Below are 72089 nucleotides of genomic sequence, written 5' to 3'. Positions count from 1 at the left end.
GCTCTTGGACTAGTTCTAAATTCTCATTAACTGTTCGATCCGGTGATGGTGCTGCCATCTATCGGTATATAAAATAATGGAGGCAAGGCACTAGTATGCAGTCCTCGACATAAATACAGTTGTAGTCAGTTCTGACTCTTGAATAGAATAGAATAGAAATTTTAATAAAAGCGTTCATCCGGAAAGTTGAGTTGAAGCACTGAATAATAATTTGAATGGAGGAAAGCCTTCGAAAAATAGGGATTTGATTTTGAAATCTAAGAGTCATAATTAATAGTTTTTAATTGATATCTCCGCTAATTATTATCGGAGGATTATGCTAAATAGCCAAACATGAAGACGGGAAGATGACGAATCCATCGATACCTGGTTCGATGGTCAGTTCACTGTCGTTCGGGAGAAGAAGCTTGGACATAGATAGATAGATAGATAGATAGATACTCAGATTTTATATGTATAAGATGAGAAAAATCAATAAACTATATTTTAAAATAACTTTTTTTTAGCTCTTGACTGACCAATATTAATATTCTTTCTTTACAAACAAGTTTGAGTTTTTTGAAAAAAAATTTCATTTTTTTTTTAATGAGTTTTTAAAATTTGCGGTTACATGATCTTTAACAAACTTTCAAAAATATTGGACTCCGCTGATGGAAGTAGAGCAGTTTGATCTTATGTTAACTATTTTTCATAAACCATTTTTACTTTCTTCAGTATCTATAACATAAGTTTTCTATCCGTGAAAATTGTCGCATTTTGTATGCTCAATAGATCAATAAGTTTGACCATTTCCGATTTTTGGTGGCTATGCGTATTTAGTACTTAAAATCCAAAAAAACTTTCCGAAGAACGCACCCTCACCATCATTAAAGACTCTTTAATTTCGTTTTTAGAACTCAATTTCAAAAAAAATTTCACGGCAAAATCATGGATTCTTTTTTTTAAATTTATCAGCAATTGAGTTTCTGGAAGGTAAATTTCTAAAAATTGCCTGTGACGGGCCCCTAAGCCTCTAATCCAATTTATGCTACCAAAGATCGTCGAAAACTGCCTTTTTTGAAGTTACAAGTTCAAAAAACTTCCAACTTCCCAAGGAGCCCCCCCCCCCCCCCCTCTTTCGCAGTTCTCGCAAACATCATTAAAAATAGTTTTAAGTGTCGTTTTTAGAGCTTAAATTCTAAAACATGTCCGGGGGAGAGCTTCCGAGAACTCTTCTCGCAAACATCATCAAAAGTCGGACGATGCAAAAGATGGCGTACAAGCTTCTTTTTAGCACTTAAATTTCAGGAAATCTCCTCCCCTTAACATAGTTGAAGACAATCTACAATTGCGTTTTTGGAGTTCCGATTTCGAAAAATTGCCACGGGAAGACAACAAACTACTCTGCATAACGTTACCAAAGATCGTCTTCAACTGCGTTTTTAGACCTATAATTTCAAAAGAGTTCCAGAGGAGAGCCCCTGAACTCCCTTCTCCCTATCATTACCAAAGATCGTCTGAAACTGCTATTGAAGTCTTGATTTTGAAAAATTGCTTCGGAGTGCCACCAAACCTCTCCCCTTCCCCCTCCTAAAATTACTAAAGACCGTCAAAGGCTACGTTTTAGAACGAAAATTTCAATTAAGTTCCGTGGGAGAGCTTCAGAATCCCCCCCCCCTCTCTCCTAACATCATTGAAGCTCGGCTAAAATTGCGTTTTTGGAGCTTCAATTTTGAAAAACAGATTGCCACCTAACGTTGCTAAAGATAGCTTACCATCGCGTTTTTAACACTTTACTTTCAAAGATTTTTCAGAAAGAACTCCCGAAACCCCCATTTACCTAACATAACCGAAGGCAATCCACAAATGCATTTTTGTAGGTCTTAATTTCGAATAATTGCATTGTTAGTGTCACCAAACCTCTCCTGTGCCGAACATTACCAAATACCGTATATATAATTTCAAAAAAATTCCGGGGGCGAACCCCCGATTCCCCCTTTCCCTCTAACGTTACCAAACCTTGTCTAAAACTGCGTTATTGAAGTTTCAATTCCGAAAAATTGCCGCGAGAGGGAAACGGAAACCTTTCCTCTCTCTAACATTACTAACGTTTGTTTAAAACTGTATTTTTAAAACTACAATTTTGAAAACGGTCCGGGGAAGAGCCACTGAGCCATCCTTTTCCTAACATAATCTAAGCAATCTGCAATTGCATTTTTTTGAATTTCAATTAAAAAATAAAAAAAACCACTGAAGGTCCACCAAGCCTCTCCTCTCTCTAACATTACCAGAGATCGTCTTAAACTAAAAATTCAAAATTTTTCCTAGGAAGAAAGTCTAGGAACCTTTATTTCTGAGTCAATATTATACTTACGATAGGGGTCGTATTGCTTTAGATCGGGTATTGATTCCCACGCAAATCACAAGCTGAATCCTCTCTTTCTCTCATCAAGTTTTAAAATATATTAAAGAAAAAAAGTGGGATGAGTTGCTTCCTAAAACCCATACCCTTCCATCTTAGTTTTTTCTTTATCTCTCGACGGCCCTGAAAAATTTAGTATTGCTATTATTTCAACTGGGATTCATACATAAATTACAAATTTTGCCGGCATATGCAGTAAATAGAACAATTCTGGTAGCTGCAACACTCAAATTTGAAGTTCGGAGTAAACGGCTTTAAACTTATTTTAGTATTAGCAGCGATTGTTCGCAAGATCCTAAATTTATCACAAAAAATATTTCTTGTACTTAGTTGCTGCCGTAAATGTAAGCAGTTCGTTTTCGATTCTGTTGTAACATTTTTTTTTTTTTTTTTAATTTCAAGCAACTTTATTTTGTTGAAAATTTTTCTGATTGATTCATTAACGGGTCACAGTACCTTTCAAACATTTTTTTTAAATTTAAGTAAATTGTATATTTTTTGAAACTATAACATGCATACTTATTTCTTAATCAATAATTTATTTTCAAAATTTAAAAATATTGCCTATTTTTTTTTTTAAATTCAAAAAATTGAAGAAAATTTCAATTTTTGAAATTTATAAGGCTTTTTTATTTTTGCACTAATTTTTTTTTTTTTTGCTAAACGATCACTATAATCATCTTTAAAAATCTGTGCATTCATTTGCTTATGAGTTTATTAGAAAATTTTCTGTGATTAATTATGTAAAAAAAAATCAAAGATCTTTAAAAAAAAAAAATGATTTTTAAAGGTTTAACATGCTCTAAACATTTGAGTAATTTATAAAATGCTTATCCAATGCACAGTTTTGTCAAATGTGTTACCCTAATCGCGAAAAGTATTACTTTAAAGCTGTATCTTTAACAGAAAAAAATCCTTAGGGATTCTAATGACATGAAAACACAAAAATACCATCATCGAGAAAAAGCAGTTTAAAGTTTTTCTTTTGCATAAGTACACATAGCGAGCATGGCCTTAAACCACTCATAACTTTTTAAATATTTGAGCTAAAGCAATGAAACTTTTTCCCTGTGTTCAGCATAGTTTTTAGTTTTTAAATAAGCAATAAAAATTTTTTGATCGTTTCATCATTTTTGAGGTACTGTCACCCCTTAAATGATGTAAATTTAACTGGAAATTTTTGACTCTAATTAGTGTCATTTAAAAAGAAGAGAGTTGGGAAAATTTGGGGGGGGGGGGGATTTTGCGCCATTGAGCTTGGGGGGGATGGGCACCCCTGATTTTGCACCCTTTGAAGAATTTTGATTTTCTCATGGCACCCAAGCATATCGCTATTATATACATATACACTTGATATCAAGGACACTTCGCGGAATCCCTGTTTGCCGCGGCACCCAGTTTAGGAACCCTGCTCTAACATATTTAATTGATTCATCTTGGAAATTTTTTGTGATGAACAACATCAAGGCCTCAATTTGCAATGAAAATTGCAGACATATGTATTGGAAGTTACATATGAAAATTGGTATGGTGAAGCTTTGCAATGGGCATTGCAGACATGTGTATGGGAGTTACACATGTATGTGAAGGTTTCAGTTTGCAATGAAAATTGCTGTATGGGAATTACATATGAAGAACAATATGGGGTTGGCTACTCAAATTGGGTTTTGAATGTTAACATTTGAACCAAATTGTTTCAAGAAGAACAAGCTTTGAAGAAAATTTGTTGCACTTTTGCAAGCTATTTTCAATTAAATTAGTTTTTTCAATTTTTATTAAACATCTACAGACATTTTTGCGCTGTTGCAATTCACTTTTATTGGAAACATATCTCAAAATAACTTATATAGTGAAATCGATTGATCTGATACTATTAAAAAAAACATGCGCATTTTTATCTTTTTTTTTATTATAAAAAGTTAAGTAGTATTTGTTGTTCAATATAAATAATGTTTACATTACGAATCAACTCATTCTTATTCTAATTTGTTTATATTGTTTAGTTTTTATTCAATGATGATTTTAATTGTTGTCGATAATTGATCATTTTTGTTACGTTTATAGACTACGTAGACAATATTTTGTGTATAAAAATTATTTGCTGTACTTAATAAAATGTTTGTCAAATAATACGAATAAAACATTGAAAAATTATGTTTATGTGCACACATTATTAAAATGTTTTATATATGCACCAAACTAGTTTAATTCCTCTTAACTATTAAATCATGTTCAATTTAATGCTACAGCGATGCCGGTTTGGTAGAATACGAATGTTTTTGTTTTATTTACTTAAAAATTTCTTTGGAAATAAAAGGTGTAATCCGTATTTGTTTACATTCAGTCCTATTTTTCGCATTTTATGTATAAGCTCTCCTGGCACATTTATATTTCATGTAGTACTTTTCTTTTGTAGTTTTGAATAATGTTTTTTTTATGAAAAAACAATAAATATCGTTAGAAATAAATATTAATTCCTATCTGCCGTTTTTATTCACATATTTGATTCATTTTGGTCACAGAAAACATCTTTAAATCCTACAGGATTTTTTTTTTCTAGATAATACGTAATTATTTAATACTAGAAAATCGCCCGTCAAGGTATGACGGGTTAAAATTGGTTCTACATTTGAACGAAGCAATTGCCTGTTTGGTGATATTTTGATAGTTGATATTGTAACCCTAACCAGGGCTGCGCCGTCCCTATGTGCAAGGTCGTGCGGGCACGACGCCGCCAGAGTCAAAAAGATGTCACCAAAACATGTTGACACCAAAAACTTAAATTTTTGTGTTCTACCTAATATGCTGCAGAACACATAAGCTACAAAAAAAAAAAAAAAAAAAAAATTTTTGTGGGATTTTTTAAAAAATAGTTTCACTCGTATCTTAGTCATTAGTTTTTATTCTTTGATTTTGAAAAAATGCTACGCATTCTGTTTGAATTGATACTTGTTTTTTTACCGACATTTCCCATAAAAAGCTATGAACATATGAAAACCGTGTTTTTTGTCTGAAATGCACAATATTTCTTTTGAAAAATTTGCTGCTGATCTGCTTAGCTCCTTAAAACTACCATCGTACCTACCATCGTAAAAGTACAATCGTAAAATGGTTCCAAATTCCTTTTTTGATATTGAGTGAGAATTTAAACAAAAATCTCACGGTAATGATAAAAAATTCGTCAAAAATGGTTCAAAACTTTTATTTATTTTTTTAAAAAGTTCATTGTTATCTCAAAATCATACTTTTGTGCATTTTAGGCAGTAAATAGTTACTTAAGAATGATTTTTTAAAAATGTATTTCCATATAATTATGCGACAATGGAAAAAAATGTCTGTGAAAAATTACTGGTTTCAACTTTAAGGAAGTTCTTTTGGAGAGTTGGAAGTTAAAATTCGGAAAAAAGGGGGTTATTATTAAGAAATAAGTGTTCTGTTCAGTCTTCCACAGTTTTTCACCAGGATTGCAGCTGTTCTTAAATAAAACAAAAATATACGAGATAATCTCAATTATGAAATTGCCCATCAACTTCCCTGGCTTTTTAATCGGGTTTCTCCGAGAAAGGATAAAAAATCCAAGTGTGGCAGCAATCATTAAATCGGTAGAGCCTTCTGTTAAGCTATCACCAATCTATTTGTACATTATAGAAGAAGGATTTCTTATGTACACGTTGGCATGGGACGCGACAGACATAAAAAGACATCTGTTACAAATACATCTGGTTTCCTCAGAAAAAACTTGTCTTTATGTGAGACTTTGGTTTTTAATGGATACACTGGTGTATTACCAACTAACTTTGAGAAGAAACAAAGTAGGATAATGCCGAAAATATCTGAGGCTATTGCATTTTGAAGAAAATGTAATATGTTTGATGGCAATGACTAAATAGACTGACTTTTTGCGGAATTCTGAGAACAAATCAAGATCAATTCAAATTATGATGGACTACTTCCGATTTTAAGGAATCACTGATGTACAACTGGATAGGGACGTTTTTATATTAATTTGCTCAATTGCAATGAAAACATGCCAGAACAGCTCCAGCCCAGTCCGCAGTAAAAAGGGCTTATACAGATCTGCTCTCGATTCGAATTGAAAGAGGAATATCTGGGACATCACTATATACTTTTTACCCTCAAACCAATTTGGTACAAAAAATGCTTCACTACATTGAAAGAAGCTTTAGGTCCCTTGAAGGATCCTCTTCTTTTCTCCACGTAGCCACAGGGTGTGACTCCGCGTCAGCTATATTTAGAAAGGGTAAATCACGAGCTTTCAAGTTGTTACAGGAAAATCTCAAACTGCTTGATCCCACAGCTCAGTAATTTTCAGCTTAATCCATCCGGAAAAGATCACCCAGATTGCAGAAGTGTTGCTGAAACAACTTTTTGCTTGGAGTAACACTTAATTCTCTTGACATCTTGCGATATAACTGCCAAAACTCTTTCTTTAAAACTAAAAACCTGGCAACTCTTCCACCCACAAGTGAAGTAGAACAGCATCCATTTTGTGTTTATCAAAAAGTACAACAGTGGCTTAGGAAAAACATGAATCCAATTAGATGAGGATGAGTCGATGAGCTATGAATGGACGGTGGACTGTTCACAACGCTTCTGTCACTTCCCGAAGTTTCCGAATGAATTCTGCATTTAATGTTTTGTGACTACAAATTAACAGTAATAATGCGAGACTGTGATCTAGATGGCAATGAAAACGCAGACCTTTAATGTTCCAAGTTTTGCATGCATTGTTTATAGGTGAAACATGTAAAAATTTAGTTTTTGGGCACAGTTTCGAAGACGAAGATGATGATTACTTTTTTTTTGTAGATTTTTACTTACATTACTATCTTTCTTTACATATTTTACATGTTTTCAGTAAGATATTACGTGTCAGTTTTTATATTACTAAATGAATGATATTCTGCAATTTTTCTAGAAAATTCTTTATAAGGTCACTTTTTTCCCCCTTACCACACTGTCAAAAAATTCCGAAACGTTACTGATTATTTACGTGGAACGTTGCAGGATTTCACGGGTTCTCACCAATTTCCCTGAAAAATCAAGTATCTATCTTTGCAAACAAGTTTCCTGAATTGCTTCAAGTTGCATGAACGCACACTTCTCAGTGGTGTGAAAAATATTTTTGGTTACCAGTTTAAAGATTAACTGAGTATATTTATAAAGTGTGTCGTCTTTAATTCGGTTATGGCCCATCCAGGTTGACTAAGCTCCCAATGAGAGCGAATAAGTCTCTGGATTAGCAGTAAGCTTTGCAATACAAGAATTGCAATCGAGGTAGACGCCTAGTTACTACTTGCAACTCTGCCTTAGCGTTTTGGTCGTGGTTCCATTGATACTTCTGGAACTTTCTTAACAACTCTGGAAGGTTAATGAATTGTATTAAACCTAACGAATTTCCCTTGAAGGCTCTAAACTGGTTTTAACCGGTGAGATCTGCATAATTTTCAGAAAGATTCAAGGACAACTTCAGGAAAGGTACTGGTTTCTTGCGGAAAATTTTTCTGGTTTTTCTAGGTATGTTACTGGCAGATATTGGGTACATCAACTGCCCATTATTTTGCAGGAACGCTTCTGAATCATTTTTACAGTGCATAATCTTATTCCAAAGCTAGAAATAGCAAGAGTTCTTTCAGAAATGGAATTAAAGCTACTTGGTTATTCAATAAATGGAATATATCAATCATTTTGAAGTTAATATTATAAAAAGAATACCATAAAAAATTCTTTATTTTAGTAGCTTTTTTGTTATGCTGCATATTATGTAAAAAATAGAAATTTTAGATTTTGGGGTAAAAACAATTGTTTGAAATTTTTTATTGGTTATTTTAGGTTATATATCGAAAACAGCATTACTTTTAGAGCATATAGGTTTTTTTAGAACTAAATAATATTTATTTTTGGCCGAATTAAGAGGAAGGCCAAATGTAGTCGACGGCCATCTTTGGTCCGCCATTTTGGATGGAAGCTCACATAGGAACATAGGGGACTTTTTAGGATTTACTCTACATGCTATGAGGAACTAATTCTGAAAATATTTCTTAATTATAAATTTGTAGTGCAAAAAATATTAAATTTACTGGGTTAAATTGTTTTTAGTAGTAACTTCATTTTATTTTTGTAAATTCCCTACGTTTTTTATGAAAAAAGCAAGAAAAAGTGTGTCTTCAAATTCGATAGATCCTTGCAGTATATAAGAAGTAGAAGAAATATACAGAATTCTATGCACTCAGATTCGAGTTTTTTTGTACTATCCATCAAAACTACGTGTAAAAAATTGATATTTTCCATTTTTGAAGTTTCTTACTCATACGGGGAGGGTCCCGACCCCCTGGTTTCACCCTTGGCTACGCCACTGCTTGTGGTGAATATGTTGTATTATAATTTGTGCAATACGTATTTTTGTGATTTTTAGCTATTGTTCTTGGTAATTCGACTGCTTCATGTTATCATACATAAAAATATAGTAAGCACATTTGCATATTATTTACTTGTGCGTAAACTTTATATATTGTAGACAATAACTTCGACGATAATTACTCGACTCTCTCTTCCATCCTTTTCTTCAAATTTTTGTGGACTAAAATACTAGTTTTGAACAAAGTATTTGTTTTCGAAATAAATTCAAGTTCTTTTTAACGGTTCCGTACTTTAGAATGTCTTTAAAAAGAATGTCTTTTTGAAAGTTAAATTTCAGTTTTTAAGATGGAATGTTCTCTATTTAGCGTGCTTCAATTTAGAAACATAATCAGTATACCATGTTGTCATTTTTTGACAGGCATAAATAAAAGTTTGATTAACTATTCATCAATTACAGACTATAACGATATTTAGAGCGGCGTTAACTCTAATATTAGAATATTTGCTTTTCCCAAAACACATTAACATATCATATGAGCTACTGAGCTCGAAATAACTTTAAGATATAAAGTAAAAACGCACACTTCATTCAAAAATTAAATATTTACACATTGTTTTTTATTTAATAAATTAATTTTCAAACGTATTCTTTTCACACTGCGTTTGTCCACGAAATCTCCCTCCTGGAGATAACTAGATTTTCCCCTAACGTCACTGCATAAAGGCGCTCAAAAGGCATTTGCAGGACGGCGCCGATCAGGCTTGGCGCGGGCCTGACTTTAACTCCAATGGATTAACGCTCAACTCCAGTGGATTGACCCTAAACTCCAGCCGGTAGCGTTCATTGTTGACCGTTGTTTCGTTTCTTCATTCCCCTGAAATGACACAGTCTTACCAGTAAAACAGTTAAGTTACCGGATCGAGTTCAACCTTGTCACAATAAAGCCCTTCCATGCGTGTTAAACAGTACCAAAGCATATTATCAAATTATCATGCCGTGGCGGGAGTTTCATTGTTGAAACTCGCAAGTTACTCGCTCATTGGCTATTATATATATGAGGATGATTGTCAAACATTTTGTGGGAGATATATGGAAGTGCGAAGTGCGTTCATGTTATAATAAGATCTCCACCTTTTTTGCTGTACTGAAAAGTAACTTAAATGCAAATCATCAATTAGAATAAAGCTCTGCACATCGGTAGAACACTTTAAAATATTGAGCCCGTGTTATTATTTATTTTTTTACTTTTTATCGGCAATAGACATCTTTAACTGGGTAAAATTTACCCCTAAATATTGGATAATTGGGATATTAGAGGGTACAATATATTCTTCGATGTTAACTTTTACAAAAATTCAAAAAATGATTGAAAATTTGAAAAAAACTACACAAACTGCAGTTAACGTGTTTTAACATTTTTCTGAAAACACTATGTATTGAGTTTTATGACAATATTCTTCTTACTTTGTTAACCATGGTTGTTTATTAGTTAAAAGAAAATTGTAATGATATAACAGTAAATACCCAAATACAGAGGGTACAATTATTTTATAATAGAACACTGAATAATAAATAATTTAAGAAATGTGTTTATTTGATGTGGTGTAGTTATGAATTATCTTTTTGTTTTTTTTTCCAAATAGATAAAAATTGTACTTTCATTCTTAATACGTAGCGTTGCACAGACATCTGTTTTGAGTGACACATGGGTCACACAATAAACTGTAAATTAATGTATTTTTGGTTTGCTTTCAAATAAATTAATTTACATTGTAGCTGTGAAAAACATAAGTTATTTTCCAAACTATGTTTCCTGATGCGATATATATAATTTGATTTTTTTCCCCTTCAAAGTTTAATCAAAAATGAAAGAGGTGCGGAACACCCCCAGGCGTCCATGTAAATCCGCCTTTGCCCAACCAGGGAACCTAACCCGGATCTGCGACGTAGAAGCAAGAAGCTCTACGCGTAATTTTTAATAAGCTTCATCAAAAATAAGAAGCACATCAAAATAAATACATTCTATCCGAAAAAACCGTTTGCAGCCCTTTCTTTTGGCTAAAAAAAAAAGCGCAATTTTCATCAAAATAAAATTGTATGTTGCTCCTTCTTTTTGATAAAAAGTGCTCCGAATTTCCTTTTATTTTCCATTTGCAAAGAAAAGGTAAAAAATTAATTAAAACATTAGAACGAAAATAAAAACAAATCATCTCAAAGTCCATATTCTAGAGTAAAAATATTTGCGATGTGAATTCATTTCATTTTCATTCAGTCATACTTATCTTTGACTTGCGTCAGTGCATGGCCCCACTGAATGCGCTGGCGCTTACCAGGCCTTGACAATTTTTGACTTTCTTGTGTTAAACCGGGGCAACTATTTCTGCACTTGAACATGGCCACACTAGATGGAAAAACTTCAAAACTTCATATTTGCCCATTCTGACCGCAAGGAAGCGCCACAAGCCACGGTTGCATCCACCAATCAACGACAAGTTTCAAAGCTTGTTTATTTTAATTAATAAATGGAGCATGTAACAAACATCAATATTTCGCAAGATGCTCAGAAATATACCGTAAAAACCAATTCGAATCGAATTAGTAAAGTTATTTAGCTGATTATTTAATGCGTAAATGGTGGCTCTAAAGTTGGTTAGGCAATTTCTTTTAATTTAATTTTACATGTTCATTTATTCGGAACTCCAGCGCTCGAATACGCTACCTTGCGGTGATTTATAAAACTGCGTCTGCACCTAAAACATTGCCACGTTGCGCATCACGTGTGTCTGTTGACGTAAACACAGGCAGTTTGTTCTGAGAATTTATTAACGCAATCGATGTGTCTTAGTTTGCTTTCAGCTACAGAAATTAATTCGTCCCTTAGTAGTATTCTCGAGCTTCTCAAAATAATGTTAGTTTTTCTTATTTCTTTCAAAAAAGTATTAAATGGTGGAAGCGTAAACAAGAAAACTCTGGATTAACAAAATTGGATAACGTTATACCAGGTAAAATTTTTTATTGTTTTGTATGAATTTGTAAGAATATGAGTTTTTTTTAATCTTAAATTAATTTAACTAATCATATTTTACAGCAGCATTTAGTTGGAATGGACAGTATGCAAAATATTTTCTTGAATATATTATCGTAGAACAAAATGAATAACCGAGAAAGAATTTACTTTATTCCTTTTATTCTCAGCTGAAAGGTTTCGCCAAATTTGTTTAGGGTTATAGTAGTTTTAGTATTGTGCAAGCAAAGTAGCCTTGGCGAGTTTTCGCGTTTTTAGTTAAACCATTTTTAATTTTTATCATGAGTGGAATAAAATGATAGTAAGATTACAGAATTCGATAAGTAAAAAGAAATAATGGTCAATCAACTGAAAAGAAAACTACCACCATATATAAACTGTGAGTACACATTTTATTTATTTTGTTCTGAGTGAATTTGAATAAATATCAGTTTTTCAATTCGATGAAAAAAAAACGAACTTAACAACATTGACTGGACACTTTTCTTTAACCTAATTCCACATAAATGATTTAAATAAAATTTGTTACTACAGTATCCTACTGAAATAGACAGTATGCAAATAAATTTTCTTGAAAATATTTATCGCAGAACAGATTGAAAAATCCAGAAAGAACGTTAAGAATTTGAACAATAAAAAATAAAAGTTCGCCAAAAATCTGTTTATAGTGTTATGGTTTTAAAATTACGTATGTGAAAGAATAATGTATCTTGACAAGATTTCGCATATCAGGTAAATTATTTCCATGACGAATGTATTAAATGCATGATTTCTTTGGATATCCAATCATATAGTCATAGAAATAAATTATCTAGTGTTAAACGTTACTCTTGACAGTCTGCCACGTATGTGCACTATGTGACAAAATGTCAACAAATGCTGGAAATGTCACGAAACTGAACTTAATATGTACTAATGTATAGAAAAAAACGGTACAAAATGAAAATGCCGTTCGAAGCGAACCAAAAATTTATGAATTCCGAATTCAACATCGTGAAAATGGCTGCTTCAGAACAACTTACTGTGTGTTCTACATTAATTGTTTACTTTCGTAATACTTTTTGGTTTCTAATCTCTTTCTATATGGGTCAGAATATCCACAAGACTTTGAAAAATCTTTTCAAACGAATAAAGCGAAACAATCATACATACGAACAAAAATCACAACACTTTTAGCATTTTCTTCGCTACCGCATGCGTTTGTTTTAGTTTTCAATTCCGCCATTAAGCAGTGACTGCAGTGCCCCCCCTATAGTTCGTTGGAGTTGCGAATAGCTTGTGTATCATTTGATGGATTATTTTACGCTTAATGGAGAAACATAATTATTCTGAGGATTATTTTTTATTTTAATGGACTTTTAGATCTTGTTTCTAGGGCTTATCGCTTCGCTTACAAGTCTTTGAAAAAGACAAAATAGTTTATGGTATCGCCAAATAAATACTTCATATGTAACTTGAAATAGTCCCCGACAATAAATAAAATTGAAACTAAGCGCCAGATTAAAAAATGCTCCGCTACGTACCTATCACGGAAAATTACCCCCCCCCCCCCACACATTTTTTTTTATTTTAAGAAATGCTAGATATTTAGAGCTGCTCCTAATGCTATACTATTAGAACAAGATTACAAAAATTTGTAAACAGATCTTGGATTCCTGCGGATACTTGACGGTCTACTGTGTGTGTGTATTTTATTTTTCCAACAGAAAATTCATATCCTAATTTTCGCCAAACTTGGCGATCAAATTTCCTGCAAAGTTTCTAGTTCAAAGCTCCTTTCTCATTCATGCTTAAAGTGTAGAAAATAGTTTTTTATGACGAATTCAATGTTTACAGGATTTTACATCGCTAAATATTTTAATTTTCTTAAAAGTACAGTAAATTTGAGATACTTCGAAGTCCGATAAATCGAATATTACTATAACTCGAAATTTTTATCAAGTCTTGACAACTTAGTCTTTAATTCCATTCTAATTATTCTGAATAACTCGAAGTTAACTTCTTTCAACTCGAAGTTTTTTCCAAGATTACTCGAAATTATTTCGAAAAAAAAAAAAAAAAGAAGTGACTATGGGAGAATAATAATTTCTTCACCTTCACTTGCAATCCGAATTTGAAACGAATAAAGATGTGCACATTTCCTGAAGTAGAATCAGCTCTATTCAAGCGGTTCCAGCATGCTTTTGATTTTTTTTCTATCAATACATTTGATTAAACTGTGCATATTGTGCTAAAAAACTTAAGTTCTGTAATTTTGTCTGTTATATGTACATATTAATTAAAGTATTCGATGGTTTTTAATATCAAAATATCAAAAACCAAAACTATCGTTAAGTCAAACTTTCGATAAGTCGAAATTTTCCGTCGGTCTTTTTACATTCGAGCAATCGCAAATCGAATGTATGTTTAAAAATATCATAGAAATGGCAAGTAAAAAAAAATCATATCATTGTTTTGCTTTTGCAAAGACAAAATAAATTTTCTACGGAACTCTCGCCTGCTAGGATTTTACAAAATATCAACAGTGTTGATATTTTGTAAAATAATCTGTTCCCCATTTTTTTTAAAAAATTAGTTTCACAAATTCATGTGTAGATATTTGAGGAGTTTCTTTCCCTATTGCACGTATTTGTTAAATGTTAAAAATAAATTTAAAAAAAAAATAATAATTTGAATTTTGCCAGCTTGATGAGTTCGAATTAAGTTATTCACGTTCATGAATTGCGATAGGATCCTACTCGTTGGGTTTCTTGTTTCTACAAATGGAATGAAATGGAAATGACCAAGAAATTTGCACCCGTCATAATATGACGGTTGATTTTCTAGAATAGGTAATACGAGGCCGTAAGTAAGATAAATATTTTATGGCCGAATCTGACCTTTATCATAAAAATTATTTACTGCGTGAACACTTTATAACAATTAAAAAATATATTGAAGTAATAGCACCTGGGATGCTATAGGTAAGGTGGGAGCCTGGGGGTGGGGATAGAACCTGAGCTAAAGTGAACGCTCTCCGGTCTGTGCGCCTTCCGATGTGTGTGTGTACACCCAAACCTGTTTTTTGTGCGGACTTTTTTTTGTGTAGTTTATAAAAATTATTTATAAAACGAGCGAAAAATTATTTATCAAACGAGGTGCTTGGTAGTATCATCAAGGGTCCGACAGGGGCATCCGATGGGAAGTCACTGTGACTTTCCAAAAATTTCTTAATTCGGGAAATTTTTCGGGAGTCGGCAAAATTATCATCGCTTGGTTTATTTTGATTTCGTTTTAAATATAATATTTTGGGTATTTTCTACGTGAGACTTTTTTTTATGCAATCCATATCCACCGCATAGAAAAATATTTTTTAACTCAGTTGCGAAAACTTTTTAAAGCTACTGGTGAAGTTTCAAGCATTTTTTTACACGATTTTTTTATGCGGTCCCTATTTACCGCATAAAAAGAGGATTGGGTGTATATATATATATACATTTTTTTAATGCTCAAAGCGTGTGAAGCAACAGGGGTCGTTTCCGAAATTTAAAGGTTTTTTTTTTTTTTTTTTTGAAAGAACATTTTTAAAATCGTAGGGATCTGATCATTTTTTAAAATAACTAGACTAAGTTTAATATTAAAAAAAAAAATGCATTAATCGGTGCGCTTTCATTGTTTACGCTTCTGCCGATGACATCACAAATGATGAAATGCCATTCACTGATGCAACTCACAGAGCACAATATTCAATTAGTTTCTTTACTCACAAGTGTTGGCAACTGTATGATTGATAGTAAGTGTAGAGTGCAATATGTAATTCGCTTCTTGATCATCACAACGTAGAAACGCGATAGACAGATGCGCCAAAGTACATCATTTGTGACGTCATAAAGACCACGCCTTATTTTCAAAATCGGACATTTAAAAAAATTAATTAAAAACTAAGCTTCGGAAAAATGAAAGTTTTTTCTGGCTCCATGTTATTTTTATTTATTTATTTATTTATTTATTTTTTTGATTATGCTATGAATTTCCTTTTGTAAGAAAAAAAAATCTGCACTTTTTCGAAATAGCTCTTGTGCACTAAGCGTTTGTGCATCTCTATGCGTATTGTGCACTAATATACTACTAAAATCTACACTAAAGTTATTATAACATGAGATGTGCTAAAAAATGGAAGGGAGAAATAGATAAATGACATTATTTTGGTGTCCGTACAATATTGGTGCGAGAACCACGGACCCGTCGTAGAACCATGTATTAGTCACACTCTGATTTTAAATGTTTTTAAAATTATGTTAATGGTTCATTTTCTTAAATTGCCATCATATTTTTAACTTTTATATTGTTCTTCTTCATTTGAAAAAGAATATTCCTAACCAGGCCTGTCAAGTGGGGGATATCACGGGGGGGGGGGAGGCAATTATGACACCCCTAAATTTTACAAACATACTAAAATTAGGCATTTTGCTCGTATTTTGTTGTTTTTTCCCCTACACAAAACCTTTGCCCCCCCCCCCCCACGAATTTTTAAATGTCGGGCCTGTTCGTACGTTTTTAATTAGATTCTATTCGTTGTAAAATTATACACTACATTACGAGCGAAAAGAATGGCAATTGTTAACGTAAAATTCCTATACCCCCCCCCTCCTCTAATCCCCATCAGGGTCAAAAGGGGCAATGAATGACCCTCTCAAGTTTTGAGAAATGAATGTATTTACAGATTGCGGAGCGTGTTTTTTTTTTTTTTTTTTCCCGATGTAATTTATTGAGCAGGAAAAATTCGCATGTAAATGAGCATGTAAAATTAGAAATGAGGGCTGCCTGCCACATATCATCAATCTTAGAACTGTTGTATCCAAAAAGGAAACCCCAGGGGATTTTCAATAAAAAATTTGAAAATTATTTGCAAAGCTTTCAAAAAAAAAAAAAAAAAGTTTGAAAAAATATATTAAGAATTACGCATTAATATTTAAAAAAATCATATGTTTTCTGTGTTTAGTTAAAAATTTTTATTACGCGTAATTTTTGATATGATATTAAAATAACAATAAGAAATGCTCTTCACCTTTGTAATACAATGTTTATTCAGCACTTTTTCTCTTCATTCCTTCTTTTGAAATTAAAATTTTCGTCAAATGACGTACGCCCGATAATAAGTCGAGAAATCACGTATTCACAGATGCCAAAGCGCCAACGCTCACAATCACGCCAAGTGGAAACAAAAACAGGGGTAGCCAGTGGCGCCCTCTTTGTTGCCATGAGTTTCAGCGATTGCCACGGCCGTTAAGTATTCAGTGGGGCCATGGTCAGTGTTAAGTCCACGAGAGATGTATTTCAATTTTTATCAATAATATGTTTTCCTATTTCTTAAGCCAAAATTTAACACAGTCAGAATTTCAAAATTTGTTCAATGTTTTCGGAACCCAAAAGTAATTTTAGTGTTGTTGGTTACTTCATAAAACGGTTTAAAATCCTCTTGTAGGCATTGTTGTTAAATTTTTTTGATTTGTTCAAAACGTAACCTTAAAAGAGCTAAAAAAAAATTTATACATGTTCTTCATCAGGAGATTTTCCTTCAAAGTTTGAAGCATATCCATCTTTTATTTGGGGATCTATATATTTGCATACATTTTCCAAATGGACGCTAATATTAGGGTGTTTTTGAACTGTCTAAAATTGAACGAAAAATTGTTCAAATCAAAAAGTAAATATAGGTTTCGGTGTGTATTCGTCTAGATCGTTCGGAAAAAAAAAAAGGTAGTTTGAATTGGACTTTTAACCTCAATTTTTTTCTTGGGGGGGGGGGGGGGGGGAGTGGCAGATAGACAGACAGGTACACATTTTCCCCACCTCATAACTCAACTTTCCAATTTCTCAATATTTATTTATCTATTTGATTTACTTTTTACACTATTTGGTTTACTTTTGGTTACTTTTTACTTCCAATTTCTCAATATTTATTTATCTATTTGGTTTACTTTTTCCTTTTTTGCGATATTTTAAAAATGCATCAAACCTTTTTCATGCGTTTTCTCTTCTTTCTTTTATTTTGAGATTAATAAGGGGGTAGGAGGTTAAAAATGAGAAAAGGTAAACAGATAATCATGCAAAATTATATTTTTTTGAAGTACAGAGGGGAAAAATCAGCAACATACTTTAAATTAAAAAAGTTTTTGTCAATAATAAAGTGAGTAGGCGCGTCTTTGAATTTCAGTGACGGTTCTGAAATTCGGATTTCCCTTTAAAACTTTAAATTACGTTCGCAAAAAACATCTTAATACTTTTAAGGACGCGAATTTTTACACAACCGGGGGGAAAAAAAAAAAACAAAACAAATAATCGAATATTTAACAAAAAAAAAAAAAGTTTTTTGACATTTAATGAATGGACCGGTACTGTGGATATAATTTCTTTTCTTTGTGCTTTAAATCTTTTTTGTGTTGCCTTGTTCTTTAATTGAAAAAATAATTAATTAATAAATAAAACTTGTCATTATCATATGTGAAAACGAAATCGAGGCGGTTATCACTAGAAAATCACGTAGTCTTTTTTAAATTGAGAGGGAGCGAATGCTCATATATGAAATCTATATTTGAGTAAATATACAGTTACACCACATAAACATAAGAATATGTTTATTCTGCAGTTATTAGCCGATTTGTTTTTGTAATATGGGTATACTGGAACACATAAAAATTCTCATGTCCCCCAAAGTAATTTTAAGTGTCCCAAAATTTAATCCCAAAGAAGTTAATAACTTACTCTCAAAATGACGTACACAAATACAGTCCTTTTTGTGCCAAAGAAATCTATTTTGTAATTGAAACAATTTTTTTTTTGCGATTGAGGCGGACTAACATGATTTTTGTGCTTACTTTCATTTAGTCGATATATAGGGACTTTATTTTCATTCATACACTGGATGGAGGAAGAACTTATAGCGAACCTACTTGAAGCGTTAACTGCGCTTGTAACTACTTTCATTGTTTACGTTTTTTTTTTTTTTTTGCAACATGCGTTTGTGGTTTCGATGAGCTTAAAAGTACGAAAATATTTTTGGATTTAGAAAGTAGGACATTTAAATTGGCAAGGTGCTGTGTTCGCAGTCCTTCGATGATTTTGTGAGGCTAGGTAGTTTCTAGATAGAAGATAAAAGATAGAAGAAGGGACATTTAAAAAGGATGAGCGACGAAGAAAAATCAAAATTAGTGCAGAAGTTAAATAAAGATGTTGAAGAATTTATTTCAAATTTGCCCAAAAAGAAATATGAAGATGGTTGGCCCGAAGACAAATGGGAAGAAGTAAGTGATCTGACAACGTTGTTCTTAGAATGCTCTTTATTGAATTGCATTTGGGACAGTTACGAACTTTTCCTAGGGAGAGGGGGATACATATGGACAAAACTCAATCATCCCAAACTTTAAAAAATGAAATTATTTGGGAAATGTATTTCAATACCAGCCTTATGATCTATTTCCCACGACAATTAGAAATTATTGGCAGTTTGAAGATATGGCAGTCAGTCAATTTTGAAGCTTAAAAATTAAAAGTAAATTATGCTTGATTTGTTTCAATTTTGATTACGCATATTCATATTGCATTATGATAATTGATTATATTAAATGGCTTGTTTATTGAACATAATGATTTATTAATAATCATATTTGCTATTTTTTTTATATTTCCTTGACCGATCTTAACAAAATTCTAAACATATAACTATGGGGCACATCTGAACATACTTTTGGGGGCTCATGGGGACTGTCCAAGTGTGCCCTTAATATTTCATCTGTGGAAGGTAATGTAACATATAATTATAGCTATATGGTACTTAAAAAACAATTTTTTTAATGACAAAGGCTAGTTTTTTTAATCTTTGCTAGTGGACAATTCCATGAAAAGTGAAACCAGTAGGTCAAAATTTCATATTGCAGTTATTTTGCTATATTATACATCATTGTAAAGCTTGCAATGTGTATTTACAGAATATTGCATTGCTTTTTTAATAAAAATTAAATAATAAATTTTTTTCCTAGTTGGAAGTATGATAGTCAGGTCTTCAAAACAATCAGAAAAAAACACCCCATTTTCAAACGCTTATTTCTAATAGCAAAATAAAAATAAACAAAATTAATTGCAGTACAGCTTAAATTATTAACATAATACTATAATAACATGCATTTATTTTTATTTTTTTAGAAAATGAAATTAGGCAATTAAAATTTTTAAAAAATGAAGTTCAATGTTACGTCCGTAACAAAAATTTAGCAAAAGTTGTTGTTGCTTCCTAAAAAATCAAAATTAAAAGAAATCCTTTTTTGTCCTTTTAGCAATTCATCAGAGTAATTGTTTACCATAGTTTAAAACATTAGAATTTCTTTAGTTTTTAAAAAAATGGCGTTACAGACGTAACATTTTTTGTTACGGACGTAACAAAAAGCAGTACGTTACGTCCGTAACACATGTATATTTTCAATTAAAAAGAAAAAAAATACAGGATAGGCAATGAAAATATAGGGTATGACATGTAATATGATATAACAAAACTTCTGATAATGTGATTTTCAAAATTTTATAAATATTAGTGGATATTTAATTTTATTTTTTAAAATTATTGAAATACACATCGTCGCCTCAGAGCAACATTAAGACATCTAATCCTAGGAATAAGACAAGATATCCTACTGTTGCTCTGAGGTGTTCCTCTCAATGTAAGATTTTTTTTGTCCTCCAAATCCTAATTCAATTGGTGTTAATAATTCTAGATTAGCAATTAATGCTTAATAACATGCATTAAAATATTCTAGAGGGTTCCTTAATTTCTTAAACTTTGCTTCATCAATGCACTATGACACAAAAAAAAATAGTGTTCTCCCAGAAGATTTTTGTGAAAATTCCTTGATCATTTAACACGATGAAATCCAATGCATTTTGTGCGTAATTTTTATCAATAAAGTTTTTTTTTTTTTAAATTTATATTATACAGATATTAATTATAGTTTTTCTCTCCAAACTTCTATCATTCTGAAAGCATAGCCAAATTGATATTACTTCTTATTTAAAAACTAACTTAGAGATAAGAATTTGTCCTGTTTAATAGTTTAAACCAAAGTTACTGAGTTACTTTATATTGTTATTTACTCTCCACAAAAAAATATTTAGATTACTGTTTCATTGATGCGTTGAATATTTTATAGTTTTAAAACTTAAATTAAAAAGCATAATTAGATTAGAGTTAAAAATACTAAATATTAAACTAGCTACATCTGATCCTCAGATAAGGCAAATTTAATTTTGAAGCAAGATTTAGATTACTTAGGCAAATGTCGGCCAAAATGCATTTTTCCGATGTCAGTTTCGACAGTTTTTTTCCACCTTTGGCAAAAACGTGCCAGTTCTATTAAAAAGCGATCGAAATCAAAGGCAACCGTTAAACTTTAAAAGAAATTTGGCAGTTAATATATTTGTTGAGAGATAGAGAAAATCATCGAAAATTCTTAAACTGTAAAAGTTCTTCCCCCCTTGTAGAAGACCCCCCCCCCTGCTCTCCCTCCCTGTTCATGTTAAAAATTTATTTGTAACTGAATAATTCCACTTTTGTTTTGCTTATTTTCCCCTTGGATAATTTCACTTTGTATGACGCACCAATTTATATTTTATATTTATTTACATGGTGGTATATGGGCGGGGGCTGCTCCCTACCTCCCCAAATCTTTAAAAACTATTAAAGTGTAACTTAAATGGTCAAAATAATGTGTTAATCTAGACCAATGCACTCTCTTAACAAAAATTATTAGTATACATAAGCTTTTATTTGCTTTGTGCAATTAGTATATCAGACATGTTACGTCCGTAACACTTTTTTGTTACGTCCGTAACAAATACATAAATTTCTATCATAAATTTTACAAACAGTATCCATGAAAACTTGATGGTTTTAGAAAGCTTAAAATCTCTAGAACAAGTATTTCAAAGAAAATTTTAGAAATCTATGAATAATTCACAGGAATATTGGCAATTGTATGACAATGTATACATTTTGCTGTTTTCTGAGTTACGTCCGTAACAGGTAGTTTTTAATTTTTGTTACTTTTTCTAATAAAGCAATCTGCACCCAAATTTTTGATAGCATTAATAACACCCAACTATACAACAGAAAAAAAAATGTAGCTTTTTATGAAACCAAATTGAAATTATGAGTGTTTAAAGTCTATGATTGTTACGTCCGTAACGGTGGAATTGCCCACGTGTTCTTATGTGTAATTCAATAATTCTAGTCACAACTTATAAGGATTTAACTCTACGTGAACATAACTGAATTACTCAAAACACATTGTTTAAACTAGAAATGAGGTTGCATCCAGGTACCCCATAGGTAACTGATGTCACTATAGTTAATTAATTCAGAGAGAGTTGATAGAGAGTAAAAAAAAAAGGTTGCGATTTGGATCGGGCATATGCCACTGTCATGAGTTATCATTGGATTGGGGATTCTTTTCAGGAACATTTCACTTATCTGTTTGGCACTGTTCGTACCCTCCATTCGCCAACCAGACAACGTTATTGCCAAGTGTCATGTTGCTTTGTTTACTCCCACTATCAGTTCTCGCTGAACTCACTATAGGAAAAATATTATCTCTCAGAGCAGGGTAGATCGAAACCTACGCATGAGATATGCACATTGGCGATCAGCCCTTTTGCCTCCGATTTCTAATAACCTACTTCTATTGCTATACTTAATTGTTATGTGTGGGGAAAAGCTCTATTGCTATATGCCAGAACTCCATGTCGCCTTATTACTACTGCTTAATTTTTCCATATTGTTGTTGTTGCCTGTTGAACTACAGTCTTTTAGTTTGATGTTTTTTGGGGAGTGAGTCATTTAGTTCAGGAAAACAAATTGAGTTTAATTACCTTTTGCAGGATTATAGCTGCCACAGGTTATGCAACTCTACCTGTGTGCATCTTTCCTCATGTATGATGTAAGGTTAACTTTTTGAAAGGTGGACTTAGTGGAACTTCGGGCTTGTCTTCTAAATCAGGTTGGATGGCATAAGAATTAGTTGGAATTTTTGAAGCATATTCAAAAGAATACTCGAAAATGCAAATGAAAACTCATTACTTTTACTGCTGGGCAACCATGGTGCATCACTAGAAGTTATTGTCTGTGTGAAAAAGAATGGAATTATTCTTTTATAATTTTCCCCTCATTGTTTGCATCATATGCAGCCACTAGAAATCAGTATAAATTCTTCTTTAAAATGTAAAGTAAAAATAGTTTTTAATGATTACATAGCTTCTAATGCAGGAAAAACCATCATCATATATGAGATTGCAGAACTATCAGCTAATGCATATCTTCATCATTTCACTCCACAAAATTTATTAAGTGAAAAGTAATATTCAAGGTTGTACTGTGGGTATGGTTGTTAGACCCCACTGTTCCTTGAGACCTATCTGTTCAGCTTGCCTGATTATTTAAAACCGATACATCATGCAAATGGTGGGACATCAGGGAGAAAGGTATGACAAGAATGGGGATCGCTTTTTTGCGCACACTTGTTGCATCTGGGAAATGTTAGGTTAACTTAGTTGTGAACAATTCCAAGTGCTATATGGAGAATTTCCTTACAAAAATGCGATGGTAAATTTTGGATTTTGTTCCCAAAATGCGTATATTTCCTTGCATTACATTTGAGTGCAATTCTTATTCTAAGATTTTAGGTAAAAAGTGAATTGTCGCATACAGGTCATCATATTTTGGTTCATTCACGGAACTCTTACAGCTCGTTCAAGGAAACTGGAAGCTGGCCTGTTGCACAAGTTTTCGGTTTTCACATTTGTCACTGATCAATCAAATCCTATAGATAGCCGTAGAGATTGAACATTCAAATTCAAATTTTGATGATGAGATCTAAAAAACCTGGACTTAACTCCAGAAATTGTTTGAAATTTTCCTCCAGTGCCACCAAGAAAAAAGAAAGGTATGCGAAAAGGAAAGTGGAGAAATTTACACGGATGCTCCCAAAAAGAAAAGAAATCAACTGATCACTAAAACAAAAATAGAGGAAAAAAAAAGAAGCATTTACAGGACAAAGAAAGTTTGCTTTTTAGAGAAATTAAAAAAAAAAAGAAAAAAAAAAGGTTTTTTAGAAGGGCTACGTGGTCAATCAAAGGTTCAATCGCTTTCCGAATTAGATGATGGAGTAGAATCAAAACCAGATAATGAGCTCGAGGAGTTTAATTAGGTATTAGAGGATGAGTCATGTGATCTAAATGACTTTGTCCTCATGAGATTCAATACAAAGTCAGCTGTTTACTACATTGAACAATTGGAAGAAAAACTTTTAGATTTTTTTTGTGTTTGAGGTCAAACACTTAAAGTTGAGAAGCCTAATGTTTCCAGTTTTCCAAATAAGACAGATGAGTCAACCATTGAGAAAGGGGGCATAGTAGCTAAACTTTCACCTCCAATTATAATAGGAGGAATTGAGCAGACTTAACGTTTAATAACTAATTTAGACTCCTACCTAGTGGAATAGTAATAACTTTTTTCTTTCATAAAACTAAATGTGTTTAAGTAATTTTTTCATGATTTGTTTCAATTATTAAAATGTTTACAATAGTTTAATAAATTTATTTGATTAGGTAAGAAACTGACTTTACTGAATATCATAGACTGGGTGTGACTCAAATTTATATTCTTTCTTGAAGTCTTTTTTTTTTCAATTTTAAAATGGATCTACAGTCCTTATTTTTGCAGTAAAAACACTCTTTCGAGTAAGCATTCCCAATTTATGTGCATTTAATTCATTTATCTTTCTTATTTTAAGCTGTTGATACTGTTTATATCATTTGTCCAAATGATACTGTGAGAAACAAAGGGATGTAAATGACAAAATTAAAAATTTCGAGATAACCGGTAGAAATGATAGAAGGGCCTCTCCCCCACATTGGGATAAGAAATAGTACTAGTAGCCCTAGTAGGTGCTGCTGTACAGCATGATGTAGAATTTTTTTAAAAATGAAAGTCTACATAGGATCTGAACTATAAGCGCAAATTTACTCAAAACTTTAAATAGTCCATTTCCATTTACATCCCTTTGCTTCTCACTGCCTTAAATGTACTCCATATTGTGGCACATGTGGACCATTTTTGCATGTTTTTAAACATAAAAAAAAAAAAATAAAAAATAAAATAAGTACAGTGCGGAACCTTTTATCCGGGAACCAAAATACCGGGAAACCAGAAAACCGGCAACTTTTTCCCGATTTTTCCGCCATTTTTAAAAAAATATACCATTTTGGTAATTTTTGAAAACTATGCATTTTTTCTGAAATACCAAAAAGAATATGAGAGATTTCTTAATTAACACCTTATTACTCACGGAAAACTCAGGGAAAATGTTTGCAAATACCAACTTCAAATGGTTGTCCTTTATGCGGGGCAAAACTTCACAAAAAAGTAGTGGATTTTTTTTTTCTCTTCCAAACAGAATGTGAGGGTCTCAGGTATTATGAATAACTTCAGTTTTTTGGTGTTCAAAATATTCTCTTGCTCTTAGTTTTTAATATTTCGATATTTATAAGCATTTCTGAACTGTTTTCTTCCTATTTTAATATGCACAACTATTTATTACAGTAATATAAGTTTTGCAAACAATCGGCTAATAGCGCTTTTTAGCGATCCAGAATACCGGGAAATTCAGATATCCGGGATAGCGATGGTCCCGAACTTCCCGGATAATTGGTTCTCTACTGTAATGTATCCTAGTATTTAAGATCGTGTATTTAAATAGATTAGGTAGAAAATTAATGGTTAGTAAAATGATGAAAAGTAAATAAAAAGAGTAGATTTTTGCATAAAACAAAAAATGTCCTATGTGCTGTCTCCTAAAGCTTCTTTAGTTTTAGCTTAATAACCTGTTTTCAGTGCTTTTCTAATTATGTATGATGAGTGAATGCAGGGGATAGCATTTAGATTTCATAACTAGTGAGCAATGTGTTCAAGTTCTACTTTTTTTTCTTGTGTACCTACATTCTATAAGAACTAGAAAAGTAATATGGCTGACTTTAAAAATTTTTCTTGTATTTTCAGGAGATGGAAAAACATCCAATGTTTATGAGCAAAGCTGTTAAAGAAGGTCAAGACTTACCTCCTCTAGTAGAAGCATTACAACAGTTAAAATATGATCCTGATACGAATTCTCCCGAAGGTTTCGATTTTTATTTTATCTTGTTTTGGTGATTAAAATGTTAAAAATGCATATTGCTGTTTAAGCAATTGTCTTGATAATATTAGGAAGTGACCCAGGATAATTCATCAGGAGATATTACTATATTTCTGAAGGGTAACTAATGTTCACATAATTTTTGTTTTAAAATATTTAAGGAATTTTTTATGTGAAAAAAGTTTTGTGATGTTTATCTCTCAGATATGACCAGAAATCTTGGAATGATTTACTGAAATCTAATTGCATTTACTCTATTATAATTTGCTATTTAGTTAAACAGATAAAGTATCTTTAATGCCGCTAATTACTGCTTGCATATAGTCTGACCGCAAACAAATGACTCTTGTCAGCACTTGAGAAAACGGGCCCATTCCTTAAAATAGGTAGCGAGGAAGAAGAGACGCATGCCATATTTTAGAATTTAGCAACATTTTGGCTATATGAATAAAAAAATGTACTCCTAATATATTTTCTTTATGTGATTATTTAGACCTGAAAGATTTATATTACAGAAATAACTGCATTGAATTAGCAAAAAAGTAAAAACGACAAGCCTTACATTCTTTATCGCAATCCTACTTGAGTCGATTTTCAGTCGAAATTAATGATCAAGAGTATTGTTATTTCTTACCAATAGCTGCTGAAAGAAGTAAAACCAAGACCCACCCACTTACATCGGATGAGAAAACTGCCTTGACCGCACAAAATTAAAATGTTTTACCTTTTTGGCTGTTTTGTTAAATTTAAAGGTGACGTATTCAATATATAGAACAAATGATACACTTGCAAATTCTATTCCAACTTTTCTCTCCATATCGCCCCTTCATGGAAATGGACAATTCTGAAACGGGGTGAAACAAAGGCTCAGCTTTTCGCGGTTGGACTGTATCAAAGATGGATTTCTAAATAAGCATTTCCACTGGGCAGTTTTATTTTATCTTCACCAATGATTTTGAATGCAAATATACCTGATTTCACTCAAGGAACTCTTATTTGCTACAATTTAGGAAGGTTTGAACCATAAATACCCACCCTTTTAATACTGCACTGTTTCTGTTGGATTCTTTTTGGATTTGACTCATTTTTCCTCTTGCAGAGTTGGCAAAATCCTACAAGGAGGATGGAAATCAAAACTTTAAGAGAAAGAAGTACCGTTGGGCTGTTGATGCATATACCAAAGGTCTGGAGCAGAAGTCTGGAGATAATGAAGTAAATGCTCAGTTATATACAAATAGAGCTGCAGCCCATTATCACATTGGTAAGCAAAGCATTTGGTATCATATTTTGCATTCATTCATTGCTTTCATTCATTTTTATATGCAAGCTTAGAAAAGTTACTCAAATTTGCTGTAACTAGCTGACTTGTGCAAACCATTCCCACCTCTCAAAGGAAGGATTTTCTAATTTCAGTGCAACCTTGGGATGCTTAAGACTACAGCGATGCATAGTAAAGCATCAAAATATATTGAAATGTATATGCTTCCGATTTGTTAAAATATTTTTAAGAAGTTAAACTGTGATTTACCATGTTAAAATTGTTTTTTCTTTTCATTTTAACTACAACAAAACTGTAGCTCAGAATCCTGCAATGAATTTATTTTTCATGTTAGTGGAATTCTGCTGAAGGAAAAAAAAAAAAAAAAACCGTTAAAACGTATTTTTTTGACCCGGATTTGAACAGTGGTCCTAATTAGCAGAATGCTCTATCCAACCGAGCCAATGTGTCTTGGTTTTCAGATGCTATTCATTGCAGTAATATATAAATAAATAATTAAATATATATATATATATATATATATATATATATATATAAAATTTCTTTAGGCAAAAAAATGTTTTTTTTCTCATTAGCCGGCACGATAAACTTTAAATTAAGGGTTAAATCATAGCCTTTTGTAAAGAAATATGGAAGATCTTGCGTAGCGACAGGCTACAGAAATAATTTTCTGATAGCATTGACAGTTGTTAGATACATCAAACATAAAATTTTATACTGAAGGAAAAGACAATGGTTAAAGGTTTTAATTTTTGAAAAGAATCAAGTGGTTTATTTTGAATTTAAAAATATCTTTAAGTATTGAAAATTAATTTGATGTGTATAATTATTTAAGTATTTAAAAATTTATATAATAGTAAAAATCAATTTTTAGAAATCTTTACATGAAAAAGGTCAATAACATTTATTTTGCATAATTTGCAGCAGTAATTCTGTTCTTTTCACTTTTTTAACAAGACCCTCAACTTTTTATGGGGCCCTTAACCAGATCATGTGAGAAGTAAGAAATAAAAAAATACCTTTGTTCAATAAAATAACCATAAAACAACAATGCAATCAAAGCAAAAATATCGTGAGCTTTTGGATGTAAGTCACCTAAGAAAAATGATAGATTATTTTTAGTAGCAAAGTAACTGTTTTTGAAAATATTCTTTTAAGTAACTCAAAAACAAAAAATTGAATTAACACAACTATAATTTTTTCATGTGTAAACTTAATCCGTTATGTAGCATCTAAGAATTTTGTACTGAATGAGAAATAGCAGATGAGAAAATAGGACCTCAGAGGGTTTTAAAAATTCAAATTTAAAATAAGTTTGAAAAGTATGTGTTTTTATTATAACAGCAATTACAGTGAAGCACCGTTTATACGTTTCTCTTTTATGCGTTTTTATCAGTTATATGTTTTTAAAATTGGCTCGTGTGAAGTCTAATACACATTAACCTATACCTATTATACGTTTTTTCGTTTGTACGCTTTTTTCATACAGTCCCTTCAAAAACGTATAAACGATGTTTCACTGTATACTCTTAATTTACTTTTTAGGTAATTTTAAAAAAGCCTTAAAAGATGCAAGTGAAGCAAAATCTCTCAAACCTGACCATGTAAAAGCCCTTCAGAGAGGTAAGGAAAACAAATCCCTTTGTTTTGTCATTGCAATTAAAGAAGAAAAAAAAAGAACTACTGTAGACCCTTGTTTTACGCAGTTTTGATTATAAGTAGTTTAAGATTTGACATCTTTATTTTATTTTACCCGTATGAGTGTCAGTTTTATGTGGATGCTGCAATGCATACAGATGAAACTATCCCCTCTTTCAAAATCCAAGCTCCTAAAAGACATCAGATTACATGTAATTTAACTGCATTTAGGCGTTGGACCACTGGAGACATTTTATGCGACTGGTTTCAGAGCTCTTTCCAGAAGTAAAGTTATTGAACTCAAACAGTTCAGAACTCACTGGAAGAAGAGCTTTTAGGAGTGACAAAGGTAGCTAAAACCAACGAGGATACCGACGTCGGTGACACACAACCAAAAACGTTCACATTGAAAATTTATAGCCATTCCTAAACAATAGAAATGATCTTTCTGATTTGTAAGAGAAGGAAGATTCTATCATGGAAATGACGCAAGTTATCATAGATGCATTAATGCTCTCCAAAGAATTACAGAGAAAAATTCTTAATCTCTGCCAAAAGACTATCATAGCCAGCTCCTCTTTATAAACAGAACACGAAACTCATTTATGTTTTCTTTATGCATGTTGTGCATAAAAGTCAATATAAGTACGCATTAAACTTATTATACAATTAGTCATCACTAGAATGAAGTATTTTGTTATCTACGGGACCAAACCCCTATTTTAATATTAGTATTAGGTCTCAATTCACGCGGTTTCGATTTATGCGGCATTTCCGTGGAGCGTAACACCCTGCGTAAAACTAGGATCTACTGTAGTGATCACGCATGTGCAGTGTTAATAAATAGAAATATTTTGCAGGTGCTTTATGCTGTTACGAATTACAGGAATATGGAGACTGTATTTCATGGTGCAATGAAGGCTTGAAAGTAAAGTAATCATTCATTTATGGATATATTCTTGTTATATTATAGGGTCTGGTGGGGGAAAGTGGTCAATGGGGTAAAGTGGTCATACGTCAAATAGATGGCTATAGTTTAGAAATAAATGTTCGAATGAATGTGAAAATTTTATTTTAGAGTAGAGCAGTTAGAAACTACATTTTGAATACAAAATTTTATAAATGGCAAAATTTTATTTGGTAAAAAAAAATATTTTGCGTGAATATGAAAAAATTTAAAATCTAAACACCTATTTTAACTTCCTTGGGAAATTTTGTTTGTTAGAATTTGGAACAAATTGACTGTACAGGAAGCTTCCTCCATGTCTCAAGAACTCTTACGCATTAGCAGTTAGCTGAATCTATTTTAGATAATTTTTTAGAACAACTTAAGTAAGATGGGGTAAAGTGGTCATAGTATTAGGCTTAACGAATATTGTTCTTCTAATGTCACTATAAGGCAGATATAAATTAAATATTAATTTTACTTAATATGTATTGTTTTTACAGTAAACGGGGTTAAATATACGAGTATATGCAGATACATACGCATATATACTCGTGTAGGCACATACATAGACGTATTCACATAAATGCGCCAATAAATACGTATATGGGTATCTGCAAGAATTTTTTATACATACAGCTATACATTCTACTATACACCTGTATGCTCGCTTATACTGGTATATATAAGAACACTTATATACTCAGGTAGACACGTATATACACGTACGTGCTCAAGTAAACGCTTACATACAAGCATATACAAGTATGCAGGGTGAGTTTAAACTCTTGAGCAAATTATTAAAAGATGTTAGAGGGGAGGATAAAATACAAGAATCATAAGGAACATATGGTCACAAACACAATGCTGGCGCACTACATGCACACAAAACGAGAAATTGATGGATGCAAAAAAAAGTCACAAATTTATTACACAAAGACAGTTTTACACAACATTTTAGGTCTTAAGAAAGTTTTAAAGCGATTGATGAAATTTGCGGCCTTTAGCTGTAATACATACGTCGCATTCACAGATCACTCTCTGTTGGAAAACGAGACTTTTGAAAAACTTACATCAGCCGCTGCGCCTTTGTTCTGATGCGTGTATCAGAGCTACTACAGGCCTTAACTTTTAACAACTGCTCTAAATATTTCTCAAAAAGTAAAATATTAGGTAAAATCATCTTTGTGCAACAAATTTGTGCCCTGCTTTGCATCCATCAGTTTCTGGCTTTGTGTGCATGTAGGGCGTCAGTGATTATAACTTCCAAATGATTCTTTGCTTCTTATCCTCCCCTCTCACACCCCTTTAATTTTTGCCCAAGATCTTAGATTCACTCTGTAGGCCGACATGTATATAAGCGTATATTATCGTGTATACATACGTGTACTGGTATATAGATGTAAATGTACATGTATACGTTTATACAAGCATATAATCATGTTTACACGTATATATGAGTATATATTTGCGATTCCATATCATATATACGTGAGTAGACACGTACAAAGATGTACTGAATGTATCCACGAATTAACTTGTGTATATCCGCATATGTATGTACACTTATATATGCGTATGTACGTCTACTATACAAATATATACTTAAGTATGCACGTATTTTCTCGAGATACAAATGCATACGCGCATATGATGTACGTTTATATGTGTATATACTGGTATATACATGTGACATGTGTATACACGTTACACGTATATACACGTGACACGTATAAACTCCTGTAGGTAATCAGGTATACATGCTTATATATTCATATATATGCTTATATACTTGTATATACACGTATATACTTGAGTAGGCACGTGCATGCATGTATCTGAGGTATACATGTATCTACTCATATAGGAACGTGTTTAGTCGTGTATAACACGACACGTATATATTCGTGTATACACGCATGTACTCGTGAATATACTTGTAACTATAAAAACAACCGAAATATACAAATATTAGGGTTATTTATAATGGTTTTGCAACTATTTTTAACTATGACCACTTTACCCCATGCTATGATCACTTTCCCCCACCCCATGGGGTAAAGTGGTCATAAAAACATAGGGAAAAGAAAGTGCTATAAAACTACTAAAATCAATATTTTTCTTCCTAAAATTCAATGTACCGTTTTCTTCAATAATGCAATGTAAAATAACAACAAAAAAAGTTGAAGTGTTTAAAGAATTTGTTGTATTTATTATCGACCAAAGTTGAAAACCTACGATTTTATGACCACTTTACCCCATCAGACCCTATAGAGGAGATTCTAACTAGCTGCCCTCCTCACCTTAAATGGCATGTCGGCTCTTAAAGCTGATCTATTTAAAGTTTAACATGAAATATTGTTTCTTAATGATTCCTTTTGGCTCGTCATTTAAAATTTAAAACTTCATTTATGTGTTTATTTTGGCAATCTTTCCAAAATTCTAAAAGTTTTATGTCCTTTGCTCATTGATAAAAATCATTTTTTTGCCATCTTCCCGCTATTCAACAATTGTTTGGTGCAGTATTCCCTACTCAGGCTCTTGCGCCAATAAACTCTATCTAACCAACCAACCATGAAATACGTCTCTTCATGAAAAGATTTTTTCTCATATTTTAGTTAACTTTAAGAAAAATTGCTTAATGTAATCATTTCTTTACTATTTAATGTTTAAAATATAAAACTAGTCTTGTATCCAAGACAAATTTACTGAAATAATGAGTGCACAAAATTATGGAAAACAAAAATTAAGTAATATAGATAATATCAAACAGCCCAACAGACTGCAATCGACCTGTAGTGCCACAATGTAGTTTTATTTTGTGGTACTCCTAATAGTTTGTTAGTGGTATCAAACAGCCGACCACCGTTGATTTGGATTGTTACCTTTTGTGACTCATGCACAGGGCCACGCCGTCCCTTTGTACAGGGTTGTGCGGCGCACGACAAGGCCAGAGTGAAAAAGGCGCCGAGCTCTACTGATCAAGAATGCTCTAATTGTAGGAAAAAAATCTCCAACCAAAAATATAAAATTGAACTTTTCATTTTATCTAAAAGTGATGAATCAAAAGAAATTATATTGCTCATTGAAACGAGCAATCTGTCTCGCTTCCTATATCTAAAAGGATAAAGTTGCTTTTGGAAACCATGTTTGGGCCTTTCTGTGCTTAAACATGCTTTTCAAAAGCACAAATTTTTACACTGAAAAAAATGTGATGCTTATAAATGTATTCATTGGCATTTTTCTTCGTGACGTATAGCTGTGAATGCTATTTCGGTATGTCTATAATACACAAGAAGTTCTGTCTAGAACTAAACGAGCCTACTTTCCCATATACCCATACTACTTTCTAGTACCTGATCAATATTCTCAAAATAGCTAAAATCACAAATTGTTTCAAAACTATTTTTTAAATATTTTAAGCTGATTTCTAGGAATAAAATATTCCTCACTCATCTTAAAAAAAACCAAAAAAAAAAAGAAAAAAAAAACGAACAAATAAAATAGCAGCACCTTTTAAACAAAGCAGTTAATGCACTTTTTTCCATAAAAAAAATTCTTTAACAGCTTTCAAAACGAAAAAATAATAATTAAAATTAATAAGCTTATTAAAATAAATACATCATATCAATAAAAAAATTGTTTCTTTTTCCCCTGTTGCCAAAAATAATTTTTTTAATGAATTAATGCAATTACCATAATAAATAAAAACAATAAAATGTCAACTTAAAGAAATAATTTTCATTGTCAAAAAAAAAAAAAGATCGGTTGCCTATATCTTTATGTAGAAACATGAATGCCTAAATTAAAACTTTAGCGCGAAAATAAAAACAAATCATATCAACAATAATTATTTCACAGTTAAAACCATAGGCGTCGGAGTCAATCTCATTTTGGGATAAAGGAGTCGGAGTCGAATATCCAAAAATCAGAGTCAGTCATCTGGCCTCCGTGTATAAATTTTTGCCAAAGCTACGAAGTCAGAGTCGAAGTCGGGGAGTCGGAGTCCGATTAATTATCGAGCACAGGAGTCGAGTCGGAGTCAGGTGCCCCTAAATTCTCGTAATCGGAGTCTGGAGTTTGGCGTCAAGAGCTGTTTCCAACAAAATTTGTTTGAAGTAAATCCGCCTTCAAGTACGGAATCTACATTGACTTTCAATTTCCCCATAGGCGCTAATGTTAAGGGATTTGAACTGTTCGAAATTGAACGGAAAATTGTTCAAATCAAAAAGATATTTAAGATACATGTTTTTAATCAAAAACTTTTTCCTACAAAGTTTGTTTGGAGCCATTTCGCCTCACAGTTCGGAATTGCCTTGAATTTCCCCGTAGGCACTAATGTTAAGTTTTTTTTGAACTGTTCAAAATTGAACAAAAAATAGTTCAAATCAAAAAGTGAAATATGGGAATGAGGTGTACCCGCTGAGATCTTTCGAACAAAAAAAAGTTTGTTCGAATCGGACTATTCATTCAAAAGTTATTAGGGGGGACAGACCGACAGACATTTTCTCCCATCTCAATACCCTACTTTCCAATTTTTAATTTTTCAATATTTATTTAATTATTTTACTTATGTTTGATTTTTTTTTTGTTTTCGCGATATTTTTAAGATGCATTAAGCCTTCTTTCAATGCTTTTTTCTTCTTTTTCTGACTTTTACTGGGAAAGTAGGCTAGCAAGGTCGAGTATACAAGGAACAAGAATTTTGCTATTCCCCAATTAGGTTCTTGGGGTCAATGGTGTAGCCAGGATTTCATTTCAAGGGGTTCCGATCATTATATAAAATAATAAAAAAAAAAAAAAAAAACAGAAAAGCTTATCCAATACGAAATGTCCTCAAATCCGATTTTGCTAAAGATCCTTTAAAAAGCTAATATTTCTGATTTTTTAAACGTTTTTCAGACGTTCAGACCATGCTTTGGCTTAGAAGTCGCTTCTAACCAGGAGAAATAACTGTCTTACAACATATTTTCTTGTGTGAAATCTTCGTTTTTTTTAAGTGTAAATAGGAGGAAAAAGTGTTTGTTTTCAAATTTGATTGATCCTTGCATTATGTAGGAAGTAAAGGAAACATACAGAATTCTCTGCACTCAAATTCGAGTTTTTTTTTGTACTGTCTAGGAAAACTGCACTTAAAAAATGGATATTTTCAATTTTTAAAGTTTCACCCCAGTGTTCGCGCTCAAATATCCGTAACTTGGGTCCCAAGGACCCATTAATGAAATAGATTTGGGTCCTTTGGCGGAAAAAATGAGTCCCTTAAATTTTAAACAGAAAATCTTAGCACATAATTGAATAATATACAACTATTTATACTTAGGGAAAAGAAACTATCCACATAGTTATTTGAAAAAGGTATGAAAGAAACTAAATTGGTTAATTTTGCCCTTTTTTTCTGTGATTATCATATGTTCAAATAATACACTTGCAAGATTTAGTTATTTGAGAAACTATTTAGTCAGTTACAATGAGGTAAACTCAAAATTTACTTTAAAGTCGGATTTTACCATGAAATAAAAAATAAATGCCTTTGATTGATCAAGCAGAAAGCACTCCCTTAACCTTTGCTTTCATGAACATTTTTCTAGGTGAAAAAAAGCAACTAGCCCCCCCCCCCCCTCCATCAATTATCAATGGCAATTTCATAGAAATAGAAAAAAATCGCAAGCGAATTAACGCAACGCAAAAATCGCGATCGTAAAAACGAAACATTTTCTCACATGAGTATGAAAATTGCTCATTTGCAATCTTAAATTAGAAAATTTAACTTCATTGTGACTCTTTTAAAATATCTGTGTTGGCTTTGGTGCTACTTTTAAAATTTCGCCATTTTCAAAATGGCGCGATCGATTAATACGTGACTTTTGCAAGTCCAAATAAAAATAGCCCCTCAGAAATAGGTGAATTACTAGAAAATAAACAAGGTTAAAGTGCTTTTGTATAAAATTCATATTCATAAGTAATTTAACAAGAAAAATGTTAAGTTCAGAACTTTGTGTTTTGCGCGATCGGGAAAATGTTCGCCATTTTTTTTCACCCATCCTTTTATTGAGGATGCAAGATAATAATTTTCAAAAGTAATTCTGGTTAGGTGAATGCAAAATAGATAAGCTTTTACTACTCAGTTGTCCTATATCAATCCTGAAGATTGCATTGAAACCACTCTTACTTTTGATCTTTATTGTTGTTTTCAGGAATTTCCCCAAGAGAAGTTGAGGGAGAACTTATTCTTAGAATACAGTACAATGGGCTATTTATGAACTTGCAATATTTTGCTCCTTGAGCTCTGCCCAGGAGGTCACTGTAAGCTCCAGTCTTATCACTAAAATTCCATTAACTGTTCAACAGTAGGGGTGTGTTTGAATAGCTGATAAAGAGATAGGGTCATTTTAATCCTTTTCTGTTAATTCTCCTGGTCATTGAAACTTAAAAGCATTCACTAGATAGATCTTCAGCATTTTCCACAATTTTTTTTTTGGTTTTTATCTTTTGGGTGTTCTGGGTCCCTAGGACCCGAATTTTCGCGAAAGTTGCGTCCCTTTCCCGCGAATTTGCGTAAAAAAACCCGCTATAGCGCGTAAACACGAACCCTGACATTTCGTCGAGGGTCCCGACTCCCTGCATTCACCCTTGGCTATGCGGCTGCTTGTGGTGAATGTGTTGTTTTATAATTTGTGCAATACGTATTTTTGCGATTTTTAACTATTCAAATTCGACTGCTTCATGTTATCATAAATAAAAATATGGTAAGCACATTTGCATATTATTTACTCGTGCATAATATTTATATATTGTAGACAATAACTTCGTTTTCTTTTTATAGTTCCGTAAAGTAACGACTTGACCATAATTACTCGATTCTCTCTCTCTCTCTCCTCCCCCCCCCCCTTTTCTTCAGCTATGAGTATTAAATTAAAAAAAAAAAAAAAATCGGACTTGAAATTTGTTTTAGATACTAAATTCAATGCCTTTTTAATTATTTACTTTAGAATTACTTATTTTGCAGGAAAAATTTAAATTTCAGTTTTTAAAGTGGAATATCCGCTACATTAATATGCTTTAATTTAGAAATATAACCAGTGTCTTGTAGTCATGTTTTGACAGGCATAGAAGTTTGATTAATTATTCATCAATTATAGATTAGAGCAATATTTATAGCAGCATTAATATAATGTTAGAATAGTTTCTGTTTCAAAAACTCATTAATATATCACATGAGCTACTGAACTCAAAATAACTTCGAGATATGAAGTGAAAACGTGCACTGTATTCCAAAATTAAATATTTACACATTGTTTTTTTAATAAATTAAATTTCAAATGTATTTTTACAACCTATAATTTGTCTACAAAACGTTACTCCAGGGGTTAACTAGATTTCCCTCGAACACCACTGCATTAAGGCGCTCAAAAGACATTTGCACGATGTCGCTGATCAGGCTTGGTGCATGCATGCTCATGCATTTACATCATCACAATTATGTTGTATAAATGTTTGTTACAATGTTTGTGCATAATTTCTATTTAATGGAGTCATACTAAAAATAATTCTATGATGCTATTCTGAAGGTTTGCACAAAGATTAATATCATTATATTTCATATTTTAAGGACATTTTGTTTGGAAGTCAACTCTTCACACTTACATTTTTGTAATTTTGATCTAGTTTAGTAAATTGTATTACTCTCTTTTGCACTGAAATTGAAACACAAAGAAAAAAAGGTCATAGAGCCTTGAAAATCAGTCTCATGGAGTATCAATGATATGCAAATTGCCAAAAAATGAATACAAAACATTTATTTTGATTTGATTATTTTTATTCAATGTCTTGTATGACCATCTAGCGGTGAAATACGGGCATTTACACATCTTGATATGCTGTCGGGGAGACTTTTTAAGGTTTTCATTTGACCATGTAGAATTCTTGCAGGCATGTAAATTATCAAGATTGCTTGTAGATGCTTTGCCTTTAGTATTTGCTCAATGATGTCCCTAATTTACTCTGTGGGTGAAAAGTTGAAAGATATTGATGGCCATAATAACATATTTATAGTTGGGGCAAACCTAACCTGGCAGCATTGTGAAGGCTACGCAGATTCTAAACACATTATTACGAGGTTGCAAGGTTAGCTATGCCCTGTGTATAGTTTAGGCTATTTAGACTAGCACAAGCAACCTTTGGCCTAGCTTCCGCTTGCTAAAAAGTGACTTTAAAAACACATTAGCAAAATGACTACCATTGGTTGTATGATCAAATACAGTAAAAATTTTAACAGGAATTTTTTGTATTGGTATTAATGTAATGGAAATTAACGGGGGACTCAATACTTATTTCGTCAAAAGTATACTTCCTTCTATTGTATGTAATGAGATTATTTATGAATTGTAGTGAGATTTTACTGCATAATGCTTAGTGTATGATAAATGGAGATGAGGTATCTGGCCCGCCCTGTATGATGCTACACCAAACTTTAATTGAAGCTGCAGGCTCAGTTTGAAGTTTTCTTTTAATAGTCTGTTTCTAGTTCTTTTCCATGTGGTCTCCAGACTTCAGACTAATTTTTGACTATTAATATGGCTGACAAAAAAGACCTTGTCACTGAGGATACTTCTCCATCCTAAACTCCACTGGAATCTTTTCTAGCTCCCAGTTGGTCTTTGAGTGTATTGTATGTTCAATCAAACACTAGAATGATTAGCTTGCAAACCTATTTCATAAAACTGGCTTCTGGGCATTTGTGCATATACCATTGGATGCCCTGAATTTGAAATATATTTTTGAATTTCAGTCACAGTTGTGATCACTTTGGTTCAACTTCTGAATGTTTAATGCAAGACCTTTGCAAGACCATTGCTTTCTTGTTCCATTCTGAAACTTAAAACTGTCGTTGTTCTAGCAACCACTGGGATACAATGTTGGACAGTGCTGACATCCAAGCTGGCTAGCAGTATTGGAGCATTGTAATTTTTCAAAGCAGTAAACCAATATCCCTCAGTTCAGATATTCTGGCTTGCCTATTTTGTGACAAGTGGTGACAGCTCGCATGTTTCAGAACTTTGGGCACAGCCTCGGATCTATAAACTTTGGTCCCACCTGCAAAAAAACAGCAGGGCCCTTAACTGCCTACTGGATTTCCACTAAAGGGACCGTTCCCTTTAGTGGCATGCCCCCACACACATTGCAGGGTCTGCAGTTATCTAGATCCAGGACTGGTTAGGCATTATGCAAACATCCTGCAAGTTTTTTCATCAGATTTGGAAGTTTTAATAAGCTATGAAGAATATGTCTTTCGATTAGCCAATTCAACTTCTACAACCCCCTCCATATTTCCTAGGTAATAGTTAGATACGTAAAAAATTAATTATAGCCATATCTTTTATCTATCTAGTAATCTGGTGATCTGCATAATTCTACCATTTTTTAAATGTGGTGTTGCAATTTCAGTGTTGGGGAATGTGTTATGGAATTTATAACTTTTGCTGTACAAAATCATTAATGTCAGTCATGTATTTATTAATGATATTTTAGATTGAAGAGAACAATCAAAGTTTTCTTGAACTGAAGAAAAAAGCTCATGAGAAAAAGGTCAGTTATAATACTTTGTTTTATATTTGCATTTTAAATAATTTATTTTCCAGTAACCATTAATTATTATTTTTCAACAGTGTCACTTGTTCAGGGACTTTTAAATTAATTAAAAAAGTCCTTTTGTCTGCCGTGTTTCTATAATATTATATATTAAACTAAAGAGACATAACAATAATTCAGCTTTTGCTAAATAAATTGTTAAAATGTTATTGTACAGTAAACCCTCATTAATCTGGAACCTATTAAACCATACTTCGCTTAATTCAAGCATCCATTTAAAGTACATACTGTATAAGTAAAAGGTGCGTTAGCTCAATAATATATTTTTTAAAGGCATATTTTGTATTTTTGTAATTTTCTTTTATCTAGTTTTATGTTTCATTCTCTTGAATTCGAAATGCAATTTTTACTGTGTACATCTGCTTGTTTATGTATCTTGACTCTATATGTAGGCTATTTTGTTTAATCCATACTTAAATCAACTATGACAGCCTGGATCCCTAATTAATCTGGATTAATGAGGTTCACTGTGCTATTTTTCTCTTAAAAAATGCCACCCTATGAACTAGCTATGTTGTTAGGAAGAATGCATATTTGTTTCAGCAGCATATTGTTAAAGAAATAATTAAATAAAAATAAAATTGAAGATGGTCAGGTACATTGTATATAAATATATTTAATTTAATGAAAGGTTGCAAAAAGTTTGAACAAATGTTGGGCATTTGCCATTTTCTTCTTGTAACATCAGCAAAACCAAATAATCAAACAAATGGCACAACCTTGAGGGTCAGGGATCTGGACGAAACTCTGGATTTAGGTAAATTCCCACTAGACATGAGCCCAGGTAAAGCAGTTTGACTGCATAGGTCCTAGTTAGACCATGATGGGGGTCCAAAGTTTCTAGGTTAGCTCCAGGACGCAATGAGTTTTCCTTTGAAATTAACGTTTTTTTACTCTTTTCTTGATATTACATGGCAGTATTACCTAACTGAATGCATTCACTGTGTAAAGTAAATTCCAAAGCCCCTACATTGCACTAACAAGAGACGGGACAGATGTTAGGAAAGCAAATATTGTACCGAAATTTCATATTCCAAAGAAAACGCTATTGCAGTTCCGGAGCCAAGCAATCAAATTTAGACCGACCTTGCAGTCGAACTAAAGCCTATGTAGTTAAACTATTTTACCTGAGCTCATGTCTAGTATGAATTGACCTAAATCCAGAAGTTTATCCAAATTCGTGACCCTCAAGTTTTTGCCATCTGAACTACACTGATTTGCATTACTTCAGTACTGCCTTGGCATCTTTATTGGAATATAAAACTTTGGGACAATGTCCACCCTTCCAAGACATTCGACGTCTCTTGTCAGTACAACAAGGGGAGGGGAGGGAGATTTATTCAATGTTGTGCATTTAATTGGCACATATAGCAATGAAAATGCAAGAAAAGAGTAAAGAAAGTTCAATTTCAAAGGATTTTCCATTGCTTTTCTGGACTCAATCAGAAACTTTGACCCCCCGTTGTAGATGAACTAGGGACTATGCAGTCAAACTGTTTTACCTGTATTCATATCTAGTGCGAACTGACCTAAATCCAGAATTTCATCCAGATTTGTGACCCTCAAGATCATGCCGTTTGGTAGTAAGATTATATTGTCGTATGAGCATATTTTTGAGACTGCATTTGCTGGACTATAAAGATGTAGCTCTGATTGCAACACGTCCCAAATGGAACTTTCTGTGAGTTGTCGAGTGGTAGCAAACTTACTATGGCCAGCTTGCTATCTCTAGTAGTAAGAAAATATAACTTATATTTTAACCATGTCTTTTTTTTTTTTTTGAGTATACATTGTCACATAGAATCATATACCTCTTGGAAAACTGCAAATTCAGTTCATCATTTCTTAGAAGCTGAAAAATTTCTTTATATACCAGTCATACTAAGGTTTGTTTTAAGAAAACTTCAAAAAGTTTTGTATGCTAATATATATATATATTTCTTAATTTTTAAAACAAATCTATATTCAATGAAAAGCATTGGGTAAAAGCGATTTCTGTTAGATATCTGACATTTCTTTCTTACTAAAAATACCACTTTTATATTAAGATCTTTAATATAGTTCTCTTTTTCCATTTCAATCTGAGCATTGATACAAAATTAATTCATCGAGTTCGAGCAGCATTTGTACAGTGAGGAAAAAGTGTTGTTAATAAAAATTACTGAGGTTTGAGGTTCTTAGATGAAATTTTTAAAAATATTTTTTATTTTAAAGTTCTAAGATAGGTTATTTTCATAACATGAAATTTTTTGCCTATTTGGTTTTAATGTAATATTTTTCTCCAGGAAAGCTTCGTTCTGGTTAAAAATTGTTATTATTTATTATTCTTACAAATGTATGGTATTTGAATGCCTTGTCTAATTGCAGAATCTTTCTATGTGAAAGGTTCAAAAGCTAAAATTCCTGTGAAATTTTTACTCTGTATACATGTTAAAATAAAAGTGAAATAAAATGTGATGTTTATTTCTTTATTTATTTTTATAGACAACAGCAGAAAGAGATAGAAGAAAAGCTGCAAAGCTTGAATTGAAAAGGAAAAAAGATGCTGAGTTGGTAAAGAAGGCTATCGTGGTAATTATTGTGATATGATTTAAAAATTTTTTTGCCAGTTTTTGTTGGAAGATAATCATAAAAGAATGCTCATCCAGTTTCCCAAGTAGAGCTAATTACTAGGAAACAAAAACCATGTGCATTATTTGAGATTGCTGCATTTTTTGTTTTTGAGTGTTTGTAGGTAGCTGACTAGGTTTTTTTTAAAAACAGACAGCAGGTTTGTTTCTAACTTTTTTTGTGTGTGTGTGTGTGTGTGTGGGGAGGGGGGAGGGTGATTTCAATTTACTGTGTGAAAAACTGAGTTTTACGGAAAACAATATACTGTTTGACCACGGATTGTATGGAATTGGCAAACATCCAGTTAAGGCGATTCCATCTGAACGAGGGGGAAAATAAAAATTTTATGCGCATATTCCGCTCATTTGAATGAGACTCTGCTTAATTTAGAGGCTAACATACATCTGCAAAATTGGACATCCCTGAAAACTAATAGATGCTTCCATTTCTGCGTGTAAACCGGATGTTTGCCTTTCCATACAATCCGTGGTTAGACAGTAGCATCATGCTTGCAGATTTACATCTAATGAAAGAAACATTATATAAAGTATCATTATATTTATATATTAGAGGACCCAACAGAGGTTATTCTGCTCAAACTTTGTAAATTGAAAAATTTCAATAGACTACCAAGTGTTTGAATCGTTTCGTTGGAAAAATTAGTAAAAGGAAAATGTTTTAAGCTGCTTGATGTCAGAATGCATATATTTATTTCAACTTGATTTATCTAATGCCCACTGAGCCATTTTATTAACTGTTTTCTCTGGCATACTTGAAATATCTTCATAGATAATTGTTTATAATCTTCATTTAATTTGTTCCTTCAGCCCTACTCAAAGGATAAAAATCATCTTCAGATATTAAGTGTAATAAACTAACTACCCATCTAGAACGAACGGGAAATTCCTCTGAAATGTTCCCCATGTGAAAAAGAATAAAACAATCAAATGGATATCGCTTTAAAAAATGATAAAAGAAAAAACAGTTCCCTGAATAAGCAAAAATCACTCACCTGGAGGGGGGGGGGGGACAAAAAACTCCCTTTAGTTTATGTTTGTGGTTATTTATTTAGTTTAATTATTTCATTATAAATTTTATGTCCCATATTTAAGAACAAATTTATTTTAGCTCTGCATTTTAATTCTTTTTCCTTTTTTTTAAATTCAAACACCTGCCCCTGTTTATGCAAGAATCATGTCAGCAGCTGATTATTTTTTACTGAAACAAATGTAATATTTGCTTTGCTTTTTGTGTTGTAGTTTATGGTAACATAACAGGATCTGAAAGTGTTAGTGTTTTCAAATGATAAATGGATGCTCTCGGAATTTTTGCAAGACAAAACAAGTCTTAAAAAAAAAAAGATTTTATTGCACCAAAATATGAGGATTTTTTTCCTTTTTTTTGAAGGGGGGGGGGGGAAGGGGGGGGGGAACCTATTGCATTTTATTCTTTTACACATAAAAATTTCATTATTGCATTTTTAAAAGGGGTTTCTTGTATTTGAATTTATTTTCATTTTTTTTTGTAGTAAGTTTCTTTGTTTCCAACAGTTTATTTTTCATTCTGATGATTGTCATATTGTTTCTTTCATTTGTTTTTGCGAATCTATCTTTCATTCCAGCACTTTAACACTTTAAAAATACTGTTAGTTTATTTTTGGGACTTTTTTTTTTGCATCCTAGCATCTTTAACCTTCTTGATTTTGATTTATACTTGATTGAATATAGTTTGTTAATTTTTTGGATCATTTTGTGTTAAAAAGTGTATGTATATATTTTAACTAGTGAATTCTAAATTTTTCTGTTTTTGCACAGACATGTAATATGTTTCTGATTATTTACTTTTTATCAACTTAATATTTCCTCTCTTTTTAAAAATATTATTTCACCTCTTTTATAGTTTTAAATCATTAAAAGTGCCCCCCCCCCTTCCTTACATATTTTTTTAAACTAAATTTACTTAAAATAATTTTAAAAGTCTTATTTTCATTTCAAATTATGTTTTATAGTTATTTTGTCTTTTCATTAGTAGGTGAATACCAAATTACTTTACATTTACCCTCATCCTGAATTTTTCTCCTTCCTTAAGAAAATGTTTTTTCCCCCCAATCTTTGTGTTTTTTCTTTTTTCCGTGTTTTTGTTTCTGCTCAGTTCTATTAGAAATGTTTCATGTTATTCTAAATTATTTTTCTTATTACTCTTTTGGCAATATTAAATTTAAAGAATGCCCTTATGTTTATGTGCTTATTTGAGCAAATTTTTATACCAAATTGTAGAAGTTTTATGTCTTTTACTCCTTAAACAATTTCTCTTCTTTGGCATCGTTTTCGAATTGCAACAGTTGTTTGGTATAGCCCACTAAGATTCTTATGCCAAAAAGAAAAAATACTTTCTCCTTATATAAGTTTATGTTTATATTACAAGGGCTTTATAAACAAGTATATAATCTTATTTTTTATTTCGGGTGAAAACCTGACTGACATGAATCAAACGTACTTGCATGAGTCAGCTTTAAATCTTTTTGCGCATGCTAAAGACCTGTCTGCCGCTCATGAAAAATTAAATAACATGCAAAAACCAGGTTAAGAAATGTGGAAATGTATTTGTATATTTAACTTTAAAGTTGAATGTACAAATACATTTCCATGTTTCTTAACATGGTTTCTGCATGTTATTAAGGTTATAAAAGATAAATATATTTTCTCCTGATAATAAAATTTATCTTAAACTTGATCATTTCCCCTTGACGTGTGTCATCATATTTGTTGTATTTGTATATTATCTTAAATATTATTTGCATATTATGTTATTAACTTTGTCTTTTCTTCTGGAAACGAAATTTACATTAATATTGGTTCCTTATGACGTGTGTATCAAATCGTTTCCTATTCTTTCCTACTTTTTTAAGTTATTTGTTTCCTACTTTTTTGATTTTTGATTCCTTATTTCCTCCTCCCCCCCCCCCAAACCACTTCGGCGTCTGATCGTCTTTAATGCATTAAATTCACTTTTCTTTTGTACCGCAAATTTTTACTCCCTTTAACATGCTTATTTTTATCTTGTGCTTAGATATCCAATAGAATGATCGCAAATTCTTTAAATTAAAAAAAGTTTTATTACATTTTTGTCAGATTGTGTTTTGCGTTTTTGATGTTATTAATAATACTGGTGTCTTTTTTCAGGAAAGGAAGATTTGCATTGCTGAAGGTTATGATTTTGATTTTGCACATATCAAATCAGTGCATCCAGAGTGCAGTTCGACTGTTCATTTAGAAGACGGTAAATTAGTGTGGCCCGTTATGTTGTTTTACCCGGAATACAATTTCACGGAGTATATTGAAAATTTTCATGAAGAATCAAGGTGTGTACTTTGCTTTTATTCTTTGCCATTAGTCATACCTAATAATAGCGAAGTTGTGTGTTGGAAAGTTTTTTTTACAATAAAATATTTTTTATTGCTCATGGTTTTTAGGAAAAAGTTCTGTGTGAGCAATTTAATCATAACAAAAAAAAAAAACTTAATTTTATTAACATCACGATGTCACCACATTTCGAAGAAAAATAAATGACAGAAAAACTTGGAGTAATAATGCAGTAGAATACGTTTATAACTCTGACCTATGAGACACAATTCTCTATAAAATACACAACTTTTCAGAAGTAAGCAATAAGTTTTTCAGTTAAAAAAAAGCATTCTGTTTTTCCTTGCAAGTATAACAGTTCTTTGGTAAATTAAATTTTTAAACAGTTTTCGTCTTTCCATCATAATTCAAAGCTTTTAAATGGTAATTAGTATTTACAGTACCAGATTGTTCTTGAAAATGCTGCTGTTATGCAAACCATGAAGCTAGCAAAAGTGTGCAATGATGCACTTTCTTTTGATTATGAAAGATATTTATTTATGAATAATAATATATATAGTGTATATCTATATCAAATTGCATAATTTGAGCTATAATACTCATTGCAATAAAAACTTATTTTAATATGCAAATATATTGATATATTTTGAATATTTTTTCCTAAATTTAAAAATAATCCATATGATGCTAAAACCTAACACAAAACTTCTAGTCCCAAGTTGTGCATTATAATTGTCTTATATGGTAATAATAAGAGAAAAATAATTATTGAAATATTCATCAGATGTTTGGCTCTTCTTGAGTCTTTGAAGTCTGCATATCACTTTGCCTAAATGATTCCTTTCAATTATGTCTCTGTATGAGTTTTTAATGGTATGAAAGCATTCAATAGAAATTTAAAAGATGTTTGCAATGGCCCAATTATGTTCAGTCTTAAAAAATTCCTCTGAAAAGGGAAGCATCTACTCACAACTCTTTAATAAGTGAAAAATGTATTTTATGAAAAGATAATCCCTATTACACCAGAGAAGATCGTTTTCTGGGGGACTGTTACTACTCTCACTATTCTCCATTCTTTCATGTACTTCTTTAAAAACAATTAAATAAAAACAAAAAAAACTTTGATTTATCTTTTCCAGGATAAAAAAAAAAAAAAAAGCACAAAGAACTGATTTTTAGACCATGAGTAAAGCTTTAGGTTCTGATTTCTTCGGTCTTTTCAGCAAAACTCCTTCTCCTGTCTTGAATGAAAAAAATCAGTCTAATAAGAAATGAAAAAAAAAGAAAAAAAAATAATTTGAATTTTGACATCTGGAATTCAAATTATGTTTTTCGCAATCACGAGTGTGTGTGTATGTAGGCATGTGTGTTTGTGTCTGTGTGCAGGTATGAGTGTGTGGGTAGTTGTGTGTATGAGTGTTTGTGGTAGGGGGGAATGTGTATGTGTGTGTAGGCATATGTTTTGGGGCTGTGTGCAGGCATGAGTGTGTGGGTAGTTGTGTGTAGGTGTGTATGTGTAGGTGTCTATGTATGCGTGTAGGTGTCTGTATGTATCCATGTATGTATGTGTGTGTATGTGCTTGTTTGTACGTGCATGTATGTATGCATGTAAGTGTGGGATATTGACGCAACCTGGAGATGGCTTTTGCTAGATGAGCAGCATCGTGAGGAGCTGGTCGACGCTGATGCTGCAGAGGGTGCTGGTGGGAAAATAAAATCATAGCACATCAAAACAGTCAAATAAAAGCAATAAGCAATCGTGATTGCTCAAAAAAAAAAAAAAAAAAAAAAAAAAAACGCTTTAAAGGCAAGTGATGATGATTGTTTACCTTCTTTAAAAGTGTTTTTACCTTTTTTTTTAAGCAGGGTAGTTAAATTGAACTGACAGTATTCATAGGCTCATAGCTTGGATTCCACTGAATAGAATGTAATGAAACTTAAAATATGCAAATCAATATGCAAATGAGATTATCGCAAAAAAAAAGGGGTTTGAAATTTCTCCACTTCAAGGCATTTAAACAAGGTACAAAGGGAAAATCGTTCACAAATCAAAGAAAAACTAAATGTTTTATTTATTTTTATACTTGTGAGATCAATGTACATGCCTTGTGGGTTAACAATATGCTAAAAGGGCATCACTGCATTTTTAAGTTTCTCACCTGCGTTACTTACTAACTGCCGTACTTTGGGGTCACAGAGTGTTCCTGAGGCAATGCTTTCATTAGGCAATGCTCTATTGCAAAGAGATGTCTGTAAAATTTCAATGCTTTTGATTTATACTTCAAACATGTTTGATTTATATCTTAAATAACTTATTCACTGAGACCCACCTTAAAATTCAAGTGTAGTTGGCAGCACAGTGATCATGGGCTTTTGCCCAACATCAATGAAAAGGCTAAAATTGCACCAAGCATCAAGCGCGTCCGTAGCATGATACGACTATCGACCGCCGCACCCAGCCGTGCGGGGGGCTCGCTACGCGGGCCCCCCGGGCGGTGGAACCTAAGGCCTACGGCTAAGAGGTGGGGTGTGTGCGGAGAAAAGTACTGAAATGGTTTATTAAGCTGTAAGCTGTCGAATTAATTTGAATCTATCTATACACCATGTATTAGTTTAAAATTGATAGTTCTTTTATTCAGGTCATGCCTTATTTATTCTTCGTAGATTGCACATATTTGTCATAATATTTTGTAAAATCCTTTTACTGAACATATTTCTTTTTCAGTCTCTATGAAGAATTTGGAGAAATGCTGAAAAACTGTGGGCGACCCGATTGGGATAAAGATAAAAAATACCTCCCAGGAAATTTAAACGTAAGAAAATTATTTCATACCATTTTAATATATATATATTTTTTTGTTCCCATTTAGTTTGCTGTAGCAAAAAATATTTGCAAGGTTTTCTTAATTAATTGTGAAATGTATCCTTTTTTAATGATGCTATTTTAAAAATTCAGATTAATTTGCACAATAAATAACTTATAGCTTTTATCTAATTTGAACTGCATCAAACCTTTTGTATAATATTCTGTGATGTTTATGTATTATTATTTGCTATGATTTTTTGGTGAAATTTGATTTGGACGTTCAGTTTAAAAGTACTATTTTTTTTAGTATTTTTCTTTGAATAAGGAGAGTGCTCTATGACTGAGATGTAGGTTTAAGTTTACATAAAAGGAATTTGTAATGAAACCAGTGATATTCCCATAATTTTTTCTGAGGGTATACTCCCAGTAATTTGTTATGCACAATATGTGTATGCGATCATTACATAATATGTCATTATATGAAAAATTTTGAAGCTTGAGGGTATATGCAATATGTCTAAAAGATGTTTGAGAGTATACGGCGCCCATGGAGTATTCCCAATGAGAGCACCACTGAATGAAACAATATTTGCAGAATAAGATCCATACCTGATGGTTGAAAATTTCTTCTACTTTTGATTATTGATAAATATTTTTGCCTCATCAAGAAGACATTGCTACTTTTATGCTTTTGTCATTGATTTACTTTTGAAAAAAAAATAAATAAAATAAAAATCTTTAGTACAGGGGTTTTCAAACTTTTCCGACTCGTGGCACCCTTTGAAGAATTAGAATTTTCCTACAGCACCCTTATTTTTTGAAACAAGTCCAAAAGTGCGCCAAATAAGGCTACCCCAACATTCAAAGCTAATTTCTCGCTCCTTTATAATTGAATAGCTGAGGCCTTTACATATTCATCAGATGACTCATAAAAACTAAGAAAAAGATAAAACAAAGTAAACATTTAAGTTTTAGTTATGTTTTTCAGCAGTTTTAGCAAAGAAAAGAGATATGACCTTATTACATACATGAACCTTTATAAAGAAACTCTGAGCAAAGATTGTCTTCAAATCTGTGTGAAGTAAACGCTAAAACTTACAGTCAAAGTAACACAAATTGAAAGTCTTTAATCTCAATATATATTAGACTGCATTTGATAACATCAAAAACATTACCAAAAATTTCATGTTTACCTCGATGAATTCTTCTTGGTGACCGATGAAGTCACAATCTAACGAATTTTTACTATTCTACATAAGAGGGGGGGGGGGGGGGCTTATTGGTCTGTATGACTTTATTTTGCAAACCCATCCAAATTTGATACTTCACAACACTCCTAGCCTCTTTCTTTGGCACCTCATGGTACCGTAGCACCCAGTTTGAGTGCCCCTGCTTTAGTATAAATATATTAAAGTTTTTTCTGATTAAGTGCAATTTATATCTATAACAGGGCCATATACGGGGGGGGGGGGGGGGTCTTAGGGTTCAACCCCCCCCACAAGGGTTCGATGTGACACTTAAAATGTTCCTTTATATTTAAAAGTTTCCAAAAATTATTGTTCCAAAACTTAAATGTCTTTCATTTGTATATTAATTGTGTAAAATCCTTTCGTAATAGATAACCCGACAACTTGAACATAAGTACAAATAGCGCAAAGCTTCCGCATGAAAGTTTAAAAACCCTCCCTGAGATTATTTTCTGGTTAGGGCTGGTTTTGATATATTATATTAAGATCTGTTGTGTGTGTGTGCGTGTATGTCTGTAACCCTATCTAATCTAAACTACCAATGTCTATCTGGTCAACTCTTCAGTACAGGACATCCAAGAGGAGGCATTCTGCTCTGTCTCACCCCTCTAAACTTTAATAGGCTGGAGATATATGATTGGATAGAAAATAGCATTGAATTATCAATTGTCACCCTGTATAGGCAACAAATGGAGGTTTGCGAGTGAAACAAGCAGGGTGATAATACTTACGTGATGTTCCCATAGGGCAGCGTTTCTTAATTTCTTTGATCAGTGGAACCTTTTTAAATTCTCACTTTTTTTGTGGAACCCTTAGTTTTTTGTCAATAGTTTGCAGTGGCGTAGCCAAGATTCTGTTTGAGAGGGAGCCCAGGTTCTTTTTTCAAAGAAATTATCACATTAACTATTTGTTGTTAAATTGATAATTAAATAGACTTCATTGTAGACCATGGTAATTATTGCTAATTGTTAATTATTATTTATTATTATAATACACCAAAACACTCCAACTTGCATAGGCGACTAGTGCCCCAAAAAGGTGTGGAGTCAAAGGAAGTGCAGGGGGGGGGGGGGTGAGCAGGTTTGGTGGACGACACACCCTTAAAGCTAAATTTTTCTTAAAAAATTGAACAATTGAATTTTTATCTCATTATTAATGACTTGACCTTCCAAAAATTCGAGAAACGGGCTCAAAAATCGGGACCAGATGGCCACAGAAAAGATTCCCACCTACCCCAAAATCAAAGTTCCATTCTAATTTTTACGGAATAATAACATGAAAAAAGCATAAAATAAACACTTATTAAGTCAGTTCTTTCTTTAAACACATAGATCATCACTATCATTTTTCATTCGACCCTTAGTTTTGAACTTAGAAAAGTGGAGGGTTAAAGCCTCTTTATTGTTGAAAGTGAGAGGGAATTTGCGCCCCTTGGCCCTTCGTAAGAGCCGCCTATGCGTATTTGCGATTCTGAGTATTTTTAAAAGGAATAAATAACCTCAGAATTTATGTATGAGTTATATGAATAAAATATTTTCTTAATTAAAAGAATATACTGATGTGTTTTACCTACAATAGTGTTATTAGTTCACTAAAAATTATGAAGAAGTTTTTAAAACTTAGAAACTAAAATGTCTCTTATTTTACAACAATTTTTAAAGTTATTTATAAATCAGAGACTTTGATGTCACTGTATGTTGACTTAAATTAGTCCTTACTCGTTAAATGTTAAAACTGTGCCTTTAACTGCTGCCATAGATACTGGGAGAGTGGCTAGTATTAATATTAGAATATTTGAAATTTACGTCAAAAATCTTAATTTTTGGCAATATTTGGTAATGATGCAGGAAAGGGAATTTGGGTGTCTTTCCATAAGTTTTTCAACATTGAAGTCACTTTTAACTATCTTTGGTGATATTAGGGGGTCAGTAGCTTCTTTTTTTTTCGAAATTGAAGTGTTTAAAAGTGAGAAAGAGATGCTTTATGACTGATCTTGGAAAAATTTTGAAGTTGAATCTTAAAGGCACAATTTCAGGTGACAAATAAAATTATTCCTCTAGTGGCTAGCCCTGCTGGATAAAAGCTCAGATTAGTATACGAAAGTAAAAGTAAATTTATTTTTAATTTTGGGAAAGCGTTTTTATCGATTTTTTAAGTGTCAAATTTGAAAGATGTGATATGAAAACATGCAAGTGTCATGGAACCCCTGAGAGAGCTTCGTGGAACCCTGGGGTTCCGCGGAACACAATTTAAGAAACGCTGCCATAGGGTACACCGATATATGCTGTATACTCTTAAACATTTTTTTTTGACATAAAGCGTATACCCTCAAACTTCATAGATTTGTATCTCTCCAATTTTGATGCTAATTATACTTTTGTGTAACATGGCACCATGTTTGGGGGGACGATTTCAGCGCCGTTTATCATTTTTCTTGTTCGTTCAGTTTGCGTTGCTTTTTTATTTGTTCTTTTTTAAAGATGAGTAAACATTATTTCCAAACATTTAAAGCAAGCTATACGAGTAAGTTTTAGAAAACGAAAGTAAGTTCAATTTATAGAAAATTCAAAACTTTTTTTAAATATTTTAATGTAAAGAATGTAGGCTAATGATTAAAAAGTGTCCTGTTTAATTTTACTTTGCGTAGAAAATCTTTTGGATTAGGAAAAAAAATCTTCCGAATTTTTTTTTCTCGGAGGTTGACATGTATGCTATGTATAGTGCTAATCTATGAAAATGAAGGGTGTACACTGTTAAATATTAGTTCAAGAGTTATAGTTCAATATTAGTTCAAGAATCAACTTCAATTTAGAAGTTTTTAAAAAAAAATTCAAATAGCAGGCTACAATAGGGTCATTTCCAATATTTTAAAAGTATTTTTTTCTGAAAGAACATGCTAAAAAACATAGGATCTAACCATTTTTTAAATAATTTAAATTTAATGTTTTAAAAAAATTACTTAAATCGGTGATCTTTCATTGTTTATATTTCTTGCCGATGACATCACAAATGATGAAATGCCATTCTGTGTTGCCATTCTCAGAGCAAAATATTTAATTCGCATCTTTACTCACTTGTATTGGCAATGATATGATTGATAGCAAGCATAGAGCGCAATTTTAATTCGCTTCTTGATTATCATAACGTGGAAACGCAGTACAATGATGCGCCAAAAAGCATCATTTGTGAAGTCATCTAGATCACGTCTTGTTTGAAAGACTTAAAAAATTAATTCAAAAATAACTGTTGGGAAAATGAAAGAATTTTCTGGGTCCATGTTATTTTTTTGGCTTATTCTATCAATTTCAGTGACTGAAAGTACTACTTTTGACTAAAGGAAACAACCCCATTAAGACAAAATAAGAAAACAACAATAGAAATAAAAACAAAAACCTAGAAGGTCACAACATAACTTATTTAGCCCAGATGGGCCCTGGCCTCCCAGTAACGACCGTGCAGAGTCAAGGATACAAGTGCAGAACAGACAGGAAGATGAGCTGAGTCCATGTCCCTATCAAGATCACAGAGCATGCATTCGATTAAGAAGTTGAAATACAAAATCTTCAAGTTCAAAATTCATTTATTCGATGCTAAATTTCTGCACAAGGACACTAAGACATGCTTGAAAATTACTGAGCTGAATTCAAACATTACAAGAATTGACTGCACAGTAACATGAGATTTTATAGTTACATAAGAAGATTCTAGTCCCAAATTAATTTGCATAATTAATTCTAACACACTGTGCCGTACAAATTGCAAAAATACAGTACTGGATATGTGGGTTTTTGTGTTAGGATGTTTCTTTTTAAATTGAGGAGGTCGTAAATAGTCTTATCTGTCCTTACATATGTCCATGGTCATGAGTTTTTACATTTATATACATATAACCCACTGTATTAGTCTTGAAAATAAATGTAAAAGCAAAGGTTTCCAGGGATAATATCCATAACCCCACTTTTTTTGCCCCCAAGTTGGAATATATTTCATACTAATTGAAATATACAAATATATGCTTTACTACAGTAAGCCAGATTTGAATTTTTGCACAAAAACTTACTGTTTAGTTTAAGTTTGATGTTTTCCATGCATGTTTTATCTACACAGTTAATTCTTATATTAAACAGTTTTGAAATATTATTTTAAAAACTGATTCTTTTTTTACTTAGGTGTACTTCAGCCATGGGAATGATTGCATGGTAGCCTTTGATGAAAGGAAACCCCTTAAATCAGCTTTGTCCCATCCTAAGTAAGGTTTTTGAATGAAGTTCACACAAGTTTCAGGCATGAGATCTTTTCTGGGATCCACTATTTTCCGTTTATTTGACTTTCCTTGTTTTCCAGAAAATTTTCCTTTTCTGATTTTTTTCTCGAGATTTTTTTCAGTGTTTGATCTGAAATTACTAATCCTCTTTTAGCATTCTCATGTTAAAAGAGCATTCTTAATGAGTAAAGTTATTCAGACAGAAATCAAATTATGAAAAAAAAAAAAAAAAAAAAGCTTGACTCAGGGATGTCTTTATGGTTGCTCACTTTTTTGGGCTTTTTTTTGTATTGGTCTTTTTTTATCTCTAGTTTTTGTATGGTTTTTCCTCTGCTATTTTTTGATTGTCAGTTTTTGATTTTTGAGTGTTTCTGTCTCTGTTCTATTTTTAGCATCTATGTGTTGAAATGCACAATCTCTTTACATCTTTAATAAGAATTGAAAATTTTGTTTTTAGAGCGTTCTGCAAACATTCTTTAAGTGTAGACAAATAGTTTTTAACTTTTTTTTCATTCAACTCTAAATTTTCTAGTCTTTTATGTGTCTAGTAAGTAAATAGCAATTCTTGTCCTTAAACAAAAAATAATACCTGTCAACTAAAAATAAATATAGTGAGACTTAAGTAACTCGACAAATGGATAACTCCACATTTACTTTTCTTATAGTTGGTTCAATGCTAATTTCAATGGGTGAAAACTCTAACTTGACATACATTTGCAGGAACCTGTATATGTAGATAGCCAACTGCTATTCTGCTCCAATTTTTGCAACCAACATTCATATTGACCTTTTCTCAGAATTTTACGCTGCAGTTTCTTGGTTTGTCAATCCTTTTCTGGAAAGCTCTTTTAGAGAATTTCATTTTTTATCCAGTGGAGTCAGCCACCACCTCTGTGCTGTTAATGCAATTGTAAATGGCTAGAAAAGGTAGGATAAATGTACCTAGGGGACTTCTTTAGAGAAAGAAGGTACCATGACATGTTTTTGAAGAACTTTTTGTCCTTAACAGACCTGACTGACCAGAAGCTTTATCTCTTTTTAAAATTTATGGATTTATTCCTCATGTGGTATTCAAATAATGTTAGGGATACTAAGTACTTAAAAATAAAGAATTCATTTACTGGGATTAATTTTTATATTGTGAATGCTAAGCATTAGTAAATAAATGATGCAGAAACTTTCTAGAAAATCAAATTGTGGAACCGCAGAAAGTCGACATGTTTTCATGTTCCCTTGGTGTGTTGTATTATTGAGGTTCCACTGTATCAAGCAAAGACAAATTTGTACTAATATTTTCAAACTATAGACAAGAGACTTTTCTCCTGCTTACTAGTGGTGGTGGTGCCCGCCACTCCTACAAATATTTTAGAGGATACTCGAGCACCACAGCACCTCACAGTCAACGCCCCATTTCACAAAAAAAAAAATGTATGTTTTGTCCCATGTGTGACAGATCATGTCTTCAATTAAAAATAATAATTTAATAGGGAAATGAAAATAATGTTGGTACTTAAGAAATCGCAAACATAAGTGTGACTTTTTTTTTCATTTTGCAAAATGAAAATTATTAAAAAAAAAGGTTGCATTTGTGGGTAGTTAAAAACATATATATTTTGATGTGTTGTGTAGAATTTTTTTAATGTGAAAAAGATGAAAAGTTGTGAAATTTTTTTGCAAACAGCTGAGTTTCCCCCCCCCCCTTTTTATTAAATTAACAAATATATTAAGCTTTACTTGGTATTAAAGAACTGTTACAAAAAAGTTTCAATGTTAAGAATATGATAAATAATTATTGTAATAATTATACATAAGTAGAAAACAATGAAAAATAATCAAAAATTTGTTAAAAATGTAATTTAGGATATTATTATTATGGTGTTTATTAGAATAATGTATTTTTTATTTATGTGGATGAGCAAACATCTCTGAGGTCCCGCCATAGCACCGGTTGAGAAATGCTGTTCTGAAGCATAACTGTTTCTTTTTTCGTTACGTAGTTTTACTGTTTGTCATAATTTCTCTATATTATTGAATTGTAATATAATTTTCTTTTTACTTTTAGGTTCAAAGTTCACAGTGCAACTCCATCTTTTTTTATAACAGCGGCAAATTCAGAGTTTGATCATGTATTTCGAAATCAATACAATTTACCAAACAAATAAATCTTATTTTAATTAAGATGTTCCAATTCTCATTTATTTAACGTCACAGCGCCAATGAGTTCTCGACAGACAACTTTAATTTTTTTTTGGCTATGAATCATTAATACTTCATAGGCCTACTGGTAAATCAGGCCCTGGTCATGACCCCATGACTCCCTCTCTAGATCTGAGCTTGCAGTAGGGTAGCTAGTCACTGGTAATTCTGCTATTCTTCCTTCTGGGATATATTCGCAAAATCAATACCAAAGTTGCCTGAAAAGTTTGATTATTGTTTATGGTTAAACTACAGTTGTGGTAGGGAGAGATGAACTGGAAGGGGAAATAGACCATTTCATTTTGTAATAGGTACAATCTGCGAGAATGTGCAAGCAGTAAAAAGTTTGCTGCTTGGAATTGAGTAATCTCTTTTCGTTTCCAGTTCATCCACCATCTCTCCGTGGCACAAATATTCCTATTTGGCATGAGCGGTTGACTTACCGTACATCTACAAGAACACTCAATTCAAAAACAGAAATTTTTAAGTGAGGGAAAAGAAATGAATTTCGTAAAAGCAATTAGATGATACAGTCAACAATATGTTAGTAATGAACATGTAGTTTTTGCTCACATGCATTCATGACGTTACTTAAGTTAATGTTTCTCTTAAATTCAAATCGTGGAGATTTGGTTCTTTATGGCATGTACCACATATCAAGAGAACATAAAAAACACACTGTAAAAAATATGTATTTCATTTATGATGTAAAGATTAATAACAGTTTGCCTCACTTTTGTATTTTATGAAGTTTTTTGTACCATTTCAAAAAATTTGATGACAAGGGAAAAAAATCTTATGTATCTTTATTAAACTAGCAGTTTCAGATATTAGACAAGCTAAGATTAAGGACAATTACTATGATTCTTTTTTTGTTTTCGCTGGTGCTTAAGACACATTTTTGTTCAGAAAATTTTTGTTTTTAAATATTTGAAATAAGTTCACTTCTATATAAATATACAGATCATTTACTAGACGTTTAAACATTTGTTTCCGAGATCTTAAAAAAAATATATATATGGTGTGTGATTATGGTTTTTATCAGATAAAATTGCTTTCAGCAGCATACTAATAAGTATGTACATAGAATACGAAAATGGGTACTGGAAATAGAAATTTTGCAAAATCTGTGAATCGTTAATATTATTTCCTTTCAGGGCCGGATTTGGAAGTGTGGAGGCCCCAGGGCAACGAAGGAGTGGAGGCTCCTAATCAGGGTTTGGAAAGATCATCATATTTTCGAAAATATCTGATACTTTGATATATATTGGAATATTTTGATATATATATGTATATATCCGATATATATATGTATATTTTCAACCCGTGAAAGTTAAGATATTTTGTAAAAATGTTAGTGTGGGTGCCTCTTTGCTGTGGAGGCCCCGGGGCAGTAACCCCGCCTGCCCTCCCCTAAATCCGACCCTGTTTCCTTTAAATTCAGACTCAAACTCATAATTCATTCATATATACCTGCCTTGCCTGCAATATTCAAGTTGAACTGAACCATTGTTTCGGTCACTCGTCTGGTCAATGCTAATTCTATGTTAGCTACCACTTTGTTTGGCACTCTTGGCTTCCTTAAGAGGTTTTCCACCTCCAGCTCAGTTAGTCCTATGTCGAACTGATGAGTGCTAATAAGCACGAAACTGCAGTCCTCGGCTGGAATTGACTGAGCTAGCGGTGTATTTCATGCAAACTCATAATTGTTTAGAATATGTTATTAATTAAAACTACAAGCAATTAAAATTCGCCCTGCAACTTAAATCTTTCTTTCTCATTAAAAGTTTTTTTTTTTTTTTTTTTTTTTTTTTTAATGCAGTGCAGAGAATTTTAAGGGTTCTTTTTGCTTTCAAAAATTTTGGAATTGTTAGGTGCTTTACATATTATATATAATGTGGTGAAATATGTGTGACATTATTAATTTAACAGTAAAGAGCTTTGACTTTCATACTTGCCTATATTTTTCTTGTGCTCAGCTGGTGAAACAACAAATAATGGTTTTGATGCAAAGTGAGTAAAAATGATTTCCAAAATGGCGTCCCCCTGCGATGAGTCTTCATATCTCTTCTTAATTCTTACTTCCATTTATGTCTACACGAAAAAAGCTTTATAACATCACATAGGATTAATCACACACTTGAACACATCACCAAACTTGTACCGTTAGTTCTGAAAAAATACGTAGGTCTGACAAGTTTTAAACGAGATCAACAAAAAGTTTGAAAACTGAAATGTGAAATCACATTTCACATTCCAAATCTCATCACAATAAATAATTTTTGAAAATTATCTCAGTTTATATTTGGTCTGGATTTCAGTCAGCACCATCTGCAAAAACTCCGATGAATATGGGCGATAGGGGGACCCCTAAGCTTTCTTCTGTCTTTTCTTGCCATTATTTACAACTAGCCACCTGCGGCGACCAGCTGGTTCTCCCTTTACGCCATTCGCCTTTCTATGAAAGCAGCCACCTACGGTGGCTGTTTGACTAACTTGTCATTCACCTTTTTACGCCAAGTTTGCCGCCTTCGGCGGCTGTTTAAATAAATTTGGCAGCGGTTTTAATCAATTCAATATTAATTTGAATAAAATATTTTCTATGTCTATCTCCAGTTGAGTTTTGTGACATTCACCTTTTTACGCGAAGATGGCCGTCTTCGGCGTCAATCTACATCTACGATCTATTATCCATCTCTGTTTATTTTAACCTCTCCGCCCATTCCCAAATAAGAACAAAAGTCACTAAAAGAAACCGCTTTTGTTATTAAATTAAATAGCGCAAAAAAAGTTATATCCTTTATTCCCCGGTAATGTGCAAAAAATAGCGTTTGCCAAAGAAAAAAAAAAAAAACTCGCTGTTTTAATTCAATTAAATGCGTTAACTATGTAACGTAACGTAGTAGCAAAACGTCCAGCGGGGGGGGGGGGAGAAAAAATAAATAAATGGAGGCAATCTCTCAAAATAAAATTTTTTAAAAAGGAAAGAAAAAAAAGGCAAGCGCTTCGGGAAGATCACGTGATCTAAACGTCATAAAATCAAGTAGTAAGCAATAGCAAAAAAGATAAATATTGTAACGATTAAGATTCAATCCCCCAATATCGAATCGAAACCCAGAGTGTGACGTCAACTGATAAGAGAAGAACCTTTTTTTCCCGACCGATTCGACTGACGCGTGGACGCCTGAAGATTTAATAATGTTGTTCTGCATTAAAAAAAAAAAAAAAAAAAAGGCCGTGGTAGCCCGATCGGTAGAGTATCGGATTCGGGGCCGGAGGGTCCTGGGTTCGAACCTCGATGGTCGAAGACCCCACCGTCGTCATTAAAGGGGACTGGGTGACGTTAAATATGCTCGTGGTCTCAATGTCCTCCAAGTTAAAACGATACCTCTGGGGGTGCTAGCACCAGGTAGCTATTAGCTCCTGGACTAGTTCTAAATTCTCGTGAACTGTTCGATCCGGTGATGGTACTGCCATCTATCGGTATATAAAAATAATGGAGGCAAGGCACTTAGTATGCAGTCCTCGACATAAATACAGTTGTAGTCAGTTGTGACTCGGAATAGGAATAGGAAAAAAAAAAAAAAAGGTTCTTCTGAAAAGGGACAAATGTTTTCATTATTACATAGTTAAATTTTAGAAAAGAGGCTCTTATACTTTTTGCAGGATAAGTTACTCAAAAAAATGAAAGCCAGAAAAAAGCGCAAAATAAAGGTTTTTCAAAAATTCATAAAAAATTACAAAATCGGTCAATCTGCAAAAACGTTTTTATCATCATGTTAGGAGTTACATTTCCTACATTTTTAGTACAAAAAATTATTTTTCTGGCGCAATTAGTTTGGGTTCTGTAGGGTAAAAAAACCTACAAACTTAAAAATTACATAAAACATTAAATAACTTTTTTTAGTTAAAATATCAAAAATCGAAGCCCGAGGTGCACACCGTTTGCAAAAGTTGCTCCTGTATACCAAATAGACCCTACCGTTTTCCCCCCGGATGCGCGCCACAACAATCTTGTTTTATTAAACACTGCTCGACATTGAAAATGCAGCACCAAGAAGGAGTGTTCAAAAAGTGATGAAATTTGGAAAAAAAAGACAGAGACAGCAAGGAATAATAAATGATCTTAATTTCAAAAATGATAGGCAGAATACAGAGCGAGAACGGCGTCGGCTCAGTAGGATGTAGGACCACCGCTGACAGCGATACACGAAGAAACACGTCTAGGCATAGAGTCAATAAGGGTGCGGATGGTGTCCATAGGGATAGCTCTCCATTCCCTTTCAACCATTTGCCACAGTTCGTCTTCTGAACGAGGCAGGGACAGAATCTGCAAACAGCGTCCAATCACATCCCACACATGTTCGATTGGTGACAGGTCAGGAGAGTATGGTGGCTAGGGAAGCATCTGTGTGCCTTAGAGAGCATGTTGGCAGTGCGAGCGCAGTGTGGTCTGGCGTTATCCTGTTGAAAAACTGAATTAGTTAGCCCTTAAAGGTAAGGGATTGCCACCGGCAGCAGCACATTATCCAAGTATCGTTGGGCCGTCATAGTGCCCTGAATACGAACTATAGGTGATATGGAATTGTACGGCCCCAAACAATTATGCCACGTTGTCGTGCGGTGGGACATTCCACAGTTACTGCCGGATTAGATCTGTCTCCACGTCGACGCCACACACGTATGCGGCGACTACCACTGGATAAACAGAAGCGGGATTCATCTGAGAACACGGACATTTCGCCATTCTGTCATCCTTGTCGTTCTAGTCCGGCAACATACGAAACGTTGCTGTCTATGTTGTGGGGTCAATGGCAGTCTCTTAGCGAACGCCTTGATTGCAGATCACGTGGAACCAAACGCCGGGAAATGGTCCTGGTTGACACGGGAACATTCAGGATATCTTGCACCTGCTGCAGAATCGAGGAACAAGTGACTTGTGGGTCTCCTACAGCTTGTCGATGGATGCGTCGATCCACGCTTTCTGACGTCACTCTGGCTCCTCCTGCACCCCTCAATCTTGCCACATTTCGTTGTTCCAACCATCTTCGGCACAGCCGATGCACCGTGCTCGCATCCATGCGGGTATCAGCTGCGATTTGACGTACGAATCAACCTCCCCTTCTTAGTCCGATCACCATACCCCTCGTAAAATCGTCTATCTGCTGGACGTGCCTTCGTTGACGGCGGCCTGGCATTCTCTCGTTTTACACGTATCCTCCAAAACAAAAACAAAATTTCTTCGATAATTCTCCAGTCAGAAATAATGACACGAATATTGTTCATTCTGCAAGTTCCTTTATTTATATCTTACTTCACGTGCGTCGGAGAGCTGCGCATTTCACATCATTTACATTACTTCAATGATGTACGTCTATTCTAAAATTTGCATAAATTTCTGAACACTCCTTTGTGTTGCATTTTGAATGTCGAGCAGTGTACGTATAGATAAATAACACAAAATATGACGAAAACGTCCCTACAGAGAGTAAAATAAAGCTCCAAGCCACTAAAAACCGTAAAAAATAGGTGGCCCATTGTTGTACCCCAACATTCCCATTTTCGATAAATGTTGAGAGCTTGTGAAAACTATGAAACATTTTAAGTCAACAAGCGGCTTAATTCATAACTGACAAAATAGTAAAGAAAATCTGAACTTACCAGGTCTTGGAAAACAGTATAAGTGGTCTCTCGAAAATAGACTTTTGGCTCTTCCACGAGTGAGTCGAATCACGCACTAAGGACGACTACGTTATCTAAGGTATACAACAACAATGGCAATCTCTGGCAAAGCGTTTTTAACTATAACTACCGAAATGAGTACACTACCTGGTGCATTTTTTTGGAGTTGTGAGTTCGAAAAGGAGGCCACTAGAGAGCAAAATCATCACCATGGCATTAGTGGCTCATTGTTGCCCCCTTGGCACAATGTTGTAGCATTTTACGGTATATTGAACAGAGTTTGGCACTTTCAAATCTACAGAATTTTGAAGTTCTTATTAGCTACAGAGTTTCAAAATATGAAGAATGACGCATTTTCCTTCACCTTTTGTTGTGTCAGAAAGGATGCTTGCAATAACTGCTGTAAAATTAAATATTACACATAAAACAGAGTTTGTACAGTGCTTCAATAACAATAATATCATTTTTTAAAATGAAGCTAGAAAAAAAATGAAAAAGTAACAATTTCTTCAGTAAAAGAAGTAATAATAAAAAGCAATTTTAGGAATAGTTTAAAAAATTTTTGGAGGGATTTTTAGCCCTAAAAATTCATCGCTAAAATTCAACCCTGTGCACACACCACGACTACTGTCTATAAATAGAGCAACTACATAGGCTCGTTTGAGGCATTCAAATGTCGTCTTCGTCTTAGGAAGTTGAACTGGAAGTTCAATTTTTTTAACGTTAGTACATGATTAAAAATGAAATAAAGAAATTTATGTAAATTTCACCAGATAATTTTTCTCGTTGCACTTAATTATCTTAAAATGTTTAACTCCGCACTTGTATTTTATTTTAATTGAGCTATTTGACTGATGATCATAATTTTAAATTTTTAATCCACAAGAATTCATTCATAATATTGCTCAAATTTGCTTTTAAGTGTAATATGACTTTTATTATCTCTTCGATCTTACTTTCTCATTAAATATAATGAAAAATTTGGGAAAATAATTCAGTCTTAATTATCTCAGACGATAAGGATAGAATTTCAATCATAATTTCAATATAAATCGTTTAAGATTTAGAGAAAAATCGAGGTAAGTACTTTAAATATTTGGAGGAATTTTCAATATCTCGTTTATGCAGGAGTTTTCAGTTAACAATTCGAGCTGAAAGCTAAAAAGGGGATTTTTTGATTTTTTTTTTAAATTAAAAATGGATCCAAATAAATACTGAAAATAATTAAACAATGGGATAAGTTGTAAGTTTCGTTTTCATTTTTTGAAAGTCTGGAAAAGGATTTGAAGGATATTTTATTTTACTTAAGCTCTCTTAGAGAGAGAGGAGAGGGGTGGGAGCACAAAAAATAAGGTATTTAAGAAGAACAGGTTTCGAATTCTTCAGTAATTATGATAAGAAGAATGGATCTCTGAAAAGGAAAATGCTAATCTTGACTGTCAATTTTAATTATTATTCACTACTTAATAAATCTAGCAGGATTCTTATATTTTTTTTCAGATCAGGCATGACTTAAATTGTCTTGAAACTAGAAAACTTATGCTTCTGCTTTTTTTTTCGCAGACCACGGAATCCTTAGTAGTTTGCTTTTACTTAAAGGAATTACATTTTTGTTTATGACCAAAAAATAAAATGTTAACGATTTCGGAATCAAATGATCAAGATGAAAAATGATCATCATTCAATTATTTTCTTCTACATAGATGAAACTTGATTACATGTGAATTTTCGTATTTTGACAGATTAATTCGTTTTGAGGTGCGCTGAACCTGATAACTTACGATGTTTAAACGAAAAGACGAAAGGCTAAGTTCCGTAAGTCAATCAACAATATTACTTGCTTATACAAGCAGAGATAATACCGCACAGTGGAAGATGCAGAATTAATGTCAATGTGAAGAAATGAACATTGGAAACTTGTTTAAAATCTTACCAAAAATTTATTGGTCCATAAAAACTAAAATAAATAAACTAACAAAATAAGTTAATAAAAAAAAAAAACTAATTTGAATTTTGTCATCTTGAATTCAAATTATGTTTTTCGCAATCCCCAGTGTGTGTGTGTGTATGTAGGCGTGTGTGTTTATATGTGTGGGGGTATGTGTGTTTGTGTGTAGAGAATATGTGTATGCGTGTGTAGGTATGTGTGTTTATGTCAGTGTGCAGGCATGAGTGTGTGGGTAGTTGTGTGTATTAGTGTTTGTGTGCGTGGAGGCGGGGTATGTGTATGTATGTGTAGGCATATGTGTTTGTGTCTGTGTGCAGGCTTGAATGTGTGGGTAGTTGTGTGTATGTGTAGGTGTCTGTATGTGTTTGTGTGTGTATGTGTTTGTGTATGTGCGTGTATGTGTATGTGTGCGTGTAGTTGTGTATGTATGCGTGTGTGCGTAGGATATGGATGCAACCTGGAGACGGTTTTCGGTAGAGGAGCAGCTTCGTGAGGATCCGGTCGATCGTGATGCTGCAGAGGGTGCTGGTGGGAAAATAAAATGATAGCACGCCAAAACAGTCAAATGAGAACAATAAGCAATCGTGATTGCTCAAAAAATAAGGAGAAGATTTCGATAATTGAGAATCTGACAATCTTTCTTCATTGGCGTCAATTTTTGGCTCCAGTGCCTGCAGGAGAGGTATTTTTCTTTGCAAATCTAAACAAAGAGACCGGAAACATCTATTCACATAGGGTTACTATAAATCAGTAGGGCTACCAAAATAAAATTATTTACGCCGAAAATGAGACCACCGCGCCAGATTCCCAATAATCGAAATATCCCCAAAACGTAAACCGTGGTCATAAGCGGAGGTAGACCGCAACTTCCCAACACCTACCGGACCTAACACTCACGAGGCTGACGAGCGAAAAAGAGAGAGAGAACGATATTTCATCTCATTATATTTTGATCAGGACTGGGGCTAAGTCCCATTTACCTGACTTGGTGGATGTTTGGAGAAAGAACCTTCTAGACAAAAGGCTAACCTACGGAAAAGGGGGGGGGGGAGAGAAAGCTATGGTCTCGTTAGTGCGACGAGACCGCTTATGAGATCTTGAAGCTGGTTCAGCTGCTGCTGCTGGGCATGGAGTTGGGCGAGGGCCTGCTTGAGGGTCATCATAATCTGGGCGTTGTCAGGAGGCTTCGGCTGGGTGATAAGTTACTGGAGGGCGACGGGCCTTGGGGTGAAGTCCAGCGGGTCCTTCGTCTTCGGGAGCAGGGGTCGGGTCCAGGCGTTAGAAGTCGCTGCAGGAAAAGTCCGGTCGGGTCGTGGTTTACGGGACTTGGGTCGTTGTGGGCAAATCGGTGCATTGGCAGGGTGGCTGCCGCCACAGACAGCGCAGCATGCAGAAGCATCTTTGTCTTTTTTACACTCGAAGGAGCGATGGTCCTGGGAGCATTTTAGACTTTTGGGTTTTTGGTAGCACTTAGAAGCAGCATGTCCATATCGCTGGCAGTTGAAACACTGGACGGGGATAGATTTCGGCTTCAAGTGTTCGACGGTGATGCGGAGATATCCTAGGCTGGTAAGGTCAAAGATTTTGTCTGCTTTGTCTGACTTGTGAAGCAGCACGATGAACAGAGGGAGGAGACGCTTTCAGGCCCTGTCTTCATCTGGACCACCTTGATTGGGTCATGGGCGTCGCTGGTTCTTCGTTATTGGGGGGGACGATTGATGCAATGCAGAACAATCACCAAGGGGTTACACCCCCCCCTTTTTAAACGGGAACTTGAATTTAGTGATGTTAAAAGAAACGGGAAGCCTAGCAGCTCAAAAATAAAAAGAATGAAATAATGAATAAAAGTAAGAATTAAATAAATATCCGTGTGCTGAAAAGTAAAAGAAGATAAAACAAAGTTCATAGGTACAAATTTTCAGGAAGCAGCAAGCACGTGTTTCGGAGTTAAAACCCTTTTTCTATCTTAAAGAAGGAAGTTTATGGATAGCTCATTTTTATCGGTCGTGTTTGTTCATCAACATGATTTCTATACATATTGTCTGTGAAATTTTATCAGCATTAAGCTAAAAAAGTTTTAACTCTGAAAATTGATAAAAACAGGTTTTTTGTAGTTTTTGTAGGAACAGCGTTAATGAAAGAGTTTTTCTTTTCAAAAATTAAATTTACTTTTGTTGATAAAAGTAATTTTTTGAAAATACTCACAAGAAACTTATTATAAAGTTTTTTTTTCTTTTTTTTTTAAATTGATGTTCCCGTTCGGGAACATTGACGTTCAAAAGGCTAAAAATACGGTCGAAAACCGTCTAAAAGAGGCGTATTTTTAATGTTTCAAAAAGATAACTGAAAATAAAAAGTTAGTCTCTAAATGTGAATCTAATCCCGTTAAAAGAAAGCATACAAACAGGTGAAATATTTTCCCCTATGGATAAAATAGTTGAACGCATCAAGAAAAAATACTAGTAAATAATGCAATAAAATAACAATAGTTTCACTTTTTATTTTCAAGGGAGAATAGCTCGACTTATAGCATGAGCAGCAGTTTTAAATTTCGAAAACAAAAAAAAACTTACTTAGATAACGGATCTCCTTCCTCTGGTATTTTGTAGTGCAAAATACCCTTGGCATTGCCCTAAAATGCAAAGAAATTCCGAGAGTCTACTGAACATCGAACACAAAATTGAATATCCATATGATCACTGATCGTAAATATATCAAGATAATAGTGATATAAAAATATCAGTAACTTCAGTGTTAATTTATAGCAGCGGAGTTATTATTTTGATATATTTTGCACTATTATAATATTTTTTATTTATTTCTTTAACTTACTTTTTTCGTTTCGCATTTACTATAAACAGCAGAAATAACATGAATAGAAAAATGTCTTCTTTTAAATCGGTTTTTATCCTTGAAAGAGAAGGAAGAACAAATTGATTCATTTCTAGAAGGATAATGGCAAATAAGCCGTACTATTCAACTTTCAAAGAAATAATAGTATAATTAACAATGTACGTGAATTCACACATTGACCTATAATACGCCACAAAACCTTTTCCTTTAAAGTAGCAAATTAAATCAAAACTTTATATCTTTCACTATTCTTTTATAGCCTTATATCAATGTTCATTTTGTAAATGAATTTATTTATCTAGATGGGAAATATTTAGATTTTAGATGAAAATTATGCGCAAGGAAGGAGCATTATTCTCATATTTAGGTTTATAAAAACTAAAAGTAAAAAATGTAGCTTTTATTTACGTTTTTGTAATTCTCTGGATATTTTACAATCCTAGATTATTATTAATAATCTTGATCATAGACTGGGAATTGAGTAAATTTTACCGCTACATCAATATATTTAAATAAATAAAACTGAAATTTTATACTATTAAAAAAACAATAAAATGTAACTTTAAAAGAAATTCCTTAGGGGTTCTTATTGTTGCGACATCTGTCCCGGTAGATTTTAAAAACTAGTACGTTTTTTTTTTTCTTTTTTTCTTTTTAAGTTTCAAAGCTAGAAATGTTTCAAGAACGCAATATTTTGACTGCACTTCATTTGAAGCAACTAAAGTTGTTCATATAATTATTAACTAATTATAATTTTACGTAACTTATTTATTTCTTGGGAACTTTCAAGTTAAATAGAATATATTATCAATTCTATTGCAGTTTCTGGTTCCAAGGGTTCAGCACAAAAACTTTTTAATAAAATATAATTTTCCACTAGATTTTGTTGCATGGTTTAGTTGTGTATAACTAAAAGGACAATAATTTATAAAATTATAATTGAAAAAATGAATATTCTAAACATAAATTATTACAGGCCGAAGCGGCCGAGTCACACCTCATGATTCAACCAGGTCGGATGCTTCATTCAATCCCTTCTTTGTAATGCGGTTTTTACTACAGAGGAAAAAAAAAAAACGATTTGTGAACCATTTTAAATTTACCATTAACTAGGAATTCCAACCAAATTTCGAGTTTTCAGTATTTATACCAGTAACGTCTCCCTTCAATAATGTACGCATTCATTTAAATGCAAATTTTACTGATGTTTATAACAATGAAATTTTGAAAATTTTTGATACAAGAAACAAGAAAAGTATTGAATTTTAAGAACTTTAATTATCAATTTTTAGTGCATTTTTGGTCACTATTCTTGCAAGCCAAGATAATCAAAGAACGAAATTAAGGTATTTCTTCTATAGTGGAGAGAGAGAATCCAGAATCCTCTCTTCAGTTGTCATATATCTTAGAAGTAATGTAATGTATTAGAAAAATATAGATAAAATATGTTATGTTGTAAACTGTCATTAAATAGTAAAATACTTTTGTTTTCATGTTGTAGTCGAAAGTTTATACCATCACTAGCGCAATATCATAATTTTCGTCTGAAATGTTCTTCTATTAACTTAGCTCGTAGAAAGTTGATGAAAACTATGAAAAATAAAAATGAAATACCGAAAACTTTCTTATAATTTTCGACAAAGGCTCATGTTTAGGCTAAGAGAAAACATGAGAAAAAAATATCCGATGCCAATTTGGACCCTAGTGGCGATGGCGCTAAAATCGAGCCCCCCCCCCCCCTAATAGGAAAAGAAATTTGAGGAGAATTTTCTAATGAGGGTGTCTTCAAATATTTTTTGAGAGAACCTCCATTAGCTGTACATCGTTATGCCTTTTCCAACGAAAAAAAGAGAGTAGTACTTATACTTACCATAAAAGAATTAAAATGGGTCTTGAAGTTTTGGAGAAATTGAAAATGATGGTTAATTCGAATTACAGAATTTTTTGGTCCGAAGTTTGCTCTTCACACAGCTGCGTTTGGATAGAAAATAACATACACTTTTTGCAGGGGACACAATCGACCTTGATCTCAATTCTGAGAAAACATTTTCTTCTAACAAGGAGAGGTTACGGTCTCGGAAATTCAGATCGGGATGAGATTTGGCATATTAGTAGTATCCCTTAAGGGTACTCTCAGGGTAAAGTAATAAAGCGCACTAGCCATAAAATTCCGAGAAAACAGCCTTTAAAGATTTACGCGCAACTTATTAACTAGTAGAGATTGTTCGTAAACAAGCGCCCGGTGGTCATGTGGGCAGCGCGCTGGGGTTCCATGCGGTCAATCCGGGTTCAAATCCACTGCGAGTTTTTTCATTTTTGTTCATTTATAAAGTGACTATTACCACTTTTTGCAGTTTGCAAAACTCTATTTACTATTCTCACAAACAAGTGATTACGGATTTTTAGATATTATAAACTTTGACGAAGTAAATGATTTTTGCAATAAAAACATAATCAGTTTCTTTGTGGATGACTAAGAATGTTGTTTTATTGCATATAAGCAGGTAGTCAAATTTTAAAAAAACCTAACCGTACTTATCGAGCAATGGTTTTGCTCCTTGATTCTGTTATTTGTAAATTTATCGTCTGCTGTATTTTTCATTGAATATTCAACTCTTTATTTTCCATCTATTATTGTTTGCAATGTTCATATTTGTTTTCATCATTAAATTTATTTATCGTCTGTGCTGTATATTAGACTGGAACATTCTATACCGTGAAAAAGGATTTCAGTTTTTAAAATATTGTGAATCGAAATGGTCGGTTATTGAAGTAATCCTGAAACAAATAAAATCTGTTGGCAAAATGGATCAAAATTCATTGCACAAGGAATTGTTGAAGCAGAGATTAAAAGATGCGGTCGTTTATTACGAGAGCTTGCTTACTGAAAACCATTTGATTGCAGCAGAATCATCAAGTTCAATTTCTCATGATGCAGTGTTAATGGGCGAAGAAATTTATGAACGTACTATGGATATGCTGGTTGAAAAAATATTTGTAACTGATGACGAACTTGCTCATGAAAATGAAAATTGTGAGGAGGAACCTTTTGAGCAAGTCGAAATTCAAAGCTCATCAGCTGAATACGAACCAAAAGAGAAAAAAAGAAGAGAGGTAGAGCATCTTCCTTTGGATTACAAAATTAAAGTTGTGAACATAGCAACGGCTCACCCCTCATGGAATCTACAAACCTTACAAAAAAAAGTTTAAAAAAAATGAATATTTATCGCAATGGGAGAAAGAAATAAAAAATGGAGGAAATCTATTAGATCAATACGAAGTAATCAATTCGCAACTCCAACGAACTATAGGGGGCACTGAAGTCACTGTCTAATGGCGGAATTGAAAACTAAAACAAACGCACATGGTAACGAAGAAAATGCTAAAAGTGTTGTGATTTTTGTTCGTACGTATGATTGTTTCGCTTTATTCTTTTTAAATTAATTTTCAAAGTCTTGATGATATTCTGACCCACGTAGAAAGAAATGAGAATTCAAGAAGCATTACTAAACGTCAAACATTAATGCAAAGTACGTAGTTCGTAGTTCTAAGCAGCCATTTTCACGATGTTGAATTCGATATTTATCAATTCTTGATAAAACTAAATAATAATTGTGGCCTGACAAGAATAACAATTAATGCTAGAAAATTTAATATGACATTACAAATTATTACCAAAAGAAGATGATACTTCTTTGCTTTGCTTTGGCTAGCACTTGTTTTCCATTTGTAGCTGAGTTATTTCTCTTGAATTCCCGAATCGGTTAATTTAAAAATTTTCTGTTTCGATTTTTCTAATTTCTGAGTTACGATTTAATTGTGTCATGTTTTGCAAATCATCAACAAAATTCTCACGGATATATGGTGGTAGTTTTCTTTTCAGTTGATTGACCATTATTTCCTTTCACTTATCGAATTCTGTAATCTTACTACCATTTTATTCCACTCATGATAAAAATTAAAAATGGTTTAACTAAAAACGCGAAATCTCGCCAAGGCTACTTTGCTCGCACAATACCAAAACTATATAACCCTAAACAAACTTGGCGATACCTTTCAGCTGAGAATAAAAGGAATAAAGTAAATTCTTTCTCGGTTATTCATTTTGTTCTACGATAATATATTCAAGAAAATATTTTGCATACTGTCCATTCCAACTAAATGCTGCTGTAAAATATGGTAAGTTTAATTAATTTAAGATTAAAAAAAAACCCATATTCTTACGAATTCATACAAAACAATAAAATTTTTTACCTTGTATAACGTTATCCAAGTTTGTTAATCCAGTATTTTCGCTTTTACCAATTATTAAGGAAATAATGAAAACTAACATTATTTTGAGAAGCTCGAGAATACTACTAAGTGACGAATTAATTTCTGAAGCTGAAAGCAAACTAAGACACATCGATTGCGTTAATAAATACTCAGAACAAACTACCTGTGTTTACGTCAACAGACACACGTGGACAGGGGCGGCTCTAGCGTCGGACAAACCGGACCCCTGTCCGGGGCGGCAAATTTGAGGGGCGGCATTTTGGTTCGAATGTCTAAAATACATTTTACATTAGGAGCAAATTTGTATGAGAGTATTTTGCGAGCACAATAGCTTGGGAGTCTGAAAAATACGTGAAGGTTTTCTTTCCTCTTCGTTTATTGTACCTTAATTGCTGTCGCCGACAGCAAATGGTCAACAGTTGCCTGTTTTGGTTGGGAAACGAGACTGAATGGGTGAGGGGTCAGGGTCTGATTACCAGAACTCTCGCCTGATTCTGGGATCTGCTGGGCCCTAGGCTATGTGCTTTACTGCCCTATTATTCCAGGATTTGGACCAGGGGCATGGAACCAGGACCCTGATTCCATGCTCTCTTCCTCTCTTCCTGTCAATTGCTTCGCCGACTCGGGGGTTGTATTTTACCAGGGTTAGGTACTTCACACTTTTACTTCTCTTTTATAACAGTTATTGTGCGGCGCCGTATCTTCCATGGTATTTTTTCTTTCCGTTGATTGTAGTCCACGTGTCCCCGACAATTTACTGTACACTTGAAGCAGGGAACATTCAAACAAATAAGAAGTTTTGCAATAGCAGGAACCGTAGCCTTTTTTTTTCTGCTTGGAGATTTAGGTAGATATTTCAATGATGTTTTAGTATTAAATAACGTATCATCCTAATACTAGTTACATTATAACAATTTAAAGTATATTATATATATATATTTATTTATTATGTAAAATACTTTTTATTGAACTTTCACTTAAAATGGTATATATTATTGCCAGTATTAGTTTTTATTTCATTATAAACACAACTACTATTTTAACTTTTGAATTCTTATAGCTGAGATAGAGTAACATTCATACATGTCCCGTGCATGACACAAATTAAATAAATTTGTAATTTTTCTAATTAATGTATTTGACCAAAAGGCAAGAGAAATGGATAGAAGCACTATAGCATTTGAAATTTCAGAATGAATCTTGATTTATGATCCAATTGCAAAAAAATATGAATTAACATCCTTTTTAACTGTTTTTTGCACTTTAAATGTCTGCAAATATCCCGTGTATAACAGGAGAATGACCCTTCTACAT

General features: G+C 32.8%; 1 protein-coding gene across 1 annotated transcript; it reads left to right on the top strand.

Moving 5' to 3' along the window:
• The first annotated feature begins 18795 nt into the window (after window positions 1–18795).
• On the top strand, window positions 18796–55999 carry LOC129220223 (DNA polymerase interacting tetratricopeptide repeat-containing, protein of 47 kDa-like). The gene is made up of 11 exons (XM_054854588.1): window positions 18796–19091; window positions 25889–26006; window positions 27121–27282; window positions 28846–28923; window positions 29799–29866; window positions 39413–39469; window positions 42017–42103; window positions 45325–45503; window positions 48230–48317; window positions 53727–53806; window positions 55884–55999. Exons 1-11 carry the CDS (start codon window positions 18972–18974, stop codon window positions 55981–55983), a joined length of 1137 nt encoding a protein of 378 aa, XP_054710563.1. The 5' UTR covers window positions 18796–18971; the 3' UTR covers window positions 55984–55999.
• Window positions 56000–72089: the final 16090 nt, after the last annotated feature.

Source organism: Uloborus diversus, chromosome 4 (genome assembly GCF_026930045.1).
Source record: "Uloborus diversus isolate 005 chromosome 4, Udiv.v.3.1, whole genome shotgun sequence".
Lineage (NCBI taxonomy): Eukaryota > Metazoa > Arthropoda > Arachnida > Araneae > Uloboridae > Uloborus > Uloborus diversus.
This window is presented reverse-complemented; position numbering and strand designations above follow the sequence as displayed.

What these genes read in the sequence shown, in the direction of transcription:
- LOC129220223 (XM_054854588.1), top strand. Translation starts at nt 18,972, where the DNA reads ATGAGCGACGAAGAAAAATCAAAATTAGTGCAGAAGTTAAATAAAGAT. An exon ending in TGCAGCCCATTATCACATTG is followed by an intron (nt 27,283 to 28,845) that starts GTAAGCAAAGCA and finishes TTTACTTTTTAG; the next exon opens with GTAATTTTAAAAAAGCCTTA. An exon ending in GGTGCAATGAAGGCTTGAAA is followed by an intron (nt 29,867 to 39,412) that starts GTAAAGTAATCA and finishes ATGATATTTTAG; the next exon opens with ATTGAAGAGAACAATCAAAG.